Source organism: Bufo bufo, chromosome 7 (assembly GCF_905171765.1).
Source record: "Bufo bufo chromosome 7, aBufBuf1.1, whole genome shotgun sequence".
NCBI classification, from domain to species: domain Eukaryota; kingdom Metazoa; phylum Chordata; class Amphibia; order Anura; family Bufonidae; genus Bufo; species Bufo bufo.
In genome coordinates, this window is record NC_053395.1 from 27,121,176 (window position 1) to 27,188,958 (window position 67,783).

Below are 67,783 nucleotides of genomic sequence, written 5' to 3' on the forward strand. Positions count from 1 at the left end.
TTAAGCCCCCAGATATGCCCGAAATCCTTAGGGGCTGCCTACTCATGGGCAGGGTTTACATAAGCCCCACCCATTTTGGGATCGGCACAAGGATTTGACATAAAACAAACAGGTACAATCCCGACTTTTGGCCACTATGATATTGGGGGTGTCCCAACTCTCCCACATCGGCATATGTCAGTAGGCCAACAGCTATCTAAAGAGCATGGCCAGCATTAGGCCTCATGCACACAGCTATATTATGGCTCCATGCCTAAGAGTTGAAACGATCTGTACTTCAGCACTCATAGACTGCCACAGGCCCGAGTCAGTGCTGTCCCTAAATGGGGATATCCTCCAATGTTTAACACTTCATGTAAAGGGGTTGGCCCATCTCACACATTGGTGGCATGTCTCTAGGATATGCCACTAATGTTAGATAGGTGCGGGTCCCACCTCTGGAACCTGACCCTATCTCTAGAACGGGGCCCACAAAGCGTAGGAGAGTGTACCATGCATGCGCCGCATGCTCTCCATTCTCTTCTATGGGAGTTCCAAAAAGAGCTGAGCAAGTGCATTCGGCTATTTCCGGAACTCTCATAGAAGTCAATTGAGAGTGCACAGCGCAAGCGCAGCCACCTTTCCGTTCACCTCTATGGGAGTTCCAGAAATAGCTGAGTCAGCGCTCCAATAAGAAGAGAATGGAGGGTGGCTGCGCTTGCGCGATGCACCCTTGTTCACTTTGGGGGTCCCATTCTAGATATACATAGACCCGCACCTATCTTACATTTGTGGCATATCCTGTGGATATGCCACCAATGTGTGAGATGGACCAACCCCTTTAAGTAAAGACAAGTTTACTAATACTGTTTTTGTTTTGTTTTGTTTTACAAAAAAAGTAGATTCACTTAGGCTACTTTCACACTTGCGGCAGGACGGATCCGACAGGCTGTTCACCATGTCGGATCCGTCCTTCCACTATTTCGCCGTGCCGCCGGACCGCCGCTCCATCCCCATTGACTATAATGGGGACCGGGACGGAGCTCTGGCGCAGCACGGCGGAGCACGGGCGAAATGCCACCGGACTAAAAGTCCTGCATGTCCGACTTTCTAGTCCGGCGGCTCTCGCCGTGCTGCGCCGGAGCTCCGCCCCTGTCCCCATTATAGTCAATGGGGACGGAGCGGCGGCACGGCGAAATAGCGGAAGGACGAATCCGACATGGTGAACAGCCTGTCGGATCCGTCCTGCCGCAAGTGTGAAAGTACCCTAAGCAAATTACAAAATGTACGCGATTTGCACCATCTGTCTGCGCAAAAATATTATTTTGCCAAATTGAACGTCTCCAGCAAATTGTGCTAATCGCATTATGCCACGTGCACCATTTTCACGGATTCCTGCCGGCCTCCATCTCTCCTCCATTGACTTTCTGCTCCTAGTTTGCTCCCCTGTAGGTGAATATAGGGTCTTTGTATTCTATGGTCGCGGGTATAGAGCGTCCAGTATTTTAATTGAAGTGTGGCCTCCCTGAATAATCTCTGCACCTTGTAGTTCACCTTAAGCCCTCAGCTTCCGTATATAAATCACGTAGCGCCCAGGTTTCTATAACTCTGCTAGCTGTGTGAGAGGGGTCGTGTGTGCATAGGTGCCTAGTGGCAAAATGGTTAATATTAAAAGCAGCGTTAAAAGGAAAACGAGGGGGGGGGGGGATAGGTGCTGAATGAATTAGAACACATTTCAGCATTGTCTAGGACTAGCGAACCTCTAGGACTTTGCAAGATGCAGTTTGGCCTCAGAGGGAAGTGTTTAGGACAGAGAAATGAAGCACCTTATCGGTCCTGGCAGTTCCCCCCAGCGCCTGGAGCCAGCCTGCAGCCACCACAACACGGCCCTTTTAATTGCTTTCACATCCAATCCGCAGCCCCGCGCCTCATACTGGCTGTGCTTCGCCCCACAGCACTGCACCCCTACCTGAGCAAAGCAAGAGGGAGGGGTGGTGGTGGGGGGTCGGGTGCATCACGCAACACAGTGACCCCAACATACCTAACTCAAACCGGCGAGAGACGCTCGCCTCCCAAAGAGGAAGAACAGGCCGGAGTAATGAGCGCAGCAGGCAGAAATAGGCTGAGGTGTAAGGGCTCATGTACACGAACGTATTTTCTTTCCTTGTCCGTTCCAGGTTTTTTTGAGGGCCGCATACGGAACCATTAATTTCAATGGGTCCGCAAAAAAAAACCACGGAAGGTACTCCGTGTGAATTCCATTTCCGTATGTCCGTATTTCCGTTCCGCAATAAAAAAAGGGAACATGTCCTATTAGGGTCCATTCACATGTCTGTAGAATGTGTCCGCACCCGTTCCGCAATTATGCGGACCGGGTGCGGACCCATTCATTCTCTATGGGGCAGGAATGGATGTGGACAGCACACAGTGTGCTGTCCGCATCCGCATTTCCAGAGCGCAGCCCCGAACTTCCAGTCCGCAGGTCAGGAAAAAAAATAGAACATGTCCTATTCTTGTCCGCAATTGCAAACAAGAATAGGTAGTTCTATGGGGGTGACGGCCGGGTGTATTGCGGATCCGCAATACACTACGGACGTGTGAATAGACCCTTATTGTCCACATTACGGACAAGGATAGGACTGTTCTATTAGGGGCCAGCCGTTCCATTCCGCAAAATACAGAACATCATCCATATTTCTTGCGGATCCGTTTTTTGCGGACCGCAAAATACATACGGTCATGTGAACAAACCCTAAGGCCTCCTGAACACGAACGTGTGCTGCCCGTTGACACTTCAATGGGTCCGCAAATCCGGTGATGCGGAATGGTGCGGAACGAAAGCACGGAACGGAACTCTACGGAAGCACTACAGAATGCTTCCGTGGGGTTTCGTCCCGTACTTCCGTTCCGCAAAAAGATAGAACACTTCCTATCTTTTTGCGGAACGGGCGGATCGCGGACCCATTAAAGTGAATGGGTCCGCGATCCGCTGCCCCTCGGTCGGTGTTCGTGCATTGCGGTCTGCAGCACGGCCACGGGGCGCACATGTTCGCGTGCAGGAGGCCTAACAGTGAGATGTGGGTTGTAGGCTGATGTACGCTGGATTGAGAGGTGAACCCAATATCTGAATATTATAATGAGGACGACAAGACAATCCGTAGTTATAGGTTTACGTTACAGGCCAAGAAATGTGGGAAATCAATCAAGAAGAGGATGTAGCAGAGCTGAATTTGTCATTTAGCATGTTTGGTGAGCTAATATAGTACGGTACAGTTTCCTGCAGTCCTATGTAAACTTAAAGGTGCATTCCATTCTCAGACACTAGGGGCATATCGCTAGGATATGCCCCCATTGTCTGATAGGTGCGGGTCCCACCTATCTCGTAAATGCAGCTGGCAGGGTGGACCGAACATGTGCGGCTCCCCTCCATTAATTTCTGTGGGGCTGCCGAAAATAGCCGAGCTCGGCTATTTCCGTCGGCCCCATAGGAATGAATGGGAGCGGTGGCCGCGCAAGCGCGGTGCGCTCCCATTCACTTCTATGGGAAGAGCGCTTGGTGGTGGCCAGAACTGGGGAAACCCGAGGTCCTCCAGCCACAACTTTCCCCGCTCCGTTCTCGATCCCAGCGATGGGACCCGCACCTATCAGACAATGGGGGTATATCCTAGCAATATGCCCCCTTTGTCTCAGATGGGAATACCCCTTTAAGGATTGAACTGTGCCAGATGACAAACTCAGCGATTCTACAGCTGTTTACCTCCTTAAGGCCTCATGCACACACCGTATGTATTTTGCATTCTACAAATTATCTGCAAAATACGCATACTGTCCGTGATGCATCCGAATTTTTTGCAGACCCATAGACTTTAGTGGGTCCATGGTCCACATTGTGCGGCCAACTACAGGACAAGCTCTATATTTTTGCAGAACGGACAAACAGATGCAAGAAGCATACGGATGATCTGGGAGCTTTCCGCATCCGTGTGTTCGTTCCGCAAAAAGATAGAATATGTCTGCGAAATGTGGATCCATGATTTCTCGTCCGCAAAACAGACACGGTCGTGTGTGTGAGGCCACTGCCAGACACTTTTGACAGCGGCCTGTCTCCTCTGAGAACAAAACGATCAGACATGTTGAAATCATCTGCCTCATCTTTATCTACCTTGACATATGCTGTCAGGGGAGAGTTAGGAGGCTCCATACACATCAGATGGGTGGCTGCTCCTGACTAGTCGTATAGTTGCACTCTTTTCTGGGGGTACTGTGGCTTTCCATGAAATCATACGTTTGTGAATATAACACCTAAGGCTCGGTGTAGGAAGCTCTCACTTCACCATACCCTTCTGGTTCACTATCCTAGATGTTCCACACTTTATAGAACTATTGGCGTATTGAATTGAATTTATTAAGAGGTAGTGAGGCAGTACCTATGTCTATAGGATTTAAGTAGAAAAAAGGGATGCAGTATCTGAGCCTGTATTATTTACCATTAAAGACAGGGAGGCAGTACTACCTGTACCTACTTAATTTACATGGAGAGACAAGGAGGCAGTACTATCTGAACCTACATCATTTATAGGGAGAGACGGGGAGGCAGTACTATCTGTACCTACATCATTTAAAGGAAGAGACGGGGAGGCAGTACTATCTGAACCTACATCATTTACAGGGGGAGACAGGGAGGCAGTACTATCTGTACCTACATCATTTACAGGAAGAGACGGGGAGGCAGTACTATCTGTACCTACATCATTTACAGGGAGAGACAAGAAGGCAGTACTATCTGTACCTACATCATTCATAGGGAGAGACAGGAAGACAGTACTATCTGTACCTACAGTCGTGGCCAAAAGTTTTGAGAATTAGATAAATATTGGAAATAGGAAAAGTTGCTGCTTAAGTTTTTATAATAGTCATTTGCATATACTCCAGAATGTTATGAAGAGTGATCAGATGAATTGCATAGTCATTCTTTGCCATGAAAATTAACTTAATCCCCAAAAAAACTTTCCACCTCATTTCATTGCTGTCATTAAAGGACCTGCTGAGATCATTTCAGTAATCGTCTTGTTAACTCAGGTGAGAATGTTGACGAGCACAAGGCTGGAGATCATTATGTCAGGCTGATTGGGTTAAAATGGCAGACTTGACATGTTAAAAGGAGGGTGATGCTTGAAATCATTGTTAACCATGGTGACCTGCAAACAAACGCGTGTAGCCATCATTGCGTTGCATAAAAATGGCTTCACAAGCAAGGATATTGTGGCTACTAAGATTGCACCTCAATCAACAATTTATACACTGCTCAAAAAAATAAAGGGAACACTTAAACAACACAATGTAACTCCAAGTCAATCACACTTCTGTGAAATCAAACTGTCCACTTAGGAAGCAACACTGAGTGACAATCAATTTCACATGCTGTTATGAAAATGGGATAGACAACAGGTGGAAATTATAGGCAATTAGAAAGACACCCCCAATAAAGGAGTGGTTCTGCAGGTGGTGACCACAGATAACTTCTCAGTTCCTATGCTTCCTGGCTGATGTTTTGGTCACTTTTGAATGCTGGCGGTGCTTTCACTCTAGTGGTAGCATGAGACGGAGTCTACAACCCACACAAGTGGCTCAGGTAGTGCAGCTTATCCAAGATGACACATCAATGTGAGCTGTGGCAAGAAGGTTTGCTGTGTCTGTCAGCGTAGTGTCCAGAGCATGGAGGCGCTACCAGGAGACAGGCCAGTACATCAGGAGACGTGGAGGAGGCCGTATGAGGGCAACAACCCAGCAGCAGGACCGCTACCTCCGCCTTTGTGCAAGGAGGAACAGGAGGAGCACTGCCAGAGCCCTGCAAAATGACCTCCAGCAGGCCACAAATGTGCATGTGTCTGCTCAAACGGTCAGAAACAGACTCCATGAGGGTGATATGAGGGCCCGACGTCCACAGGTGGGGGTTGTGCTTACAGCCCAACACCGTGCAGGACGTTTGGCATTTGCCAGAGAACACCAAGATTGGCAAATTCGCCACTGGCGCCCTGTGCTCTTCACAGATGAAAGCAGGTTCACACTGAGCACATGTGACAGACGTGACAGAGTCTGGAGACGCCGTGAAGAACGTTCTGCTGCCTGCAACATCCTCCAGCATGACCGGTTTGGCATTGGGTCAGTAATGGTGTCGGGTGGCATTTCTTTGGAGGGCCACACAGCCCTCCATGTGCTCGCCAGAGGTAGCCTGACTGCCATTAGGTACCGAGATGAGATCCTCAGACCCCCTGTGAGACCATATGCTGGTGCGGTTGGCCCTGGGTTCCTCCTAATGCAAGACAATGCTAGACCTCATGTGGCTGGAGTGTGTCAGCAGTTCCTGCAAGATGAAGGCATTGATGCTATGGACTGGCCCGCCCGTTCCCCAGACCTAAATCCAATTGAGCACATCTGGGACATCATGTCTTTCTCTATCCACCATCACGTTGCACCACAGACTGTCCAGGAGTTGGCAGATGCTTTAGTCCAGGTCTGGGAGGAGATCCCTCAGGAGACCGTCCGCCACCTCATCAGGAGCATGCACAGGCGTTGTAGGGAGGTCACACACACTACTGAGCCTCATTTTGACTTGTTTTAAGGACATTACATCAAAGTTGGATCAGCCTGTAGTGTGTTTTTCCACTTTAATTTTGAGTGTGACTCCAAATCCAGACCTCCATGGGTTGAAAAATTTGATTTCCATTTTTAATTTTTGTGTGATTTTGTTGTCAGCACATTCAACTATGTAAAGAACAAAGTATTTCTGAAGAATATTTAATTAACTCAGATCTAGGATGTGTTATTTTTGTGTTCCCTTTATTTTTTTGAGCAGTGTAGGATCATCAAGAACTTCAAGGAAAGAGGTTCAATTCTTGTTAAGAAGGCTTCAGGGCGTCCAAGAAAGTCCAGCAAGCGCCAGGATCGTCTCCTAAAGAGGATTCAGCTGCGGGATCGGAGTGCCACCAGTGCAGAGCTTGCTCAGGAATGGCAGCAGGCAGGTGTGAGCGCATCTGCACGCACAGTGAGGCCAAGACTTTTGGAAGATGGCCTGGTGTCATGAAGGGCAGCAAAGAAGCCACTTCTCTCCAAAAAAAACATCAGGGACAGATTGATCTTCTGCAGAAAGTATGGTGAATGGACTGCTGAGGACTGGGGCAAAGTCATATTCTCCGATGAAGCCTCTTTCCGATTGTTTGGGGCATCTGGAAAAAGGCTTGTCCGGAGAAGAAAAGGTGAGCGCTCCCATCAGTCCTGTGTCATGCCAACAGTAAAGCATCCTGAGACCATTCATGTGTGGGGTTGCTTCTCATCCAAGGGAGTGGGCTCACTCACAATTTTGCCCAAAAACACAGCCATGAATAAAGAATGGTACCAAAACACCCTCCAACAGCAACTTCTTCCAACAATCCAACAACAGTTTGGTGAAGAACAATGCATGTTCCAGCACGATGGAGCACCGTGCCATAAGGCAAAAGTGATAACTAAGTGGCTCGGGGACCAAAACGTTGACATTTTGGGTCCATGGCCTGGAAACTCCCCAGATCTTAATCCCATTGAGAACTTGAGGTCAATCCTCAAGAGACGGGTGGACAAACAAAAACCCACTAATTCTGACAAACTCCAAGAAGTGATTATGAAAGAATGGGTTGCTATCGGTCAGGAATTGGCCCAGAAGTTGATTGAGAGCATGCGCAGTCGGATTGCAGAGGTCCTGAAAAAGAAGGGCCAACACTGCAAATACTGACTCTTTGCATAAATGTCATGTAATTGTCGATAAAAGCCTTTGAAACGTATGAAGTGCGTGTAATTATATTTCACTACATCACAGAAACAACTGAAACAAAGATCTAAAAGCAGTTTAGCAGCAAACTTTGTGAAAACTAATATTTGTGTCATTCTCAAAACTTTTGGCCACGACTGTACATCATTCATAGGGGGAGACGGGGAGGCAGTGCTATCTTCAAAGAGGTTCTTTACTAAAAGTTTATTGAAATACAAAGCAAATGTTTATGGAGAACATATACTGTACATTCTGCAAACATTTTTGCAACAAAATCTGCAGTGTGTGAAGGCATCCTAATATAGGGAGGATCAGGGGGTAAATCTCCCCAAAGGAACTGGAGTGGTAAAAAGTAAGCCATGTTATGCAATAACAGCAAATTATTATCACGGTAAGGAGCAATTACAGATATTATGTACCAGTTATTACATTTTGACTGGAATATGCCTTTAAGAAACTCTCCACGTGCTAAGCGCCAAAAATCAGATTGCTAGCTCTTGGGACAGGCAGTCGTATGTGTGACAGCACATCTACATCTCCATGAAATGCAATAATAAATCCCATGTACAAATGAAGATTATGCATGACCCCGCAGGAACCCAGTTGTATACACGGGGGCCTCATTTGTAGGAGCGCCAGACATGATTTACCCCATGCAAAGACCATAATAATGATATTAATATACCGCTATACTGTGCGCATACACTTCCCATGTCCTAGCCTGGCCCACTCCAGCTGGACGTCTTTCGCACTAATCCTAATTGAAGATGACAGAGGCTTCTGACGGGAAATCTGTTTTCTCAGGAAGACAACATGGGAAGAAGTTGCTTTAAGACAGACAGGACATAGCTCCGTCTGCTGAACCCCGCAAGCATTCCCAGGACGGACCCCATCTTCATCCCAGCATCCTCTCTCTGACGTTCTCCTCTCCTTCTCTTCTTAATTTCTTTTTCTTTCGCCCTGACCACATCTATCTATCTATCTATCTATCTATCTATCTATCTATCTATCTATCTATCTATCTATCTATCTATCTATCTATTATCTATCTATCTATCTATCTATCTATCTATCTATCTATCTATCTAATATCTATCTATCTATTATCTATCTATCTATCTATCTATCTATCTATCTATCTATCTATCTATCTATCTATCTATCTATCTATCAGCAATAAGATGATTTCAGGGTGTCCTATGATCTTCAATGTGTGGAGGAAACAGTCAGCAAGTGTTTAATCTCTCTGCACCAATCACCTCCACAGTGCAAATGAAGCGTTACATGTTACCTATTGAAGGCAATGGCTGCCAAGTAATGAACAGACATACTACTGGGTCCTGCAGAGAAGACTTTGCAGCCCCAATATTGTAAACCCGACAACCGCTTTAGGGCTCATGCACACAAGCGTAGTTTTTGCCCGTTCCGTTTTTTTGCAGTCCGTATGTGGAACTATTCATTTCAATGGGGCTGCAAAAAACTGGAAATGACTCCATGTACATTATATGTCCGCATGTCCGTTCCACAAAAAAAAAATAGAACATGTCCTCTTCTTGTCCATTTTGCGGACAAGGATAGGACATTTCTGCAGGAGTCAAAAATAAATGGTGGCATGCTCTCGGGTGGAATCTCGGGTGTTTTGCGGATCCGAGTTTTGCATGAACCCTTAGTCTGCGTTCACACACTGCATATTTGTCATGGAATTTTGGCTGCATAATCCTGATCACAATTCTGCAAAAAAAACTCCATTCAATCACATCAGAAAAAAAAAGTCTGCACCGTGTAATGTGTTACAGAAAGGCCACCGTTATTTTTTTACCGTGAAAATCCATGTGCAGATTTCATTTGTTCTGAGTGTCAGTGGCTTTCAGGTTATGCTGGGAGTAGTAGTTATGCACCAGCTGAAGACCTCTGATGTAGGGAACGCCAATGACCAGTTTCCTCGGTCACATCTTTTTGCTAAACACCACGTTATTAAACGCAATCAAAACAATCAGATGATGAGATCAGACATGTCTCAGCTCTTAGGCAGGCCAAACACCTTAGATACATTTTGGGGGACCCGCCAACTATCTAATAATGTGTATGGGGACCTCCCAATTCTTGACATCAAGCTGCCTGATCCTTGGGGAGATAAGCCACCAGAGGTGCCTGGCAGTGGCTTTTTTCCCCTCTCTCCATTAAGAACACATGCATGCTTGGCCAAGCTTAGAGTGCATGTGTGTTGGAGAGGTGAGGGGGCTGCGGAAGAGGTGATACCTGTTGGCCAAGCATGGGTATGTTCAGCCTTAGGGCGGCCATACACATTCACATTGACGTCATCTGTCGGGAGCTCCCCACACACATCACACTGTCGGCCGCTTCAGCCGACAGTGCGCTAAAGTCTATGGGGGCCTATAGACCTCAAGGTCAGCTGTAATCTCTGCATGTACAGTAGCTATATGGGAAGAGTGTGCAGTTAAAGGGGTTGTCCTTTAGAAACAGCGCCACTTTTGTACACAGGATGAGTTGGGTATTGCAGCTCATCTCAATTCTTTTTATTCCAGATGCAGGTAAACGACGACGACATCTGTAGAATTCACCCATTTCTCTTCCAGGTGAACTTTTCCTTGACGCGTCTTTTGTTCTCTCCTGAACTTTGCGGTCAGTCTGGGTGATTCTTTTTCATGGATTTCACCTTCTGATTGATCTTATTTATACCGCGTCTTAAGTCCTGTACGATCGTATTGTGCCGTATAAATAATTCCTAAGGCCTGACTAAAGTATCGATTTGATTCTGTCAGCCAAGTGCCTTACGCGGGGGGGTTACCTGCTTGTTCTCTAAAACAGCGTTCCCCACCTGTGGCACTCGCCCAGCATGCACTGCATGATGGAGCTTGGCGTTTTGCACCAGCTAGAGCAGGGGTAGGCAACCTCCGGCATGTTGGTTTCTTGAAGAAACAGCACCACTTTCATCCACAGGCCATGTGTGGTATTGCAGCTTAGCCCTGTTCAATTTAATGTGGCTGAACTGCAATACCACACATGACCAGGACACAAGAAAGGCGCTGTTTTTGAATGAAATCCGCCATTTTTGCTAAATTGCTCTAAACGTGTTCCTGTAAAGCGATGTTGCCCATAGCGGAATTTGGGATTTTACTGGGCGCCGTGGGCTAAAGATCATATTTCCAGGACACGGACTCATAGGAAGCGAATTGTCGTAAACAACGCTACCCATGTGAATTGAGCCCATTGATTCTGTCCATGGCTCAGCGCACTTTTTGCAATTATAATTGCTGCATGGACCTGCTGGCATGCCAGCCCGGCGGTCAGTCCCATGGGCGGCTGACTCCTCAAAATCAATACTTTTGTCCTCCAACCAAACTGGAACACTGCTGATGGCAAAGATGGACACAAATCCATACATGACACCGTGTCCACCTATAGGACATTAACCCCGGCGACTACATTATATCCGTAATGTATCGGCCGAGTCGTATCCTCTAGTGATTCCAGTACTGTGCTGTGACTACTCTAGGGATCTCATGGCTGTGGATTGAGATTATATTCTGTGAGGCAAGTTCTCCCCCTGCTGGAAGGATGGGGAATAGCATGGCATTGGAAAGCCTAAACAACAGGCCTATTCAATAAAATACATTGGAGCAGACTTCCTTCCGTGAGAAGTATTCAGTCCGTATAGGTTGTCAGCAGCGAACTATGTTTTCTGTTCACTGACGGCAAGCAGACATCTTGAAAATGATGATAAATTGGAATACAAAGTATGTTAAAAAAAAAAAAAAAATCCAATATTTTGTCTAGTTTAATCTTTTTTTTTGTGACAATTTAACCTCTAAAGTGTCTGATCGGTGGGGATCCTGCTGATTATGAGAACGGGGGCCCATGCTCCCTGTCTGAATGGTATGGCAGACACGCACGAGCATCCGACTCGGCAATGTGAACTCTTCCTTTGGGCTCAGGCACATGTCCGTTCAATTTTTTTTGCTGACTTTATGCGGAACCATTCATTTAAATGGGTCCGCAAAAAAAAAATTATTGGAAGTTAGGGCTCATGTACACAGCCGTATGTATTTTGCGGTCTGCAAAACACGGATCCGCAAAAAAAAAACCATTGTAACAGTATCTTTTCTTGTCCACAACGGACAAGAATAGGACATGTTCTATCTTTTTTACGGAACGGACTTGCGGACGTATGAAAACGGAATGCACACAGAGTCATTTTCATTTTTTGCCGACCCATTGAAGTGAATGGTTCCACATACGGGCTGTAATAAAACCAGAACGGACACTGAAAGAAAAAACGGACGTGTGCATGAGCTCTTACTCTGTATGCATTCCGTTTCCGTATGTCCGTTCTGAAAAAAAAATACAACATGTCCTATTATTCTCCGTATTATGGACAAGGATAGCACTGTTCTATTCCATAAAATACGGAATGCACACGGACGTCATCTGTATTTTTTTTGGGGCGTCGGGAGGTGAAACTGTCGGCCAGCAGCTATTGGAGGCGTATAGGAACGTTTAGTGCATGCAGATTATACGGGGTAGCGGTGTGTACCGATCTAGGATTATATTCTTAAGGCCTCTTGCACACGAACGTTGTGCATCCGTTCCGTGCATTGGGGACCACAATTTGCGGTCCCCAATGCACGGGCAACGTCTCTGTGGTGGCCGGGACGGATCGAGACCCATTCAACTTGAATGGGTCGTGATTAGAGATGAGCGAACTTCTGTTTTAAGTTCGGCGTCTAAAGTTCGGCTTCCGGTTAGCGGAGGATCCCGATATGGATTCCGAATTCCGTTGTGGTCCGTGGTAGCGGAATCAATAATGGTCATTATTGATTCCGCTACCACGGACCACAACGGAATTCGTAATCCATATCGGGATCCTCCGCTAACCGGAAGCCGAACTTAAAACAGAAGTTCGCTCATCTCTAGTCGTGATCCGTCCGCACCACAAAAAAGTTCTATTTTTTTTTTACGGTGCGGAGGCACAGACAGAAACGCCACAGAAGCACTCCGTAGTGCTTCCGTTCCGCATCTCAGCGATTGCGGACCCATTGAAGTGAATGGGCCACGGGCACACAACGTTCGTGTGCAAGAGGCCTAATAGTTACAAGCCCATTATCCGATGTACGATGGCCTTAACGATCCCAGAGACCTGGGTGAACCAGCTCTGCAAGAACAAATTGAACGGCATTACAATTATGGGTTTAGAAAACGAACGTACAAATACCCTATTAACGACATAAAATAAAGTTAAGGGGGGTGCAGGACCCACGCTGGAAATGAGAACTTCTATGAAGAGCGTCTCATGGTCTGCGGGATCCAACATGTCCATTCATTACATGGACAACCCATTGATTTTAGTGTGATGCTACATTTCCCTTGTGTAGATCCGCCACAGAATACAGCTGATCACTGATGGTCCCCATAGTCGACACTGTGAACCCCATATATCTATTCTAAGGGACCCGATTGTCTAAGGCAGAGATCAGCTGCTGTGAAACTACAACTCCCAGCATTGCAAACATGCTCGGCTGTTCTCACAACTCCCATAGAAGTGAATGGAGCATTCTGGGGGTTGTAGTTTCAGAATATCTGGCATGCCAGAGGTTGCTGATCTATGGCCTCGTTCACGTCTCCGTACGGAGATCCAGCAGGCTGTTCCGGCACAAAGCAGCCTGCCGAATCCTCTACTTCACCACTGGATCCCCACTGACTGCACGGAGGTCCTGCGGTGATCCACCCAATTTCCGGCTTAAATGGCAGGTTTCGGCCGGGCAAAAAGCATCGCCTGCAATTTTAATTTGTCTGGCTAAGGCACATGACAGTATTTTTTCACGGTCCGCAAAACGGGGTTCCGTTGGTCCGTGATCTGTGACCGTTTTTTCGTCCGTGGGTCTTCCTTGATTTTTGGAGGATCCACGGACATGAAAAGTGAAAAAAAAAACTAAGTCAAGTTTGCATTGAAAATGATAGGGAAAACGGACACGGATCACGGATGCGGATGACAATCTTGTGTGCATCCGTGATTTTTCACGGCCCCATTGACTTGAATGGGTCCGCGAACCGTTGACCGTGAAAAGAATAGGACAGGTCATATTTTTTTCACGGCCAGGAAACACGGATCACGGATGCGGCTGCCAAACGGTGCATTTTCCGATTTTTCCACGGACCCATTGAAAGTCAATGGAGCCGCGAAAAAAAACGGAAAACGGAACCGCGGACGCACACAACGGTCGTGTGCATGAGGCCTAAAAGACGACATTTGTACCGGCAGTGCGCTTTGTGCCGCCGCTGCTGTACAGTAATACACTCGTATAGATCATACGAGTGTATTGCTGTACAGCAGCGGCGGCACAAAGCGCACGGCGTCATAGCAACCAATGACGCCGTGCGCTCCTGCACTCAGCAGGATGCCAGTCTGGTATCTCACGGACCGCGTTCCACGGACGTGTGAAAAAGGCATAAAAGCATGCAGCGAATCTGCAAATGGTGTTTTCAGTTGAAAATTACGTCTCTGAACTTGAAAGCGTCCAGTGAGATCCAAAAACCGCAGCGCAATACAGTGCCACCTACGTGTACGAGATTAGACAAATCTCATCTACACTTTGCTTTTTTTCTTCGATGCGGATTTTGAAATCCACCGCATGTCAGTTGTTGTTGTTGTGGATTTCACTTTTTGCAATATGGAGGGTGAGATCTGCTGCAAATCCGCAGCCAAAACTGTAACACGCGGTTTATGGTGCGGATTTGGTGTGGAAATGCACAGAAATCTGCATGGAAATCTGTGACACCCACACTTCTGAGCCAGAATAATGTTCAGAGAGTTGTCACTTTCCTTCCTAAAGTCCGTGCGTTACTGCTCAGTATTAGACATTCAGTACAGAAGATACTTGCGCAGTAAAGAAAATATGAAATCCAGGGTTTTTGCATCTCAACATTTGGGTCAGATAGGTACAGTCCCACCTGCTGGACCCGCTCCTATTTCCAGAACAGGCCCCCCAAAATTCAAGGAGAGCACACAACACATGTGTAATGTCCTCTAGGTTCACCCAAAAAAAAGCAGAGCGAGCGTGGGCACCTTCTCTATTCATTGCTGTAGGGCCGCCAGAAATAGCCGAGCCAGTGTTTGGCGACTCTCCCATCAATTCAGGGGCTCAGTTATGGAGACAGGAGCAGATCCCAGAGGTAATGGGAGGTTTTACATTGGTGGCATATCCTAGCAGTATGACACAAATGTTGAGATGGGAAAAACTCTTAAAGGAAACCCGTCACCATGAGAATACAGTGTAATCTGTGAGGTATAGGAGCAGGAGGAGCTGTGCCAGAATGATATATAAATTCCTGCTCATTCTGAACGTTGAAGTCCAGGAGGCGGTCCTATCAGTGATTGACAGCTCTCTCTGTATACAGTCATAGAGGGAAGGCTGTCAATCACTGATAGGACCGCCTCCTTAGAGGGAAGGCTGTCAATCACTGATAGGACCGCCTCCTCATAGAGGGAAGGCTGTCAATCACTGATAGGACCTCCTCATAGAGGGAAGGCTGTCAATCACTGATTGACAGCCTTCCCTCTATGAGGAGGCGGTCCTATCAGTGATTGACAGCCTTCCCTCTATGAGGAGGCGGTCCTATCACTGATAGGACCGCCTCCTCATAGAGGGAAGGCTGTCAATCACTGATAGGACCGCCTCCTCATAGAGGGAAGGCTGTCAATCACTGATAGGACCGCCTCCTTAGAGGGAAGGCTGTCAATCACTGATAGGACCGCCTCCTCATAGAGGGAAGGCTGTCAATCACTGATAGGACCGCCTCCACATAGAGGGAAGGCTGTCAATCACTGATAGGACCGCCTCCTTAGAGGGAAGGCTGTCAATCACTGATAGGACCGCCTCCACATAGAGGGAAGGCTGTCAATCACTGATAGGACCGCCTCCTCATAGAGGGAAGGCTGTCAATCACTGATAGGACCGCCTCCTTAGAGGGAAGGCTGTCAATCACTGATAGGACCGCCTCCTCATAGAGGGAAGGCTGTCAATCACTGATAGGACCGCCTCCACATAGAGGGAAGGCTGTCAATCACTGATAGGACCGCCTCCTCATAGAGGGAAGGCTGTCAATCACTGATAGGACCGCCTCCTCATAGAGGGAAGGCTGTCAATCACTGATAGGACCGCCTCCTCATAGAGGGAAGGCTGTCAATCACTGATAGGACCGCCTCCTCATAGAGGGAAGGCTGTCAATCACTGATAGGACCGCCTCCTGGACTTCAACATTCAGAATGAGCAGGAATTTAGATGAATGAAATAAAATCTATATTGAATATTTCCCCCTAAATCTACAGAGAGACCTAAAGACAAGTGGGGGCGGTGGCAGGGCCATGAGAAATGACCACTTCTATTGTGGAAGTGCTCATCTCTCTATATTCAGCTGTATCACAGTAAACCTTTAACAGTAGGGCTGGAGGGGCGCGCCATTTAAATTTTCGCCTCAAGCAGCAGAAAGGCTAGGTGCACCCCTGGAGGTATGGCTATTGTATTAAAAATAATGCGCCCACTCAATATTTGTCCCTGTGCACCTATCCAATCAGAACGACGACCATCCCCTTGATCAGTGTGGTCCCAGTGATCAGGCCTCACCAATCATACTTTGATGGCAGGTCCGTCAGATGATGGGAACATCCCTTTAAGGCTATATGCACACGATCGTTGCAAAACACAGATGGCGTCCGTGTGCGTTCCGCAGTTTGCGGAACTGCATGGACAGCCATTAATATAACTGCCTATTCTTGTCCGCAAAACGGACAAGAATAGGACAGGTTATATTTTTTTGGCGGACCACGGAACGAAGCAACGGATGCGGACAGCACACGGAGTGCTGTCCGCATCTTTCGCGGACCCATTGAAGTGAATGGGTCCGCATCCAAGCCGCAAAAACTGCGGCTCGGATGCGGACCAAAACAACGGCCGTGTGCATGAGGCCTAAGGGCTATCATTTATTCTTCAGTTACTTCATTGACACCAACACAAAACTCATGAGACACATATTTTTTTTAAAAAACAAAATCTTTATTTGGTCCGAAAGAACCTGAGATGGGAGCGTAGGCCACCCAATGTGTTTCTATCTATACAATCTGAGTGTATAAGTTGATAAAATAGCATTCTGTTTTATTACAGCTGAACAATATATACAAGATTCAAATATTTCCCATTTGTGGCAGACGGAGACCAGGGACCCTAAAATACAGCTGATGGGGTGGACGGAGGGGAAGTCTACGGGGGAGAAGAAAGGCCTGGTGGGAAAATGGTGACGAGGCATCGACTACTGGGTCCACTGACCTTTATGTTGTGCTACAGGACGACGCTCTGGGCCCTATGTACTGTGCCAGCCCAGTAGGCCATAGCAACCAATCAGATTGAAGCTTTCATTTTCTAAACTTCTCTAGGAAGATGGAAGCCAGATTCTGATTGGTTGCTAGGGGCAACAAGACCATTTTCCCTAGACAGTTTTGACATTAGGCCGCTTTAAGTAGAAGTTTTCTGACCCCTAAAAAAAAATCTGAGCAGCTAAAAATGTTAAAAAGATTAAAAAAATAATATTATAGTATAAGTATATTTTAATAATTTAGTCACTTGAATGTGATTTTTATTTTTTTTAGGGATTAGAAATTTCCCTTCAACAAAAGGAAAAAAAAAATATGGCGCCCGACTCCTTACAGTTGCGAGCCGGAGCCATTTTGGTATCACATTTTTTCAGTCACTTTTACTGTAACATTATTGTTGGTTGAAATAATGAATGAAAACAAGTGTTTTCTTTGTAAAATAAAAGCTCACACAGTCAAAAATTATTTAGCAGCTTTGGTAGAAATGACAAACATTTAGTTCAGTTGAATGACACTGATAGAGCAGACATTTCCTGCATTAAGCTGTCAGGAAACACTAGGCCTCATTTGCCTCAGAGAAGAACTGACCTTGTGACCAATCAGAGCCAAGCTCTCATTTTCTACACTGCACAGAACTGAAAGCTGCACTCCGATTGGTTGCTATGGACGACAAGAGCTTTACACATGAATCATCACAGGGGAGGCGGCCATTATGTGAACCAATCTGTGACTGAAACAGTGAAGAAGTCCTGTGCACAAAATGGCTGTGTTTATAATATATATACACACACACACAATTGGAATAGCTGTTTTTTGGCAATGCGGCCATATTTGCTTGAAAGTCTAATCCCAATTGCCCTCTAGTGAATGAATTATATAAATCTGCACGAGTACATGAGATATTTTACCATACACTTGCAAGGACATGTTCATACACTGAAGTGCCTTCATGGAAAATGAAGGAAAGGGAACAATATTAAACAAATTTAGCTTTGCTGGTGTAAAAATGTCATTGACCCTTATGGTGCATTAGCACGACGGTGTAATGGGACAATCTCCCCTCAAAAATCAGAACTATTAAAATATTAATTAAAAACCAAATTCATCCATTTCAAAAACATATCTGTTTCTGGGATGCTTGCCACCCACATTTTCCAAAAAGAGATATAACTACAAGACTTCGGGTCCTCTTACCACAGGTCAATAATGTGTGCCGATCGACAATATATGTCAAAATGGGCGCTCATTTAAAGATACCTTTGACATGGCCCGATCGTTTTTCCTCCATAAGGGTCCATTGACACGTCTGCAAAATGGGTCCGCATCCGTTTTTCCAATTTTGCAGACCCATTCATTTTCAATGGGGCCGGAATGTGCTGTCCGCATCCGCATTTGCGGATCCACACTTCCGCATCCGTGCTTCCGTTTCCGCAAAAAATAGAACATGTCCTATTCTTGTCCGCAATTGCGGACAAGATTAGGCATTTTCTTTTATAGTGCCGGCGATGTGCGGTCTGCAAATTGCGGAATGCACATTTCCAGTGTCCGTGTTTTGCAGATCCGCAGAACACTTACGGACGTGTGAATGGACCCTTACTTTGCATATTGTCGGCACAGGGTGACGTGCTGCCAACAAAGGCCAATTTTTAGGTGCGGAGTGAAAGATGCTACCGCAGACAAATGACAAAAGCTCGGCAGCTTTGTTGGGCGATTGGTCCATGTAAAGGTGCAGTCAATTACTGGGCATGAGCTGTCATATGAACGGTCATTTCCGATAATTGACCCTATAGGGATCTAACTAAGATGCAATACATTTAAAAGGCTATGTACAACTTTGGGGGCATTTTTTTATTATTACATTGTATTCATGTTGAGCTAAAATTATTATTTTTTTCAATTTGTCTTTATTAAAAATGTTGAACCCCGGTCTATGTGCAGCCTTGAGATTCTCTAGCAGCAGAATCTGAATTTTCATTCTGTTCCGTCAGGCAGCTCAGCTGATGGCTCCTTATCTCGGATCCTTGACCTCCTAAACACTCATTATAGCTCAATTCTTACCTTACTGATAACAGTGTGGCTTAAATAAGTGCATTTACTAATTTTGGGCTAAAAATAATTATTTTGATTAGTATTTATTAAAAATATTGAGCCGTTCTGTCACAAAGGGTCAACTGTTTGTCTAGCTGTGTGAACCATACTTTTTACTTTCACTTTATGCCTGTCATATAATAACCCTTATCTCTAAATTACTTATTGAAGTCACATTCTTATCATTAAAATAAGAAGTGAGCTATAAAGAGTATTTATAAGGTCAGAGATGAGGAGCCATCAGTTGAGCTGCCTGACGAAACAGAGTGAAAATTCAGATCCTGCTACGAGAGAAACTCATTGCTGCACAAAGACAAGGGTTCAATTTTTTTTTTATAAAGACCAACTGAAAAATGATTTTTATGCAATAATAATAAATAAAAAAACGTATATAACCTAATGGCGATATTTTCCCTATTATTATATTTTTTTTTTTGGGGGGGGGGGGGGAACAGCTAGCCTAAGGCTACTAAAAGCTCTTTATTCCTATGTAAGAAATGTCCCCCCCACCACCCTGCCAACGCCAAGAAAGCACTGAGGTGGTCCAGACATTTTGCATAGTCCTGGATGACTAATTAATAAGAATAAAAGTAAAATTGTGGTCCCTCGCCAGTTTCCGGAATCACAGCGGTGAGTGCACTCATCTAGTGCCCACAGTTGGCAGTCTCACACCAGGCGTAATATCACATTATATACAGCACATCAATGGCAATTCTTCCCGCCAGATACGTGAACATAACGTAGTATAAAAACACAAACCAGTGTAATGAATTCAGCATGTTTCGGGGAGCAGAAGGTGGAGCAGGGTAATCCTATATGGGATGGGAATGAGTGAGCAGCCCTTCTTTCCCTGAGACATAAAAGTGTGAAGCAGCAAACCTCCCCATTCCCTGTAACGTATAGAAAAATTGGCTCCGTACATCATGTGCCGCCAGGGATCGATGGACGCCATTTGAAGAACCTTTCATTTCTCGGAAGGTGATCCACAGCTCTCGATGCTGGCACCTACGGGCAATACTTTGGGGTAAAATCTATACATCTAAAGATTAAAGGGGTATTCCTTTCGTATAAAGTAATGGCATTACTCAGACCTCTAGGACCTCCTCAGATCAAAAAAATGATTAGCGCTGCGGCTCATGCACAGTTTTTCCTTGCTAAGCAGGACCTGAAGCTGGCCCCCTTCTTAAATTCGAACTGTGACCTCCTTCATTCTCAAGACTGTTGGGGTCCTAGAGATGAGGTCCTCAAGTAACATGCCATCACCATACTAAATTCAGGACTTTTAAGCCCAAACCCTACAGAATGCCCACTTCTGGGAGGAGTTTGCATAATTCCCAAGCTCAATTTGCCGGGGTGGTCTCTAAAAATTTAGGGCAAACCCAGCAATTTCAAGACTTTCAGAATAACCTATCATTTAAGGTGAATCTGTGGTAGCTACAAAGTTTTACATTGTAATCATGCATTACTACTTTTTTTTTTTTTTTTTTAAAAGGAAATTTCCATTGAAATTAGAAATTACTGAGAAAAGTGAAGTTTGAATATATGCAAATGAGCCTCTAGTAGCAACGGGGGCGTTATCATTACACCTAGAGGCTCTGCTCTCTCTGCAACTGCTGCGCCGTCTGCACTTTGACAGGACCGGGTGTGATGATGATGTTGTTTTTGCTGCCTGGTCCTGTCAATCCAAGTGCAGAGGGCGCGGCGAATGTAGAGAGATCAGAGCCTCTAGGTGTAACGGCAACGCCCCCGTTGCTCCTAAAGGCTCATTTGCATATATAAAAGCATCATTTTTCTCAGCAATGCGGGCACATATGAACCCAGGACCAACACAGAGGCCTTCAGCTGCCAACACGTCAGCCATTTTTATGGGTACAAATCTGCTAATAAATGCCCTTTAATTTTTTTCATTTTCTGTTGGTTGCAGGAGGGCGTGTTATCGTGATATGCAACCAGTAACTTTGCATTAAGATGAAGAGGATTACTGGTAGCTATAGTGAAGAATACAAGATATGCTGTGTAGTAGTCTGTATAGGTGGGGGAAGGGGCTACAGGGGATATTTCCTCAGCTGCCATCATGACTTTAAGAACTGGTGAGAAGGTCTATGGTCATAATTTCTATATAGAAAATGCATTTAAAGACTCTAAAATGTGACGAGATAAAAACACCTGTCCCCATACTTACCCTGTTTTGCAAACGTGCAAGATTTCTGTATTCTCTGGCAAAAATGGCTGCATTTTCCTCACTGGACTATAGAAAAATATGAGGTTTGTGATTTATTGCATGACGGTGGGTAATATCGCCCTCCTCCTGGCGTATGATATTAAGCTCCATGTGATCGTTAAGACTCGGTAAGGCTGTAGGATGCAAATAAAAAGGTATGCGGCAGATTGTTATACTACGCGTTTCGAGTACAGAAACGGATGCAGCAGTCCTTTTTTTTTTTTTTTTTTTTTTTTTGCTGCTCCGCTGGATTTCGTTAAAGCTTGAGCCCATGCATATTGCAAGAATGAATGGGATGTCCTTTAAGGTTACGAAAAGGGAACTAGCAGCCATAGCATCCTGGTTGTAGAGATCCGAGAATGGTTAAAACACACATCTTAAAAGAAGAAGCAATCGTGTAGGGAAACGGGACGAATGAAGGGTAGAGCGTTCTAATTCTCAGGAGTAAGAACATGGGTCAGTCCGATCCCAATTTCATGTTAACAGTGTGGTACGTTAAAACGAAGAAAGAAAAAAAAAAAGACACAAAAATGAGGGAGGGGTATCGGGGCAGGAGTCAAAGATGGGATAGGGTCCCTGTTTACACAGGATAAGAGTCCTGAGTAAGATTCAAGTGTAGTTTTCCGGGAATTAGTCTTTAAAGTGCTCCCACTGAACTTAGGCAATCAGGCCTCCCCCCCAGGGGATCTCTTCTTTTGGATATGTCAAAGGGGTCGGGGACCATGCAAGCCGGACACCTCTGGAGACAACGGAGGGCTGTGGGCGCCTTTGCTGGACATCCAGTCATTCCGAGAAGCTTGGTGGGCTTTCCGGTGTGCCAGGCGATGAGTAACAGAAAATCCAGCGTTTCCCTCCAACTGAGACAAAATGACCAGCACCTGCCTGGTGGGGAAAAGTGGGGAAGGGGACACAGAGAACATCAATGGTAGATAGATAGAATGAAATAGGTTATATGCTGGCAACCAATGCGAATGCCAATCCTATTGTACGCGGGTCTTGATTCCCCCTTTGCTGCTGGAGGATGGGTCAAATTTATGTAGAGGTGCGCAACACAAATCTACGGCAGCCCCCTCGCTGTTGTAGATTTAATGGGGTAATCCCATGTGAGACAATGGGGGATAGGATATGCCCCCATTGTCCGATAGGTGTGGGTCCCACCTCTTTTTTGCGGATCTGTGTTTTGCGGAACGCAAAATACATACGGTTGTGTGCATGAGCCCTAAGACAGTTAGGAAGGAGATTCTCCTCTACTTTCTGTGTGCGCAGTGGATGGCAGCTTCTCTCTACCCACCATCACTGGGAGAATAGCAAACTAGACATTTAGCATGCACAGGGGAAAACTACTAAAAATGACAGACACAAGCCATATAATGGCCAGAAATAGTCAGAAACACTGTACTATTGGTTAATGCAAATTTGGTTGAAAGCTCAGTGACGCTTTAACAATGGCTTCTGTGTTCCTGTACGGTATAGATACTATAAAGTGGTAATCTGCCTATACTGATGAGGAGGCATTTGGCACAGTGGAAGAACACTCACCTGTGAAGAGGGGGGACGCTGTCGCTGGTTTTGAGGCTGCCTCGAGTGGACACGACATTGAAGCTGTCTGTGCAGTCGCACTGGATGTGCAGAAAAGTCTTGGGATGGCGATTTTCTACGACCACGATAAGCCCGGCCCATCCGTGTGTTAGATAATAGCAGGTCATCCCCTCCCGACCCTATGGAAAGAGGACAGGGACAGCTTAACATAGGATACTGGAAGATCCTTCTAGCACATGGGGATGATTAGACAGAGTGGCTGAGAGGTACAAGCCCAAAAAAGTGAAAGCAATAAAGATACTGAGGGCAGAAATAATGAATTATTGATTTCTGCGGTGAAGCAGTCATTTATCACAGCGAGCCTGTACCTCGTGCCGCTCCCCCTTGTCTTCTGTCAGCAGGATAATGGCATCTGCAAGCGTTGTTGGTTGTGCTTCCACTTGCTCGACCATGACAAGTCGGGAACTATAAATGGCTAAGGTGTACCCCATGGGGTCCGCAGCAGAGCGGCTATTATTACCGCTACCTGTGGGACTGGACGCTAAAATACAAGACAAAAAGTTATCGATATAAGAGATCTAATAGAAGCCCTTAAAGTCTATCAGAGCACGCCTCCATCAGAGCAGACCTGTCCTTACCTTGAACTGTAGATGATCCACCCAGATTTAAGGTTTGCCAGTGGTTAAAGGCACAACACACCACAGCGTATTCTCCAGGTTCCAGCATGACATCGCATCCGACAAATTTCTTCACCGCCCTCTTGCTGTGCGCCATTAGCCGACCCAACATCACTTTCCCCGTACCGCCATGAGATGCCCGGAAAACCATGATGCAGAGGTCCAGGAGGTGACTGTCCACAGTGTCTGACCGCCTGCAGACAGACAGGGCAGTTAGCTTACCGCAAGAAAATGATCCAAGACCATGTGCATTTTGGGGAACATATCACTTTTATTTTTATTTTTTTACGAGGTCACAAAAGAAAAAGGGATTTGGTATTGTGCAATACTCATCACTAGGGATAAATCTGACATTTTCACCCTTAGGGTCCATTCACACGTCCGTATGTGTTTTGCGGTTCCGCAAAACACGGACACGGGCAATGTGTGTTTCGCATTTTGCAGACCGCACATGGCCGGCACTCTCATAGAAAATGCCTTTCCTTGTCCGCAATTGCAGACAAGAATAGGATGTGTTCTATTTTTATGCAGAACGGATGCGGACCCATTTTGCAGATGTGTGAATGGACCCTTAGAGGACCCTGGATTTTCCATTTTTGCCTTTTCGTTTTTCACTCCCCGCCTTCCCATAGTCCTAACTTTTTTATTTTTCAGTTCACATAGCCTTATGAGGGCTTATTTTTTCCGGTACAAGTTGTACCTTCTAATGGCACCAATTACGGTTGCATACCATGTAGAAGGAAGTGGGGAAAAAATTCCAAATGGAATTGCAATTAAGGTTTTTATATATTTTTTTTTTACACTGTACACTACGCGATAAAATTGACCTGTTTTCTTCTTTCTCCAGGTCCGTACGGTTACAACAATAACACACTTGTATAATTGTATGCGTTTTAACCACTTCCCGCAACTCCCCCAGGCTACGCTAACGCCGATTGGCGTCATCTCGCGTGAGCCGAGATTTCCTGTGAATGCGCGCACACAGGATCGGAAGGTAAGCGAGTGGATCTCCAGCCTGCCAGCGGCGATCGTTCGCTGGCAGGCTGGAGATGTGATTTTTTTAACCCCTAACAGGTATATTAGACGCTGTTTTGATAACAGCGTCTAATATACCTGCTACCTGGTCCTCTGGTGGTCCCCTTTGTTTGGATCGACCACCAGAGGACACAGGTAGCTCAGTAGCTCAGTAAAGTAGCACCAAACACCACTACACTACGCTACACCCCCCCTGTCACTTATTAACCCCTTATGAACCCCTGATCACCCCATATAGACTCCCTGATCCTCCCCCTGTCATTGATCACCCCCCTGTAAGGCTGCATTCAGATGTCCGTATGATTTTTACGGACCCACTGATAGATGGATCGGATCCGCAAAACGCATACGGACGTCTGAATGGAGCCTTACAGGTGGGTGATCACCCCCCTGTCATTGATCACCCCCCTGTAAGGCTGCATTCAGATGTCCGTATGATTTTTACGGATCCACTGATACATGGATCGGATCCGCAAAACACATACGGACATCTGAATGGAGCCTTATAGGGGGGTGATCAATGACAGGGGGGTGATCACCCCATATAGACTCCCTGATCACCCCCCTGTCATTGATCACCCCCCTGTAAGGCTCCAGACATTATTTTTGGCCCAAGTTAGCGGAAATTATTTTTTTTTTTCTTACAAAGTCTCATATTCCACTAACTTGTGTCAAAAAATAAAATCTCACATGAACTCACCATACCCCTCACGGAATCCAAATGCGTAAAATTTTTTAGACATTTATATTCCAGCATTCTTCTCACGCTTTAGGGCCCCTAGAATGCCAGGGCAGTATAAATACCCCACATGTGACCCCATTTCGGAAAGAAGACACCCCAAGGTATTCCGTGAGGGGCATATTGAGTCCATGAAAGATTGAAATTTTTGTCCCAAGTTAGCGGAAAGGGAGACTTTGTGAGAAAAAAATATATATATCAATTTCCGCTAACTTGTGCCAAAAAAAAAAAAATTCTATGAACTCGCCATGCTCCTCATTGAATACCTTGGGGTGTCTTCTTTCCAAAATGGGGTCACATGTGGGGTATTTATACTGCCCTGGCATTCTAGGGGCCCTAAAGCGTGAGAAGAAGTCTGGGATCCAAATGTCAAAAAATGCCCTCATAAAATGAATGTGGGCCTCTTTGCGCATCTAGGCTGCAAAAAAGTGTCACACATGTGGTATCGCCGTACTCAGGAGAAGTTGGGCAATTTGTTTTGGGGTGTCATTTTACATATACCCATGCTGGGTGAGATAAATATCTTGGTCAAATGCCAACTTTGTATAAAAAAATGGGAAAAGTTGTCTTTTGCCGAGATATTTCTCTCACCCAGCATGAGTATATGTAAAAAGACACCCCAAAACACATTGCCCAACTTCTCCTGAATACGGCGATACCACATGTGTGACACTTTTTTGCAGCCTAGATGGGCAAAGGGGCCCACATTCCAAAGAGCACCTTTAGGATTTCACAGGTCATTTACCTACTTGCCACACATTAGGGCCCCTGGAAAATGCCAGGGCAGTATAACTACCCCACAAGTGACCCCATTTTGGAAAGAAGACACCCCAAGGTATTCCGTGAGGGGCATGGCGAGTTCCTAGAATTTTATATTTTTTGTCACAAGTTAGCGAAAAATGATGATTTTTTTTTTTTTTCTTGACAAAGTCTCATATTCCACTAACTTGTGACAAAAAATAAAAACTTCCATGAACTCACTATGCCCATCACGAAATACCTTGGGGTGTCTTCTTTCCAAAATGGGGTCACTTGTGGGCTAGTTATACTGCCCTGGCATTTTAGGGGCCGAATGCGTGAGAAGTGGTTTGAAATCAAAATCTGTAAAAAATGGCCGGTGAAATCCGAAAGGTGCTCTTTGGAATGTGGGCCCCTTTGCCCACCAAGGCTGCAAAAAAGTGTCACACATGTGGTATCTCCGTACTCAGGAGAAGTTGGGCAATGTGTTTTGGGGTGTCATTTTACATATACCCATGCTGGGTGAGAGAAATATCTTGGCAAAAGACAACTTTTGCCATTTTTTTATACAAAGTTGGCATTTGACCAAGATATTTATCTCACCCAGCATGGGTATATGTAAAATGACACCCCAAAACACATTGCCCAACTTCTCCTGAGTACGGAGATACCACATGTGTGACACTTTTTTGCAGCCTAGGTAGGCAAAGGGGCCCACATTCCAAAAAGCACCTTCAGGATTTCACAGGGCATTTTTTTACACATTTTGATTTCAAACTACTTACCACACATTTGGGCCCCTAGAATGCCAGGGCAGTATGACTACCCCACAAGTGACCCCATTTTGGAAAGAAGACACCCCAAGGTATTCGCTGATGTGCATAGTGAGTTCATAGAAGTTTTTATTTTTTGTCACAAGTTAGTGGAATATGAGACTTTGTAAGAAAAAAATAAAATAAAATAAAAATCATCATTTTCCGCTGACTTGTGACAAAAAATAAAAAGTTCTATGAACTCACTATGCCCATCAGCGAATACCTTAGGGTGTCTACTTTCCGAAATGGGGTCATTTGTGGGGTGTTTGTACTGTCTGGCCATTGTAGAACCTCAGGAAACATGACAGGTGCTCAGAAAGTCAGAGCTGCTTCAAAAAGCGGAAATTCACATTTTTGTACCATAGTTTGTAAACGCTATAACTTTTACCCAAACCATTTTTTTTTACCCAAACATTTTTTTTTTATCAAAGACATGTAGAACAATAAATTTAGAGCAAAATTTATATATGGATCTCGTTTTTTTTGCAAAATTTTACAACTGAAAGTGAAAAATGTCATTTTTTGGCAAAAAAATCGTTAAATTTCGATTAATAACAAAAAAAGTAAAAATGTCAGCAGCAATGAAATACCACCAAATGAAAGCTCTATTAGTGAGAAGAAAAGGAGGTAAAATTCATTTGGGTGGTAAGTTGCATGACCGAGCAATAAACCGCTAAAGTTGTGAAGTGCCGATTTGTAAAAAAGGGCCTGGTCACTAGGGGGTATAAACCTGTGGTCCTTAAGTGGTTAATACTGAAAAAAAAATTAAAACCTTTGAGAAAAAAAATAATATTATGTTATCACCATATTCTGACCCCTATAACTTTCTTGTAGTTATGTGTACGAGGCTGTGTGAGGGCTCATTTTTTGCAGGGCGATCTGTACTTTTCAGTGATACCAATTTGAAGTGTGTGACTTTTTGAACACTTTTTATTAAAAAAATTATTGGGGAGTTGAAGTGCCAAAAAATGGCAAATGGGCTGTTTTTATAAAAAAAATAATTTCTAGTTACGCCATTTGCTGTATGCCATTATTATATTTTAATTGTATGGGCATTTTCGCACACCGTGATGCCCATGGTGTTTTTTTTATTTTTTTATTATTGGTTAAGTATTTTTATTTTAAGGAAAGGGGGGTGATTTGAACTTTTATATATTTTTTTATATTTATATACACTTTTTTTTAACCTTTTTTTTAAGTCACCCTGGGTGACTATAACTGGCAATCATTAGATTGCCCATTGTGTTTATTGATGGCTAGATAGCCATCATTGAACACTTCATTTTCAATATAACAATACAGTGCTGCCACTTAGTGGCCTGTATTGGTATATTCATCCAATAGGCACCGAAGCCTGCTTGAGGCTTCCGTCGATTAGATCAATGTTACAGGTTCCCTGATCTCAGCCGGGCAACGCTGTTACCTGAGCGGAAGCGCGCGGCTTCCCCTTCCGGACTGCCCAGATGCCGTGGTCACATTTGACCACGGCATCTGAAAGGAAAAATGTATGCGATCAGCCTTATGGCTGATCGCATACATGTGCCAGGGGACTCTGCTATTTAAAATAGCAGAAACCCGGCGGCTATGGCGTCCGCAGCATGTGTGAGCGGGTGCCATGTTTAGAGACCGGACTTGTGCTGTACATGTACGGCAGAGGTCCACAAGGGGTTAAAGGGGTGTTCCTGAAGCAGAATGATGATAAATAGGCCATCAATACCCGATAGGTGGGGGTCCGACTCAGCACTACCGCCGATCAACTGTTAGGAGAGTTTGGTGAGCACTGCGGCCTCCTTACAGCTTACCAAGCACAGCGCCGTACAATGTATAGAGGCTGTGCTTGGTATTGCAGCTCAGGCCCATTCACTTGAAGGAGACTGAGCAGTACATAGGCCAATGTGACTGATAAACATGATGTCACTGGCCAAGGAAAAAGCAGATCCCCCTCCATCTAGCCTCACTGTTCATACAATTCAATGGAGACCGCCGAAGTCCAAAAGGAATAAGGTAAAGAGCCGAGTCCTGCTCCTTCCATAACTTGCACAGACCACAATGGAAAGGGTCGCCTCTCCACTGAACTGAAGGGTGTGCGCGATGGCCCATAACTAGCAAATAGGGGTCAGTGGACCACTGATCCCCCAATATGTGTGGGTCTCTGAGGTGGAAACCCCACCTAGCAGACATTAATGCCGTATACCATGGAAATATCCCCTTAAACGGCTCAAAAGCGGCCAAGAATGGTGTCCTGTGTGAACCATGCATTTACCGATTAGCTTTGGGGATGTCTACACTTGGATATTAAGAAGCTGTATTATCACATTTTTCTCATAAGCTCCGTATGCACGGACACGTACGAAGCGGGTTTATTACACTTCCCACTTATTTTAATGGGAGATTCAGAGCAGATTGTGCCCCACGATGGGGCATGCGCCTTCTTTTTTCCGCGTGAAAAAAAAGCAAGTGCTGTTTTCCATTGAAATGAATGGGAGGCGGTTTAAAGGCGTTTTCTTGGAGCTCATTTTGGGCGGAAATGTGCCTAAAATCAGCACCAATAAACTCTGTGTGAACTGGTCCTAACTCAAATCTTCAGTAATACAATCGTCTTTTTACCTGCTGCCCTCCTGGAAAAGAGAGAATTCCAGGGCCGTGCGCTCCACCACTGTGAGGGACGTTACGGTCACGGGGTTTGAAGCCTTGTTCGGGAACGTGCCCTGGACTCTAACTTCATGCCAGTCAGTGTGGATCTTGCAGATATCAACAGAGTCAAAGTACCTGTGAAGTCAGAACAGAAACAGAAGCCTTATAGGCTGAGGGCGGCGGTGGTGAAATTTTTACACCCTTTTAAAGGGGTTATCCGACAAATCGTAAATCACATGGGAAGAGGTCCGAGTCCCAGCTCCTCCGCTGATCAGCTGCTTCAGGGAACCGCCGCGCTCCCCTGAGCTCTGGGGTGCACAGCCGGCTCCCGGCAGCTTTCCAAGCACATTGCTGTACATAGTATAGCGGTTGTGCTTGGTTGCAACTAGGCCACGTGACCGATGTGCAGCGAGATTACATGGCCTAGGAGGAGGCCGTGGTGCTCATGGACCCAACAGCTGATCAACACCAGGGACCCCCGCCGATCCAATATTGATTACCTATCCTCAGGGTAGGTCATCAATATCATTTACTGGATTACCCCTTTAAAGGGAATGTGTCATCAGAAAAGGACCTACTGTTTAAATCACGTTTTTATGTTTCACATTTTTAAAGGGCATCTGTCAGCAGTTTTGTACCTATGACACTGGCTGACCTGTTACATGTGCGCTTGGCAGCTGAAGACATCTGTGTTGGTCCCATGTTCATGTGCCCGCATTGTTGAGAAAAATGAGGTTTTAATATATGCAAATGAGCCTCTAGAAACAACGGGGGCGTTGCCGTTACACCTAGAGGCTCTGCTCTCTCTGCCACTGCTGTGCCCTCTGCCGGCCCTGTCAATCAAAGTTGAGAGGGGACAGATGGAGTAGAGCGTGACAGCATCCATCCGGGTGTTTCAATTTCCAAAGAAAGGGATATGGATGGTTGGAGCACGCTGTGGACAGTAAGACCCAGATGGACTGACCACCTCATCTCCAAGATCATCCCTAGTCACAGGATGGGCTGAAACGATAACCCGTCTACGAAATCATTATTCTATGTGGTTTCCCAGGATTCTTGTAAGTGTTGAGAAATGACGAGCGGCGCTCACTTACCGGATAAAGTCACTGTATTCCATCCAGAAGACGCCTTCGCTGCTGCCATGGGGCATGAGTTCATGTTTGAGTGTAGCCGGCCAAAAGGGCCAATCGTCTGACCAGCTTCCATTCCAAGAGAAGCGACCCCAGGGGTTACGGAGATGGAGGAGGCTGCCAAGTAAGGAGGCCAGATTAAGGTGCGAAAAACATAGATCTATGCCAAGGAACAGGACACTTAAAATGATGGGAAGGGGGGGGGGGGGGGGGGGGATTTATTGAGACTGAGGTTTCATACGCCAATGTAAGCCCCATGTGCATTTGGTTATCCTCAGGATAGGTCATCAATATCTGATCAGTGGGGGGTCCGTCTTCTGACACCCTCCGCCTATCAGATGTTGGGAGGATTGAGACTTTGCTGCTTCCTGGCCTTGTGATGTCACATCCATTGGCCATATGACCTTTCACGTGAATGCAATACCAAGCACAGCCACTATACAACGGACGGCGCTGTGCTTGGTATACAGTAAAGAGGCCGCAGTGTTTGTCCACGTGCTGCAGACCCTTCCAACAGCTGATCGGTGGGCACGCTGGGAGTCGGACCCCCACGTTCTGATATCGATGACCTATCCGGAAAACGGGTCATCAATATATCAGTCCCGGACAAGCCAAACTAACCGCAGTATCATATCCTTACCGGTGAGTATTGACGTCTCGAACATCCAGTATGGAGTAGGCATGTCGGGGTCTCAGTCCAACACTTTCATAAGCCGCATCATCCACCTTCATGTTCCCACCTCCACAGGACGCTCCCATAAGAAACCTGGAGTAACAAGAGACGAGCACAACTCAGCTCCACATACCAGAGGCTTTAAAGGGGTTCTCTGTACTCATCAACATCGGATAGGTGGGGTCCGATCCCTATCACCTGTTTTGGGCTTCTGTGGCACCGGAAACTATACCGCAGGGATGGCCAAGCTGCGGCTCTCCAGCTGTTGCAAAACTACAACTCCCAGCATGCCCGTACAGCCTACAGCTATCAGCCTACAGCAGCGCATGGTGGGAATTGTAGTTTTACAACAGCTGGAGGGCCGCAGCTTGGCCATCTCTGCTATACAGCATATGGAGCTGGAGGCAGACAGCTCCATACACTGGCCAAGTCGGGGTACTGCAGCTCGGCTCCCAATCAAGTGAACGAGAGCTACGTTTCAGTACGCTGGCGCTGAAGATTACAAAGTGTGCGGAGCCTTCTGCTTCCACTGCGATTCCACCACCGTGGGGGTGCTGAATGTCGGACCCCCACCCCGGAAGGACCCTTTAATGCAACCCCTATGGCAAATAGATGGCTCTACGCCACAGCTTAATGAGTAAAGGCTGGCTACAGTTTAGGGCAATCATTTCTCCCATAAGTGACAGCGAGGGAAAAGTTCTGGGTGACAAAAACAAAGAAAAGATCACGCTCCCCATGAAAGCCAAAATGGTGGACAACGGTAGTGGTCAGATAGCTAGACAAAGACTGCACATCTTTGGGCGCACAAAGCTTGCGCAGTGCAGTTCATGCGAGAATTGACACCCGCCAAAACAGTCTGGAATGGAGTAGGAGATTGGATAAAAAAAACAAAAAAAAAAACGCTACCTTTTGTGTCATCCCTATTTCCTCATAGATTGTAAGCTCTTGCGAGCAGGGTCCTCACTCCTAGTTATTCAGTAATATATTAGCCAGTGACGCTGTGATGTCTTTTGTTTTGTACATGAATGTGGTGGCGCTATATAAAGAAATATTATTATTAAGAAAAAACAATGGGGGTCCTTTACTAAGAACGCCATGTCAGTTTTTGACATAAAAAAATTGCAAGACCCCATTTTGCGACTTTTTACAAGGTCCGTGCGGCAAAATGTTGTGTTTTTACGCCATTCTCGCCACTGGGGAGTCAATCATCCCCAGCAAATTTACTGACATTGACGTCTGGAAACAGATGTAAATGTCATTTGAAAACTACTGCAGTCATTTTCACTCCAGGCGCATGGATTGGGGGGGGGTGCACTTCACTTATGAGGAGGCGCGCAGCGCGTCATAAATTAAGCACATTCTCCAGCAGCGCAGGGGCGATCAAAGACCGCTGTAAGACCCCCATCTTTGATAAATGACCCCCCAGTGACATCATTCTGCTACAGATCTGCTGCTCTCACCCGGCTTCCTTAGAGCTCAGCATTTTGGCCCAGATGAGATCTGTGTCTACCGTCTCCTCTCGGGGGTTAGTGGAGCTGACATGAAGCATGAGGCTTTCGCAGGGTGCTCCGGTCAGAGTGGCCAGGCCCTCGATAGCACGACCTGCCTGGAGAGCAAAGTAGGAGCCATGAAGCTTTGCCAGAGCCTTTTCGATCAGCGCCACCCAGAGCTGCTTCCTTTGGGCCTGTAGGGAAGACAAATGACACGCTGCTTCACCGCGCGCCGGTGCTGCATCTATTGTGGGATAGGGTGCTGGTTTCCACGCACCTGAGAAAAAAGGAGATAGCCAGCTTCATCGCACGGCAACATGTCGTCCACCAGGACGGTGGTCCAGGTTCCATCCTTGCATAGTCGCACCTGATAAGCTCCTTCTGTGCATATGGTCCTTGTGATCATTACCCTCTCCACCAGTTCGGGTCTTTCTGCCAGCACTGCCAGCGCACTGAGAAACCTACACAAATCACCAGGGCTCAATCAGTAACCAGCGGTATAAGGCTCTATTTATACAGTGCAGTCAGATGGCGGTTTTATTACTGTACCAACCCCCCAACATGTAGCACCAACCAGTCATGAGGCCCAAAGAGGACTCCAAGGGTTGTGCCTTGAGCTAGGTACTGCAAATCTAATGTGGATTGGCATCAGCATGCTATCTTTTTGGAAAGCTGCCCATTATCTGCCCTGTAACCCCGATTATCTGGCACTCTCAAGACCGGCAAGGTTCCATTTATCAGATTTTTCAAAGGGGGTTAATAATATTAGAAAATATATCTGTTTATTTTTCCCTCATACACAGCGCCACCATGGGCTGTGTCTGGTATTGCAGCCTTTGAAAATACAGTCCTGATCAAAAGTTTAAGACCACTTGAAAAATGGCAAAAAAAAAACATATTTTACATTGTAGGATCTTAACAAGGTTCCAAGTAGAGCTTCAACATGCAACAAGAAGACATAAAAGTGAGACAAAACATTTTTTGAGCATTCAATTTAATGAAACCAACGATTAAACTGAAGCAGGCTGTTTTTCAGCTGATCCATATTTTAGGACCACCTGCCTTTAAAAGGCCAAATCTGTGCAAAGATGTGGATTCATTGTCCTTTTCTGTCGGGTAGTCACACGTTGTGATGGCAAAGGCAAAAAAACTCTCCCTTTTTGACCGTGGTCGGGTTGTTGAGCTGCATAAGCAGGGTCTCTCACAGCGCGCCATCGCTGCTGAGGGGGGACGCAGTAAGACAGTCATTTGGAATTTCTTAAATGATCCTGAGGGTTATGGAACCAAAAAGTCAAGTGGAAGACCCCAAAAAAATGTCCTCAGCACTGAGCCAGAGGATCCAATTGGCTGTCCGTCAAGACACTGGACGATCCTCAACCCAAATGAAGGCCCTTACTGGTGCTGACTGCAGCCCCATAACCATCAGACGGCATCTGAGACTGAAGGGCTTCAAAAACAAAGAACGTCTTCAAAGACCTCGTCTCCTTGAACGCCACAGAACTGCTCGTTTGGACTTTGCAAGAGAGCACCAAACATGGGACATTCAAAGGTGGAAGAAAGTTTTATTCTCTGATGAGAAAAAATGTAACCTTGATGGTCCTGATGGTTTCCAACGTTACTGGCCTGACAAGCAGATCCCACCTGAGATGTTTTCTACGCGCCACAGTGGAGGGGGCGCCATAATGGTCTGGGGGGCTTTTTCCTTCAGTGGAACAATGGAGCTTCAGGAAGTGCAGGGGCGTCAAACGGCCGCCGGCTATGTCCAGATGTGGCAGAGAGCATTCCTCATGACTGAGGGCCTCGTCTGTGTGGTAACGACTGGGGTTTCAACAGGACAACGCTACAGTACACAATGCCCGCAGGACAAGGGACTTCTTCCAGGAGAATAACATCACTCTTTTGGCCCATCCTGCGCGTTCCCCTGATCTAAATCCAATTGAGAACCTTTGGGGATGGACGGCAAGGGAAGTTTACAAAAATGGACAACAGTTCCAGACAGTAGATGGCCTTCGTGCGGCCGTCTTCACCACTTGGAGAAATGTCCCCACTCACCTCATGGAAACGCTTCCATCAAGCATGCCGAAACAATAACGGCGGAGCTACTCATTACTGAGTTCATGTTTGGAAGTTGGATTTCTGTTTTGGGGGGGTTTAGTTTTTTTTTTGGAGGTGTGGTCCTAAACTTTTGATCAGCTGAAAAACAGCCTGTTTCAGTTTATTCGTTGTTTTCATTAAATTGAATGCTCAAAAAATGTTTAGTCTCACTCCCATCTCTTCTTGTTGCATGTTGAAGCTCTTCTTGGAACCTTGTTAAGATCCAGCCATGCTACATAGGATTCTTTGCCATTTTTCAAGTGGTCTTAAACTTTTGATCAGGACTGTAGTCATCTCCGGTAGGTTCATACCTATACATTTTTCACCTATCCGCATGATGGGTTATACATATCTGATGCTGAGGGCTCCGCTGAGGAGACCCCCATTGATCGCTAGAATGGGGGTCCCAAATCTCCTGTTCTTCCTCACTACAAGACCACAAATGAGAAAGGGCTTGAAAAGTTCACACCTGCATGTCACTTCATTCCGGGTCTATGGAGCGGACGGGAAGAGCGGCGCCATCAGTCCCACAGGCTCAGGACGGAGTGGGCCCCCTCTATATATCACTCCCCCAGTAGCCCTGATAAATGATAATGATGACATGTATGATGTATGTACTCACCAGCAATTTCCCAGCAGCCCTTGCAGTATGTCGGAAGGTCGCGGCGTGCGAAAGACGGACCATTTCACCCCGCGCTCTTTGAAGATACTGCAGTTTATCTCTTGCGGTCGCAGCCATTGTTTCACCCTCTGTTGGATGCTGTTGGACTCTGGAAAGCCGACAGAATGAGGCCCCGGAGGAAAGCTGTCATCCACAAAATTCACTCTGTTCTGGGATGGGGACAGGACGAGTATTAGTACATTGTGTCAGGAGGGGGCAAAGAATGAGAGATGGTTAGTAGAGGGAGATCCGCCGAGAGTGCAATGAGCGCGGAAAATGTGGGTTAGGAGCACCTGGGTCCACGATTGCAGTGATCGATGGAAGGAGACAGAAAGTGGAAAGCTGCAAGATTGATGGAAGCCAAGGTAAGGACTCATGCACACGAATGTGCACCAGTCGGGCCCGCTGTATGATGCCCCATTGAATGGGGTCCGCCACCCACATCCGATGGTCTGCACTACTTTTTGGCGGTGCGGAGGCACGGAGAGAAACCCCACAGAAGCACTCCGTAGTGCTTCCATGGGGTCCGTGCCTCTGTTCCGTATCGCACCTTCCGGATTGCAAACCCATTCAAGTCTGCGGTGGACAAACGGCCGGGACCCGTATACTGTGGAACTGTTGTTTGCGGGCCGCAATATGGGTCCGGCCGGTATACGCTCGTGTGCATGAGCCCAAGGCTGAGAAACCAGGTATAAAACCAAGTAAACATAGACAAAGTATACACAATCTAACATCGCTTAAAGGGGAACTCCACTTTCCTACAACAGTGTTACCGCTCTTCAACTGGAACCTATTAGAGTTGTTTTATACTAATTATAACTATTAACAAGTTTTCTTCTCCATTCAGCAACACTGCCAGGGATGTCTGCCGCTCCATTCAATTGGGAGATCATGGGACCCTATTCACATGGTCGGACCCCGCCAATCAGACACTAAGCCCCTATCCCTAATGGGACAACCCCTTTAAACCCGTAGTCAGGACGTGACTCTGATTCTAGTTGTTTAACCCCTTATTTGCTGCAGTCAATAGCAACGAGGCATCTAAATGATTGGAGAGAGGCAGGGGGTTCCCTCTGTCATCCCATCGCCTTCCCACAACAAGACGCAGGGTGCCCATGGGTTGCATTCTTGGCCAAAAAATGCCTTGCCCCGTACAGAAGCCTGTGTTCCACTGACAGTCGTAATTACACTGCTTTAGGCCTCATGCACACGGCCGTTGCTTTGGTCCGCCTCCGAGCCGCAGTTTTGGCGTCTCGGATGCGGACCCATTCACTTCAATGGGGCCGCAAAAGATGCGGACAGCACACGTTGCTCCGTTCCGTGGTCCGCAAAAAAAATAAAAAATATAACCTGTGCTATTCTTGTCCGTTTTGCGGACAAGAATAGGCAGTTATATTAATGGCTGTCCGCGCCGTTCCGCAAATTAGGGACGCCATCCGCAATTTGCGGACCGCGAAACACACAGCGGTCATGTGCATGAGGCCATACTGAAGTGTTGCAGTGTATTATATGGGCGATCAGGAGATTAGACGTTCTCAGAGTATGACGGATCACTTAAGATTTCACGTGTCAGCACTCACAGGGTTAAACCCCTACGCCTCCTTCACTTGTCACACGGAAGGTGCACTTTAAATAGAAACCATTGTGTCACTGTGTGCACGCTGCTGTCATGTAGTGTATGGCAGTTTAGAATACCGTCGGTGTCAGGTTCGCGTCTGGTGTCGAGTTCGCGGTCTCCGTGTTGACAGTCCCTTCCAGTGCAGGTGATGAGGCTTCACTGGAACGTGGCCACATTCACAACTGTTACCAGGATCGCTGCCCGCAACAATGAACAAGGGCAGGCCGTGCCAGGGATTGGCTTCCACCGAGCTGAAGATCTCACACAGCAGACACTGTGAGGTCATTCAGGGCGAGATGAGGGCAGAACAGATGTGGGCGACCCACAACTAACACAATCAGGAGGCAAAGGGGCAACGTCTGACATCATCTCACAGGCTACCGATTCTACTTGAGGAGATCAAACTAGTTGGTCTTTGGAGCAATGATCCCTGGGTAAAAAATGGATCTCCTCCAGAAGGAAGAGTACCAACTCTAGTGCCCCCTATAGGCGGCTCTTCCATCAGCAACACTTATCTCCTATCCCCAGATTAGGGCATAGACTCCTAGAACCACCAGCAATCACGGCATGACAGTCAGCCAAAGAAGAGTGTTGGACCCACAGCAAGTTTAGGCACGTGGGCGGCTTAGGTGCTTTAAAACTAGAGGAGAGGTGGCACCATACCACAAGGGCTACCTTGGGGGTCTAAGACTGTTGGCCATGCTGAGAGTTGTAGTATCTCAATGGCTGGAGAGCCACATATGTAGAATACATATCCACAGCAGGCAGAAGAGCACTCCCAACATCTCCAGTCAAAAAAATAGCATGAAGCTGACAGCATCCTCAGTGCACGGACCCATGTACGGTTATGTTTTGGACCTGAACAAAATACTCTCGTAGAAAATAATGGACACTGTATTATGATGCAAGTCACCAGTCATATTTGCACAGGGAAGAGGGGATCCTTTTCCCCTGGATCTCTACAGATCCCATCAGAAGCAGCAGCATGGATGACATTATACAGCAGTACATAGCAGTGTAGCTGTGAATCCAGCACTCGGGGAAGATAGAAAACTAACTAGTGCAAGCAGCCGTGTCTGTGCATCTGTCTCCCTCAAGCAGCTCCCCCTCCTGTCCCCATCTCTTTAATGAGCATCAAATAACCTGATCCCTGAGTGAGCTGATAATCTGTCTTGAGGCGGATTTTAGCAGGAATTTACATATTGATGACCTATCCTCAGGGTACTGTAGGTCATCAATATGGGATCGCTGGGGCTCCGACTCCCAGGACCCCTGCCAGTCAGCTATTTGAGGAGGCTGTGAGCACCATGGCCTCCTTGCAGCTTACAAAGCACAGCTCCGTCTATTGTATAGTGACTGTGCTTGGTATTGCAGCTCAGCTGTGCAGCGCCTAGGCCAAGGGAATGACGGCCGCAGCACTCAGACAGCTGATCGGCGAGGACCCCTGGAATCAGACTCCTGCCAATCTCATATTGATGACATGAATACCTAAATCCGGGAGAACCCCTTTAAGAGTGAATGATCAGTTCATGAGACAGAGGGAAGGAGAGGTAGCTTATAAGTGGAGAAAGAGGCGTTTTTCTGTAATAAGATATAGTACAGCAGCCTGACCAATACCTCAAGTCTGATTTTGCACCAATTTTTTTTAAAAATGTACCCCAGTAGACATGGCTGCTTTCTTCCTGAAATGGCGCCGCTCTCTGCGCGAATCTCAAGTTCAATTACTTGAATGCGGCTGAGCTGCAATTCTAGAACTAGCCTGTGGACAAGGGTGGTGCTGTTTCTGGAAGAAGGCCAACAGGTATCAAATAGGAAGTACACCCAAGCCACAGCGTCCAGAAACGGCTGCCTCCCGGCTTCATTTGCACACGTACACAAAAGATAAAGTTCACGGAAGGTAAAGTCACATTTTTGCCCCGTGTTGTAGACGATAATAAAGCTCACCTCTCGGCAAAAGCTGACAATGTTCTCCCAAAGCTCTTTGGCCTCGCCTTCATCTGTCTGCCTTCTGGTTTCAGCCCTCATGCTCTCCCGGCGACGCAGCATCCGCGCCCCCACATTACGCCGCTGGGCCATGTAGCCCTGCGGTGTGTGACATGCAATGCAGTGTGGGCAGCGAGTGTCATTTATGAGGGTGCATGCCGGGCAGGCCCACTCTATCCTCCGGGGAACCGGCGTGGGGAGGACTACTGCGCCGGATGGGGATGGCAAGCTCTCCGTTCCGGGTGTAGAACTCTCGCTTTCGCCTGCCCGCACTGCTCCGCAGACGGAACACCTACTGGCACTACCGAGGTTACGCAAAGTGCATTTTCCGCATGACCAACTGGTGTCCGGAGTCTGTGGCTCAACAGAGGATGGAGTCGTTTCAGCTGCCGTTACCTCTTCTTCCAAGACACTCAAGCGTTTAGGAAGACGACTTGGGGCGGAAGGAGGAGGAGAGAGCGGGTTGTCTGGCACCACCTCTCTTCGGCTTCTTGGAACGGGTATATTGTGTGGTCCCGGTGAGAGTGGCAGCGGGGGTAAGGGTCTGGGAGAGTCTGGCTCACGGAGAGTAGCTGTTGCTTGTTCGTCGGCTCCTTGAAAAGCAGCAGGGGGTGGGAGAATTTCTGGAACTACCAATGCCTCCGGTGGTATTTTGGGCAAGGACAATTTACGCGGTCCACCACAAGCCGAGCAGGAGGTGGCCACAGGAGTGTTATGAAGAGTACATCGAAGACAACTCCAACCTGGATTTACTGTAGACTGGAGAGTAGGACTAGTTATATCCTCCAGATCGGATTCTTGGACGGGGGATCTCGCCTCTTCGTGCGGTCCGCGAAAGATACCATTGGGAACGTCTGGAGGCGGCAGGAACCCACAAAGCTGGCATCCCGTTGGCGGAGGTGAAGGGTTGGTTGGAGTAAGATTGGAAAAGGTGCATCGGCTGCAGGACCAATGCTGTTCGGTCGAGCTCAGTCTTAGGATGTGGTTGAGGTCGGGTAGATTGCGAGGAGCTTCACACATCGAGCAATGTCGCAGCTCAACGGAATTTAGGTATGTGCAACGGCAGCACGGCCACTCCTTACAGGGGGATGGGGCCGCCATGGGGTCTGGAAGCCTGGGGGGAAGGAAGAGAAGAAAAATGACTTAACATTTCACTCAATATCTTGGTAAAGGTTGCAGATTTTCTTCACCTTGCTCAAAGGGCAGTCACAAAGATAAGCGGCACAATAAATGGCGGACCGTATCAGAGGCAGCAGATAAGGAATCAATATAAAAGCACATAAACACGCTCACGGGGCTGCTGACAGCACTACCTACCTATTCGATATTGCCGGGCTCCGAGCTCCCTTCTTCTCTGCTCCCTGATGCACACGTCACTGCTGAGGCCATCGACTTCTGGTCCGGAGGTGTCCGGAAGTGGAGAAGAAAGGAGCTTGGAGCACCCAGCAATATTAAAAAGAGGGTTCCTGGTCTCAGAGGAGCCCTTTAATGGGGTTATACAAGATGATTTTGAAAGAAGGTCTGTATTTGTCCCAGGCTGCGTATGGGATTGCAGCTCAGTATCATTTAAAGGGGTTGTCTAAGATTACACAAAAAGCTCTCTTTTTCATCAGGAAAGGCAGCCTCCTCCTGTTCAGGGCTGCGTCTTGTATGGCAGCCATAAATGGGCTGAAACGCAGTAGCCAACACTGCCTAGGGACAGAGGAGGCTCCTCGGCCTTGTAGACAGTGACAATCCCGCTGACTGTACACAATGGTAAGTGATGACACAATGATACCGAATTTCCAAGGTTACATGGCGATAAATACACGTTAACCACTGGGTCATACACTGGGCGACTTAAGGGTCCATTCACATGTCCGTAAATTCTGTTCCGCATTTTGCGGAACGGAATTGCGGACCCTTTCATTTCTATAAGGGCCGCACTATGTGCTGCCCGGATCTGGAATTGCGGACAAGATTAGGCATTTTCTATCAAGTGCCGGCGATATGCGGAACGCACATTGTCGGTATCCGTGTTTTGCGGATCCGCAAAACACACACGGACGTGTGAATGGACCCTAAAGGGGTGATGTGATATCACTAGGGTATGCAATCACTATGATCGCTGAGGGTATGACCAACAATCTTGAAAGAAAGTTCATGCACGTGACTGCTGAGGCCGGCGACTGGCAGCAGCAGTTACATGAGCAATGGATGTGCCGCCAGTGGGAACTCAGCGGGACATAAAAAAGGTGAGTAAGGGTATACAGCACCTGCAATGGGACGAGTTTTCTTAGAACAGCCCTTTTTTTTTATTATAAAAAAAAAACAAAAAAAACCTACTGTTTTGTGTATTCCGCAGTCTCCATGGTAACAGACTAAAACAAAAAAACAATGTAGTCTGATACTCATACTCCCTTCAAACTTACTGCTACTTATTGCTCGAATTAACCAGGAGTAAGTGGCAGGCAAGGAGTGTAACCGCAGGAGGGGACTACACAGGGTTTGTTTGTAGTCTGTAACCATGGAGACACAAAGGTCTGCATAGGAGCAGGCGACGCCAAACGATAGGAGATTTGTTTTTAATCAGACATTCTTTGCAGGTTTACTCCAGGTAATGGAGGCGATCCCTATCTTCTCAGCTTTGAGAGTCCTCAGACCCAGCAGTTCTCAGGTGGCACGTCTCACCAGTCGCCCTGGCACCGCGGGACAGGCTCTAAATCTACGGAAACGCATTTATTAATCTAATCGGGCTTAATCAACAAGTTAACAGTCGTCCTGCAAGATAAACCTGGGTGTGGACAGTGCAGGATTTAGCAAACATTACTTGAGCAAACAGGATGAGAAATTAAATTTTCCCAGGAGGAAGCGGATATTCACAAGATATCTGCAACATGATTAAAGGGATTGTCTCATCCCCTTAATCCCGTGTCCTATTAGATAGATGGGTTCTCAAGCAGAACACCGCTAACCAAACAGCAGCAGATCTGGCCTGTCTGCCATTCATTTGAACGGCCACATGTAATACCCCCTTTCCCCTGTAGTGGCCTCTGCAGAGAAAATAAGTGGCTGACAGCAGTTTCCTTGGGAGCCAGAATTATATCTACCAAGCAAGTCACAGGCCGAAGGCTGGATCCGCCACTCAAGGACGAGGTGGAGACGTCAGGTAGGGTGGTGTCGGCAACTTCTGCCACTCCAGGTGTTGTGAAACTACAGCAGATTTGTAGCTGAAGGCATCTGTGTTGGTCCCATGTTCATATGTGTCCGCATTGCTGAGAAAAATTATGTTGTAATATATGCAAATGAGCCTCTAGGAGCAACGGGGGCGTTGCCATTACACCTAGAGGCTCTGCTCTCTCTGCAACTGCCGCTCCCTCTGCACTTTGATTGACAGCACCAGGCAGTGAAAACAGATTCATCACACCCGGTCCTGTCCATCTAAGTGCAGAGGACGCAGCAGTTGCAGAGAGAGCAGAGCCTTTAGGTGTAACGACAACGCCCCCGTTGCTCCTAGAGGCTCATTTGAATTATATTAAAGACCTTAGTAATAGTCCATATACAACGAAACCCCTACTGTGGCCCTGTAGGCCTTGCATCTCCTGCCATCCACATGAGGTACTGTATTCTTCCATGCTTCTAGGGAGAATGCCCCCTTTACCATAGTGATGGAGGTTTCCTTAAAATGGCATCGGTCAGCAGTTTTGTACCTATGACACTGGCTGACCTGTTACATGTGCGCTTGGCAGCTGAAGGCATCTGTGTTGGTCCCATGTACATATCTGCCTGCATTCCTGAGAAAAGTGATATTTTAATATATGCAAATGAGCCTCTAGGAGCAACGGGGGCGTTGATGTTACTCTTAAAGGCTCTGCTCTCTTTGCAACTGCCTCGTCCTCTGCACTTAGATTGACAGGGCCAGGCGGTGAACACTTCATCACACCTGGCACTGTCAAAGTGCAGAGGGCACGGCAGTTGCAGAGAGAGCAGAGCCTCTAGGTGTAATGGCAACGCCCCCGTTGCTCCTAAAGCCTTATTTGCATATATTAAAACATATTTTTTCTCAGCAATGCGGGCACGTATGAACATGGGACCAACACAGATGCCTTCAGCTGCCAAGCGCACATGTAACAGGTCAGCCAGTGTCATAGGTACAAAACTGCTGACAGATGCCCTTTAAGGGGCAGGGATGAGAATTTTAAAGGTATGAGATTTTCTTTCTAACTTTAATGCCCCTTTAAGATTTATCAGCAGGAATCATTGTCAGGGGACATAATACAAGTGATATTCTATCTACAAACTAATGTCACTGGGGGGGGGGGGGGGGGTTTGGGAATGCGGACCTGCTCTTCCTGGCAGAACCTTCTTAATGTGTAATGGAAATCTATCAGCCAGCGAGACGCCATGTAACAGCAGATTACTACTACTTCCGGAGAAATCGGCACGTGTGGACTGCAGTGCCTGCAATTAGGGGAATTAACCAATTTCAGGACGACTTGGGAGACCCCGGCCGCCATGATGATTTTACGCACCGCTATTACCACCCGTTTTTCAGCTGAATTATTGCGGCTAATGAAGGGGAGTTTGAGATTAGGATGCAGGTTGGATTTTGCAACTTCAAAAATAGTTCGCTCATGAAACAGCGTGTACACGTGATTTCGGGAGCCCCCTATAGGCCTGTGCGGCACTATTTTTTGCGGGTCGTAGACCAGCTGACACCCCCTCCTGACATGTCCGTTTTAGTAACTACTTGCATTCCCCATGTAATAACAATTCTAGAGCGTCTATTCTTATGACTATGTTGTGCCATCCCTCTATTACTACTACTAGAAGTTTAGGGTTATATATATTGGTAATCTGGGCCTTTGTACAAATTTTAATCGATAACACTGGTAATATCAGTCACTATGTAGTGATTACGGTGTAGCGGTATTATTTGGGCCTTGTATAGTGGGATTACAATAATTTTGGTCCTTGCATAGCGGTTTTTTATTCAGTAACAGTATGGTAATATTAATTTAGTTGTCCCGCTGTGGCGTTATTGTTTGAGTTTTGTATAGAGGTATCACTGGTATTCTTAGTCTTTGTACAGTGGATTTTATTCAGTAATACTATGTAGTGATCGTGGTGTGGCGGTATTATTTGAGCTTTGTATAGCGGGATTGTTGTAATATGGGTCTTCATATAGTGCATTTTATTGAGTAACAGTATGGCAGAAATATTTAATCACTGTATGGTGGTAATTGGTTATGTTATAGCGGTATTATTTGATAAATATATATATATTTTCCTGGTGGGATACATATGCATTGGGGTTTGTGCCCCTGATCCTTTAAAAAGGGCCTATCTAGGATTTTGCTATCTTTAGGATAGGCCATCAATATCAGATATGTGGGGGTCCAACAGCCCGCCAACCCCAACGATCAGCTGTTAACGTGTAGCTGCGGTTCAGGAAGTAGACACCAGAACTCCACAGCTCCGTCCATTGGTAACTGCAGCATTGTTCCCATTAAAGTGAATGGGGACAATACTGCAGTTACCAGCTCAGTCTACGACACAATGGACGGAGCTGTTGAGTTCTGGTGCTACATCGTAACAGCTAATTGGCGGGGTGTCAGATCCTAAGATTACACCACCATTCTCAAAATTCTGGACAACCCCTTGAAGACCCTGAACCGTGGCATCCGAGCCTAACAAGTCCACAGCGACCATCTGGTGTAAGTTTATAATTGTCCGTATGTCCAAATGTGAGGGGAGGGTAAGAGAACTAATTGAATTGGCGGCGCTCTACAGGGGCACGTCTCCGCCATGACAGCTGTGAGCCCTCGGGGTTAATTTAAAGGCACACAAACCCTAATAGAAGGAGAGCACATTTTATGATTTTATGATTTCTTAAGAATCAGCAGAGATGAGGAACCTCCAAAAGGTCAAACCTGAATTACCGGGAGTCATGTTTCAACCACAAGTCCTGTGTATCCGAGGAAGACGACCCGTGTGTGCGATACCTCAGGACGAATCATCTCTGCTGGATCGGGAGAACTGTGAGAGTCAGCGGTTCTCGGGGTGAAGGGCATTGCATCAGTATACAGGAGGAAGCTCAATAACAGTGACATCATCACCGAGGCATAAGGTACTCCGTGCCTCCATCATGAAACCTAATGAACCGATGACCAGTCCTTGAGTCGTCATTGCTAAAAAGTGTCAGCTATTCCGTCAAAAATACTTTCTGAAGCCTATTTCCTAACGGAATGTGCCTATTTATTCCTCCTGGAAATGTAGAATGGATATTACCATTCTGTTTTTCCCTTACGCACTGAATGGTGAGGAAAGGGTAATCCATTCATACATTTTCAGGAGGAATAACAGAGGAATGGTGCATCCTTCAAAGAAAAACACAACAAAGCATTGTAATTTCATGGGGAATGCAAGAAACGACTAAATCAGGCACGTCAGGGGAGCTGAACGGCCATTTGTAAGCAGTTCCTTACGATGATGAGGACTCGTTATTACTATTTAAGCAATATTGCAGCGAGAGAAGACGGCACAATCACAACCACGAAGGTACCGGCGCCCAAATCCACGAGGAAGCGACGTGAAGTCCCTGCCGAGTGTGAACCTGCTCATCCCATGTGTCACGGCTTAGTGCAACTTTCTCCTAACGTAAGCAGTTGCGCGGCTCAGAATAATCAGATTAGGCCAAGTTCACACTTCAGTTATTTGCCCAGTTATTGCGGGTGAAAAAAAAACCACAGAACAGGTGCAGATCGCTCCATTATACCCGATCTCTGAGAAGGCGTCACTATACAATAACGGATGGAAATAACTGAAGTGTGAACTTGGCCTTACAGGGAGGACCGGAGTGGGAAGGGTTAACACTGGGCAGTGACTCTCTGATTACCATTGCCTCTCTGCAAAACTACAACTCCCCATGGTGAGCCGTGTCGCCCCTGAGACATGCATGCTCGGCTCACAATAGGGAATAAAACCCTATCAGACATCGGGCATGCAGTAATCCAACATGCCCATCCTTCCCCCCCCCCCGGACATTGGGGGGCAGTATATACTTTAAAATCTGTAGGTAATGTGTACGGCCACCTTTACACTGGACGTGCCCATGAAATCACTGGTGGCCAAAGGCTCATTCTCCTGCTGCCACCATCCACATGCACACTTGGCTTGGCCGAGGATGCAGGTTTATTTCAATAGCTACAGGGGAATAAGGATGCTGACATCCACCATTGCCAGCTCTCTCTGTTATTTTTCCCCAGCATCAGCCATCCAGGGACCCCCCAACTAATAAGATCACTGCCCCCTCACAGGTTCGCCTGGCATCATCTCTTCAGTATGGTCAGATTGAAAAGGATGGCACCCCCATAGATGTTAGCGCCAAGATAAACGGGTTCAAATGCCAACAGGGTCAGGTCTATGGGCAGATTGAAGCTAGCCATACCCATATATCACAACCATTATTGGCATTTGCAATACCTACTGGGGGCACCTAAAGAGCCAGTCACCCCTGATCGGGGGGGGGAGTTAATGCTCCTAATGCCCATAATACCCCATGTGGATGGGCAATTAAAACATTAAAACATTTGCAGCTCTAGAGAGCAGATATTTAATAGCAAACTGCACCCACGGACGGGCAGATGTGCCAGTCTCTCCCATTACAATTAGTCATTAACACCCATGCCAAGCTCCCATGGCACATACAACCAACAATTTACACATTGCTTATGATAAACTACCAAACGAAGAGAAGACGTGCCCGCTTACCCGTGTGTCCTGTACGTTGGAACGACTGTGCCCTGCTGTACAGACCCCAGGAGTCCGCTTCTATGCCAGCCCAGCTGGCTGATTCCAGGGTACGCCGTGCCCATGGTGCCTGGGTGCGACTCGCCCTCCGCTGCCAGGGAAGATGCCGAGCTCCCCATGTCTCAATGTGACACAACTTATCCCGGGCTAGATCCGAGACAGCTGAGTAGCGAGTGCCAGGGGGTGTTAGAGGGCATCAGAGCGAGAGTGTGTGCGAGCTAAGACGGGGAGGGCACAGCTGTCAGGGAGGGAGGAGGGCACGAGGCGGGAGGAATCACCTTTAAGGAGGAAGGGGGAAGTGAGAAAGGACTCCAGGGACTGTGGCGAGGAAGGCGTCGGCAGGTGAGAGCGTGACACTGATTGAAGGCATGCCTTCCACGTTATTACCGGGTGACGGGACGGAAAGACTCGGAACTCGTCCGTCAGCATTCACATGTAATTACTGCAACGTCATACGTGTAATCTAATAATAAAAGATAAAAAAAACGCACATGGAAGATCATCGGCCGCGGAGCAGTCTATAAAAAGTGCCATTAAGCAACTGTAAAATGTGCCCGTACATGCCAGCGACGGGCGAGAGGACTGCAGGGAGCGGCGCTCATTTCCGGAACGTACATACTTGGCACCCATGTGTATCCTAACATTAAAGCTACCTCTATTTACCCCCCCCCCCCCGGTCTTTTTGTGTGACCTCTTTTGATATCCTGCCATAGCATGACACCTATGCAGTTACATGCCTCTAAGCCCTCTTTTGCCTGTCAGCGTTCACTGAAATCCTCACATTCTGTTCATGAACCAGGCGGCTCAGGATGAGCAGGTACACCTACTATATGTTCAAAGCTCCGCTGGGCAAAATGCGCAACAGTCAGGGTGGAAAAACAAGCGCCCGCTTTGAACTCATGCAGAAAGGTGGGACAGTTTGAAGTGACCAGTCGGCCGTCTTACCCCTGGATTGGGTGTGAAATCTGTCAACAGGTCATTTACAGTGTATACTCAATGGCAAAGCCACCGGGGGGCATCACTGCACCATTGTGGTCACTCAGTAGCCCCTAAGTGATCATTGCATCATTCCATTATATATTCTGTCACCACTAGGGGGAGCTCTATACATTGAACTCAATAAAGTAGGCAGTATGCGTCACAGCTCCCTCTAGTGGTGGCTGATGGCAGTTAGAATGTTACCACTATGCAGAGAGGGAAAGTTCCCATCATTGAGACCCCCATTATGCAGAACGGGAATGCAGGGCAGGTCTTGCATGTGCACAGCATGCTCCATTTCAGACTATGGGGTGTGCTGGAAAACCCTTTCATGTGTACACAGTAGGTAAAAAACATTCCCGTTAATAAATGCCAATAATCAGGGATCTACGAGCGGATACACAGTAGGGGGAACACTCCCTAGAAAGCCTGTAGCTGTATCCACACATCATCATGAATCGCGTTCACCCATCATGACAAGAGGACCATAAGGGGTTAAACTAGATGCCCAGCAGCGGTCTTAAAGGAGTTGTTCAGGAACATGCCCACAACGCTCCACGGGCTGATTCATTCACTGCAATGGAGCGAGGCTGCAGTACCAGACACAACCTGTGGACAGGTGTGGAGCCGTTTGTGGAAGAGCACAACCCTTTAAAGGGAACCTGTCACCTGGATTTGGGGTATAGAGCTGAGGACATGGGTTGCTAGATGGCGGTAGCACATCCGCAATACCCAGTCCCCATAGCTCTGTGTGCTTTTATTGTGTAAAAAAAACGATTTGATACATATGCAAATTAACCTGAGATGAGTCCTGTACGTAAGATGAGTCAGGGACAGGACCCTCCAGCTGTTGTTTCAAAACTACAACTCCCAGCATGCCTGTACAGCCTACAGCTATCAACCTACAGCAGGGCATGGTGGGAGTTGTGGTTTTGCAACAGCTGGAGGGCCGCAGGTTGAGCATCCCTGCTTTAAGCTAGGATCCCGGCTAGGGCATCAGCTTATTGCACTGTCCACAGTCTTTAAAAAAAAAACACACACATGGGCTCTTCAGGAGCGTCGGCTCACTCTCTCCGCCATGCTTTACACTTCAGCATCAATCCTGGCACCAGCCCCTAAGGAAGTCAATTTCCATCCCAGGCAATGGCAGAATGATTACAAACTACAACTACCTGCAGCACTGGCTCCTCCAAATGTTCAGAGGTGCCAAGGCACCCGCATACAGATTACAGCACCTATCATACGAAGTGAGAATGCCCAGGGCAGACCTAGGATATAGAAACTGAAGCAGTGACACGCTTTAATGCCATGTAAGAGGGAAATGCCAGCACAGGCAGGATGAGCGCGGAGAGCATTACCCTGGCAGAAGGCAGGAGCTGGCACGGCTGGAGGAGAGGTTACGGCTCCCTGGGTAATGACGCTGTGCGTTCTGGGTCTGCAGCCGATGCACCTCGTACATACAGATTAATGCAGAGGAATAAAAAAACACGTAGCACTAGAAAAATAATATGGAAGCACGTACAAAATGCCAACGTGGGCATCTGAATTTGTGCGAGATGTGCCACCCTTCTCTACTGGCTGTGTCTGGTACTGCAGCTCAATCTCATTGAAGTGGATAGTGCAATACCAGAAGCAGCCTATGGACCAGAGTGGCGCTGTTTTCTGAAGAAAAAAAAAAGGTTACACTTTTGTCACACCCTTCTGCACGCCCCTTTAAATTATTATCCCTTTTGTTTGGGATACTTCCAAATTTGGAGTCATCGACATGGGGTGTACAGTACAGACCAAAAGTTTGGACGCACCTTCTTATTCAAAGAGTTTTCTTTATTTTCATGACTATGAAGGCATCAAAACACATGTGGAATTATATACATAACAAACAAGTGTGAAACAACTGAAAATATGTCATATTCTAGGTTCTTCAAAGTAGCCACCTTTTGCTTTGATTACTGCTTTGCACACTCTTGGCATTCTCTTTCTCAGCAAAAGGTGGCTACTTTGAAGAACCTAGAATATGACATATTTTCAGTTGTTTCACACATTGTTTGTTATGTATATAATTCCACATGTGTTAATTCATAGTTTTGATGCCTTCAGTGTGAATCTACAATTTTCATAGTCATGAAAATAAAAACTCTTTGAATGAGAAGGTGTGTCCAAACTTTTGGTCTGTACTGTATGTCAGATGGTCTGATGATGAGGGTCTTGGTTGGACTTTTATTTCCCGTGAGATAAGCGGTGCCAGACGAGTAAATAAAGGATCAGTAAAGCCAGCTGTGGGTGCAATCCAGGTGCTTAAAACTGGAAGGACGTCTTTAGAGGTTGGAGGACAACTTTTAAATAACACGTACCGCCGTTCAGCGCCCCAAAGGGGTACATCTAGGATATAAAATTCAGCCTGCCTGCAGTCACCACTAGAGGGAGCTCTCTGCATATTTCTGTACATGGAATTCAAGAATAACATAGCGTGCTCCCTCTAGTGGTGACTGCAGGCAGGCTGAATGTTATATTTTGTATCTACGCTGAGCACCAGAAAAAGGGAGCTCACTGTCACTCCTGACCCTCCCATACACACCCCCCCCTCCCCCCCAACATCTGGAGTCAGGAGGCCTTCATACACATGAGACCGGGGGGGGGGGGGGGAGAAGAGGTGCAGAAAAACCTTCTTTGAGGCAAAGAAAGAAACAAGGTTAGAAATAGACCAAAAAACAGGGGACGTAATAAGAATTATTTTGCCATACTGTGCACAATATAAAAAAAATGAAAATATTGTTAAAAAACATTGGCATCATGTTACAAGAGATAGAATAATAGGTTTATATCTAGCTAATGGCCCACAAATAGTGTACACAAAAGGCACCTAATTTAGCCCATAAAAGGTAGCGCCTACAGTAAAAAAGAAAAAAAGTACTAGCCACAATATATTAAACTTAAAGGGATTCTACAGGTGTAATACATGTAACAACTGTAAAAATACAAAATTTCCGAAAAAAACAAGTAAAGTGTCCTCCACCACGAATACATTTTCTTATGAGATTGATACATTTCTGTCCTGCAATACATCAAATGTCTTCTATCGGATTGAGTGCCCTTGTAGGAAACAATATATAGGACGAACAAAAAGATTATTGAAAACGAGGATCGCAGAACATATGACAAAAATCTGAAATGGATACGAGAAGCATTCACTGTCAAAATCAAGACCCCTCCCAACTAACATTCTTGGCATTTGAAAAATTTGATATCCATTGGAGGGGAGGAGATGATATTTCTAACATGTCACGACAGGAAGCAAGGCGCATATATGATTTTAATACTTTATTACCTGAAGGTCTCAACGCAGACTTTGAGATATTTGGTTTCCTGTAATCCACGAGGGATGGGTGCCCTTCGCTGACAGGACATCGGGGTCTGGCTGTGTTATCAGCACTCCGATCTCCTCTCGGTGGAGGGCCCCCACCCCCACACACCATGAGAAAATATGAATCAAATATGAATTATATAAAAGGGAAAATAAACAAATCCCAGTTTTATCATGATATAGTGAGAAAAGAGAAGAAAGAGGGTGGAAACTAAAAACCGCATGAATACTATATACATCTCTATATAAAGAATATTGAGGAATAAGAAAGTCTCCAGGTACAGTACAGACCAAAAGTTTGGACACACCTTCTCATTCAAAGAGTTTTCTTTATTTTCATGACTATGAAAATTGTAGATTCAAACTGAAGGCATCAAAACTATGAATTAACACATGTGGAATTATATACATAACAAACAAGTGTGAAACAACTGAAAATATGTCATATTCTAGGTTCTTCAAAGTAGCCACCTTTTTCTTTGATTACTGCTTTGCACACTCTTGGCATTCTCTTGATAAGCTTCAAGAGGTAGTCCCCTGAAATGGTCTTCACTTCACAGGTGTGCCCTGTCAGGTTTAATAAGTGGGATTTCTTGCCTTATAAGGCTAGGTCTACACGATGACATTCGTCGCGCGACATTTTGTTGCACCAATGTCGCGCGACAATTTTTATAATGGCAGTCTATGGTGTCGCGCTGCGACTGCGACGCGACAGTCGCAGAAAATCCATCGAGATGGATTTTTCTGCGACTGTTGCGTCGCAGTCGCAGCATGTCGCATGTTGCAGTGCGACACCATAGACTGCCATTATAAAAATTGTCGCGCGACAAATGTCGTCGTGTAGACCTAGCCTAAATGGGGTTGGGACCATCAGTGGCGTTGAGGAGAAGTCAGGTGTATACACAGCTGATAGTCCTACTGAATAGACTGTTAGAATTTGTATTATGGCAAGAAAAAAGCAGCTAAGTAAAGAAAAACGAGTGGCCATCATTACTTTAAGAAATGAAGGTCAGTCAGTCAGCCGAAAAATTGGGAAAACTTTGAAAGTAAGGGCTATTTGACCATGAAGGAGAGTGATGGGGTGCTGCGCCAGATGACCTGGCCTCCACAGTCACCGGATCTGAACCCAATCGAGATGGTTTGGGGTGAGCTGGACCGCAGAGTGAAGGCAAAAGGGCCAACAAGTGCTAAGCATCTCTGGGAACTCCTTCAGGACTGTTGGAAGACCATTTCAGGTGACTACCTCTTGAAGCTCATCAAGAGAATGCCAAGAGTGTGCAAAGCAGTAATCAAAGCAAAAGGTGGCTACTTTGAAGAACCTAGAATATGACATATTTTCAGTTGTTTCACACTTGTTTGTTATGTATATAATTCCACATGTGTTAATTCATAGTTTTGATGCCTTCATAGTCATGAAAATAAAGAAAACTCTTTGAATGAGAAGGTGTGTCCAAACTTTTGGTCTGTACTGTATATCATATTATATTGCGTTATAGAGGAGGGTTCGTATTCTACAAATGTGTAGTTAATGCATTCTGTATAGACAATGTATAACATGGTGCAAGTGAAGGATTTATCATTGGATCCACACCAGATTTTGTAAGGAACTTTAATTAGCTAAATGACACAACCCACACGGGTATATAAAGGAGGCAATATAGGATCTCAATAAACAAGCTACTGAGGAAGAGGTGGGCAACCTCGAAACGCGTAGAGCGGGGGTGGATGAGATCCCTATATTAGAAGAAGTCTAAGGCCTCTTTCACACTTGCGTTGTTGGGATCCGGCATGCACTTCCGTTGCCGGAGGTGCCCGCCGAATCCGGAAAAACGCAAGTGTACTGAAAGCATTTGAAGACGGAACCGTCTTCCAAATGCGTTCAGTGTTACTATGGCACCCAGGACGCTATTAAAGTCCTGGTTGCCATAGTAGGAGCAGGGAGCGGTATACTTACAGTCCGTGCGGCTCCCGAGGCGCTCCAGAATGACGTCAGAGCGCCCCATGCGCATGGATGACGTGATCCATGCGATCACATGATCCATGCGCTTGGGGCGCCCCGACGTCACTCTGGAGCGCCCGGGGAGCCGCACGGACGGTAAGTACACTGCTCCCCCGCTCCCCGCTACACTTACCATGGCTGCCAGGACTTTAGCGTCCCGGCAGCCATGGTAACCATTCAGAAAAAGCTAAATGTCGGCTCTGGCAATGCGCCGAAACGACGTTTAGCTTAAGGCCGGATCCGGATCAATGCCTTCCAATGGGCATTAATTCCGGATCCGGCCTTGCGGCAAGTGTTCCGGATTTTTGGCCGGAGCAAAAAGCGCAGAATGCTGCGGTATTTTCTCCGGCCAAAAAACGTTCCGTTCCGGAACTAAAGACATCCTGATGCATCCTGAACGGATTTCTCTCCATTCAGAATGCATTAGGATAATCCTGATCAGGATTCTTCCGGCATAGAGCCCCGACGACGGAACTCTATGCCGGAAGACAAGAACGCAGGTGTGAAAGGGCCCTTATAGTAATATTACGGAAACATACAGCTGGCTACTGCAGAAAAACTAACAACAAGACTCCTAAAAGCATACGCACGGAGGTTGGTACCGCCTCTGGAACACGTAAGGAGCCTAAATCACGAAAAATTGAATAGCTTCCAGGTCACGTGGGACACCCCGATCACGTGAGACGCTCCAAACACGTGGGACGCCGAATCGAAACCGGAAGAAGGTCCCGAACAATCGCAGCCACGGCACCGAAGGATACTACAGGCAGGCACACGCCACTGGGTAAAAGAAGAGGGGCGAGTGCACGGACCTGTGGTGGGACGCCGCCACGGCCAGATTACAGAACTGAGCAGTCAGCAGTGAGTATTAATAACCCCCAATAAGGACTAACACCCAGATTGACTGGAATTGGTATCCTATAGTGATGATTGTGATGTCAAACAACATATGCTATATAACCAAGACTAACAAATGACTTTTTACTACACATACTGGAATATAATAATAGGGTCCTACCAAGCGCACCTTATTAAGCAATATCAGAACTTTTTTATTGAATGAACCTCTTATTATTAACGAATAACCTTTTATTAATTTTAGTGGTTTACCTCTTATCACCTATATAATAATATTTTAATTGTCTCTTTATATATTGTTTTTATATTGATTTTTATGTAAATAAACATGTTGTACCCACTACGCGTGTCCAGATATTGAGTGCCCACTATGTCTATAACTTTCTCAATCTATTAATCCGTGATTAGGGTGAATCACATATTAGTGAGAGCAGGAAGGGTGAGCCGCTCTCCATTTACGCATTTTGTAGTTTACCAGCAGTTATGGACCGTCCAATATAATACAGAATATATTCCTTTAATTCGGCATCCCAATAATCCGGAAAGTCTTCTAATTCCACGTTTGTTTCTAGCAATATAACGTGGAATACCATAAGAGCCGGGAACGGGGAAGATATGGGCGCTGGGGAGCAGGAGATAAAAACCGCATGACGAGGAAAGCACTGTGAGAATTTGGAAGGTTCAAAGCGCGCAGATTTCCCCTCCTGTGGTCAGGAACTGGATATACTGGAAGAAAACTATATCTGCTTCTAGGAAAGCTGGGTGACCGCTGCCGATGTGCTGGAGGGTCAACCCCATTCAACGAGTCTCTTCCGTGCGGATTTTGCCACGCTGCTTTTTGATAACGTTATCATGTCTGCTGTACTGGTTGTCACCCAGCTTTCCCGGAAACAGATATTTCTACAAATGCTGAAAATAGTGTTCCCCAATCGGTGGCTACAACTCCCAACATGCCCTGATGAGGCTGACAACTCATTTGCTTGCATTTCCAAGGATCAGGTTCTTTAAAAGGGGATCTCCGAGACTAGGAACCCCTTTTTATAGGGGTTACGCCTTGTATAGAACAAGGAGGCGGAGCATGACAACACTAAGGGGCCATTCACATGGCGGATTTTGATGTGGTTGTTAACAGCCACCACGCTGAGAAGGGACGCTCCCTTCTTGGTGTGGTCGTGGCTTTAAACCGCCATCCAGCGATCTTCTTCGCTGCCTCCCATTGAAAACAGTGAGAAGCAGACACAGTGTCCATGTCAAGGTCGAGCAGCCTCTGAGGAGTGGATCCCAGTGTCATGCTCCGCCCCCTCACTCCTGCACGTTTTGCCTCGTGCATTCCTTTTAGTCATCTATAATCCAAACTGTCTGGGGCTCGAGATGAGACGGGGGACTCCCTGCACCCGGTGACCCTACAAGTCTACGCCGGCGGCTACAATTACCAGCAACTGCGATCCAGAAATAGCTGCGGAAGACTCTTCTGTGCCTCGAAATAGCAGTTTTACTGTAAGGAGCGAGGTGGAGTCGAGCCCCCATCGCCTAGACGGGCTCCATTCGGACTATGCTATCTGTACAATGCGAACAAGATGGGTTTGCTGAAACACTCTGTGCTGCAAGAAAACCCTGTCCATTCTATGATCTGTGGCGTTTAACTTCCCGTGCTTACATCAGGTCACTGCCTGCAGCAACATCAATGCATTCATCTCCCGCTGCCATCACCATCTCCATCAACTAAGGGTCGGGCGTGAAAATCACCCGTCTGTGTATCCAGCAGGGCGTGACAATCAATGTGATATTTACTGGCAGGATAACCCTCTGTTGGGCATCTCCCTTTAAAGGCTCTTCAAACTTTTTTTTATGATTGCATTTTACTCATTTTGAGCTAAACAATTTTTGTTAATTGTTTTTTATTAAAATGTTCAGCCCTTTCTGAGCTACAGGGGTTAAAAATCTGTCTGTTTGCAAACCATCACTTGCCGTTTAATCCCGTCATCTGATGGCTCATGTGTAGGTAGCTCTTATCTCCTGACCTCATAAACACTTATTATAGCTCAATTCTTAATAAACTGCTAAGACTGTGGCTTAAATAAGTGTTTATAAGGTCAGGAGATCAGACAAAAGAGCTACACATGAGCTGTCAGATGAGTGGAATTAAAGAAGACAAACTGACGGCTTGCAAACAGACTGATTTTTAACAGTTGAACATTTTAATAAAGACCAATTGGAAAAAAGATTTTTTTTAAAAAATAATTATATATATATATATATATATATATATATATATATATATATATAAATAATATTATTATTTTTTTCTGATAGAATTTTACTCATTTTGGGCTAAAAATCATTTTTCCAATTGGTCTTTATTAAAATGTTCAACTGTTAAAAATCAATATATATATCCCCCTCGAAGATGTACATAGTCTTTAACCTCTTAAAGGGGTTGTCCAGGATTTTACTGAATATTTGATTGGTGGTGGTCCGAGATCCCACACCCCTACCCGATCTGTTATTGTGCAGAAGCTCCAGAACGACAGCTCCGTCCACTGCGTAGCGGCTGGAGCTGGTCACCACTGAAGTGAATGGCAGCAGCGCTGCACTACCAGCTCTGTCCACTACACAATGGATGGAGCTGTAGCTCTGAAGTTACTATAACAGATCAATAACAGATCAGTGGGGGTGTGGGATATCGGACCATCACCAATCAGATATTGATAGCCTATCCTCAATAAAATCCTGGACAACCCCTTTAAGGAAATCTTCATCCTTAAAAGGATTTTCCCTCCAATAACAATGGTCACCTGTCCACACCTCCCTCCTTCAGGCTCATTCATCGGAACGTATCTCAGCTCCATAATTTATTTTATATCCTTTTACATGACAGTCCAGTCATCCAGAATGTCTGATAATGCGGCAGCCATTACTACCGCACTGCTCGCTCCGTCACTTCTCACACAGACAAGACACGGCCTGAGGGCTGACAGATCATGTGTCAGGAGCGACTCCGGGAGAACTCACTGTGCCTAGGGGCGGACTGGGAACATAAAGTGGCCCTGGGAAAAAAATAATCTAAAAGTGGCCCCATGTTGTTGGTGGGTCCTAACTGACAGAAAGCGGGGCCAGCAATACCACAGTGCAGCACAAAATACCGCCCCAGCAGAACCAGATACCACAGTGCAGCACAAAATACCGCCCCAGCAGAACCAGATACCACAGTGCAGCACAAAATACCGCCCCAGCAGAACCAAATACCACAGTGCAGCACAAAATACCGCCCCAGCAGAACCAAATACCACAGTGCAGCACAAAATAACGTCCCAGCAGAACCAGATACCACAGTGCAGCACAAAATACCGCCCCAGCAGAACCAAATACCACAGTACGGCACAAAATACCGCCCCAGCAGAACCAGATACCACAGTGCAGCACAAAATACTGCCCCAGCAGAACCAGATACCACAGTGCAGCACAAAATACCGCCCCAGTAGAACCAGATACCACAGTGCAGCACAAAATACTGCCCCAGCAGAACCAGATACCACAGTGCAGCACAAAATACCGCCCCAGCAGAACCGGATACCACAGTGCCGCACAATATACCGCCCCAGCAGAACCAGATACCACAGTGCAGCACAAAATACCGCCCCAGCAGAACCAGATACCACAGTGCAGCACAAAATGCTGCCCCAGCAGAACCAGATACCACAGTGCAGCACAAAATACCGCCCCAGCAGAACCAGATACCACAGTGCAGCACAAAATACCGCCCCAGTAGAACCAGATACCACAGTGCGGCACAAAATACTGCCCCAGCAGAACCAGATACCACAGTGCAGCACAAAATACCGCCCCAGCAGAACCGGATACCACAGTGCCGCACAATATACCGCCCCAGCAGAACCAGATACCACAGTGCAGCACAAAATACCGCCCCAGCAGAACCAGATACCACAGTGCAGCACAAAATGCTGCCCCAGCAGAACCAGATACCACAGTGCAGCACAAAATACTGTCACCCAAACCACAGTATGAAACTGTATCATCGTCCTGAGGACCGCAATACAACTGAATTCAGGTGGACCATTTCTTCTGCCCACCGGGTGCATAAGTGACTGATAATCCTACATTAATTAATGCTCAGATCTTTATGTACCCGGATGGTGGCCATGAGGACGGCTCAGGCGGCCCCCACCAGGAAGTTTCCCTGTAGGGTCTATGGACAGTCTTCTCCTGACGTTGCCTGTTTAAAGCTGGACACACCGCGTTCCAATATCCTACCGCCCGCACTGTCCCACTCACAGGGTCCTGGAAGCTGAGGGCCCTCTGGAGAACCGAGGGTCACTACCAGTAACTGTTGGATCTCCAGTGGGAGGACACGGCCAAGAAACTCCCCATATCTCAGCTTCCTGGACCGTGGAGTGGCGGTGTGCAGTCATACTGGAACTTTCCAATGGTTTATTGGATCATATAGACGTCATAGAGGTGGTTCCCAACACTCTATTAGTACCCACTTGGTAAGACCTTTGCATGAGTGGACAGCATGTAATACTACATTTGCCCTGCAGTGGCCACCGCCGGGCACATAAGCGGCCAGCAGCAACTACCTCAGCAAAACGGTGGGAACATCAGCAGCCGGACGCCCTTTGACCAGGTCTTATATTAAATATACATATAATATAAATACATAAAACTCACGTACAGATGAGTCGTGACGACCAGAAATGGAGCAGGGCGCTGGTAAAAACAAGATAACGTGCAGGGCACGCCCACTGACGCCCTGTGACCCACTGATAACCACTGCACATCCTCCAATAACAAAGTAAAACTGATGTGCAGGATGACGGCGAGACAGCGCGTGGGGGTCAGGAGAACAGGGTCAGGGGGTCTAACACCCCGGGTCAGCACTTCTGTGTCCACTGCTTTCCTTCTGGATCGGAGCCCAGCTTCAGCAAAGGGTTTAATGGATGAACATTACCCATAAAGGGTCCATAATACACCAGCGGGTGTCACCCAACAGAGCGGTATAGGCACACAGGACTGCATTAAAAGGGTGAGGGGTGATGCGGTGTCCTGCATTCAAGGGGTGGGAGATGACGGTGTGTCCTGCATTCAAGGGGTGGGAGATGACGGTGTGTCCTGCATTCAAGGGGTGGGAGATGACGGTGTGTCCTGCATTCGGGGGGTGGGAGATGACGGTGTGTCCTGCATTCGGGGGGTGGGAGATGACGGTGTGTCCTGCATTCGGGGGGTGGGAGATGGGGCTTCTTGAATTCAGGGGGTGGGAGATTACGGGGTATCCTGCATTCAATGGGAGGGTGTGAGATGATGGGGTGTCATGCATTTAGAGGGTGGGAGATGATGGGATGTCCTGCATTCAATGGGTGGGAGATGACAGGGTGTCTAGCATTTAGGTGTGAGACGATGGAGGAAGGGGGTCCTGCATTTGGAGGATTTGAGATGATGGGGGTCCTTAATTCCGAGGCTGTCAGATGATGGGGTGTTTTGCATTCAAGGGGTGTGAGATGATGGGGCTCCTCCATTCAGGGGGTGTCAGATGATGGGGCTCCTCCATTCAGGGGGTGTCAGATGATTGGGCTCCTCCATTCAGGGGGTGTCAGATGATGGGGCTCCTCCATTCAGGGGGTGTCAGATGATGGGGGTCCTCCATTCAGGGGGTGTGACATGATGGGGGTCCTCCATTCAGAGGGTGTGAGATGATGGGGGTCCTCCATTCAGAGGGTGTGACATGATGGGGGTCCTCCATTCAGAGGGTGTGAGATGATGGGGGTCCTCCATTCAGAGGGTGTGAGATGATGGGGGTCCTCCATTCAGAGGGTGTGACATGATGGGGGTCCTCCATTCAGAGGGTGTGACATGATGGGGGTCCTCCATTCAGAGGGTGTGACATGATGGGGGTCCTCCATTCAGAGGGTGTGAGATGATGGGGGTCCTCCATTCAGAGGGTGTGAGATGATGGGGGTCCTCCATTCAGAGGGTGTGAGATGATGGGGATCCTCCATTCAGGAAGTGTGAGATGATGAGGATCCTCCATTCAGGGGGCTATAAGGTGAAGTCACAGTCACCACTATAACCCGGGGTGAGCTCCGCTGACATCTGCACTGATAAATGACCCATCCAGCAGTAATGTGATCCTCATATGTCACATACCTTGAGGACTCCCAGGACCGGTCCGATCGCTGCCGGTTCCTTCTCACCCGGTTTCCTTCCTCTGCTCTATTTCCGGGTCTCCGCAGCTCAGCAGCTCCACCCGCTGGCCGAATGACGCAAGCGCCGCCCTGTGCGCACTGCGAACTACAAATCCCGACAGCCACCGCGCTGAGGTTCTCCCAACCTGGGACCCTCGGGCGGCTGCAGAGAGAGATGTCCGCTCCATCTGCCCGAGCAGCCTGACAGCTCGGCCTCTATGAGTTCATGTAACACATTTTATGGCTTTAAGAAACATTTCCAAGTCCTATGTAGTGAAAGACTCAATTCAGCTATTTCCTATCCGTTCCCTGGAAAGCTGGGTGAGATCCAATATGGCCTCCTTTACAGTAGTCACCAAGCTTCCCTACACTTCTGAATCCAATTGGCTGTTACTACATAGGATAAACCACAGCAACCAACACTGCAAAAGTGAAAGCTGCAATCTGGTTGCTAGGGGTAACTGCACCAGGTTTTATACAACTTGAAACTTAAAGGGGATGTCCAGGCATACTCTCCACCCCTTCTGTCATTGGGTGTGTGCTGCGCCAATGTTGGGTGGTATGGTTGCTAAGGCAACCGCCTTAAACCTCATTTACACGTCAGTGTTCCACAGACGTGTGCTGTACATGTTCTCCACGTACGGATGCGCGCTCTATTTTGTCCGTGTTCACAGATCCATCACGCCCATTCTAGTCCATGGGTCCGTGAAAGTCACGGATGCCATCTGTGTTTCACGGATCACTAGGAAGAGATGCTTTGAAAATTATTTTTCAGCTGTGCAGGGTCAGTGAAACACGGATGGCACACGGACAGCAAAAAACGGACACACGGATCCATCACGGACATCTTCACGGAGGCATCACTGACCATCTTCTCACAGATTTGAGCACGAACACGGATGTGCGAATGAGGCTTTAAGACGTAGCAATTAAATTAGGGCCTGTATGCACCCCGCCATGCCTGATGTCCGAACATCCCCTGTTACTGGCCATAGCAAGTCAGAAATAAGACCAGCAGCATTTACATCCTGACAGAACAACAGATGTGGAGGTTGGGGGACACCTGGGAAATAGTGACCATAAAGTAATAACCTTCCAATTATCATTCAAAAGAGCGTTTCTACAGGGAGGAACAAAAATACCAAACTTCAAAAAAACTAAATTTAGCCAACTAAGAGAGGCCATAGGCCTAACTAACTGGGACAAAGTCCTCACAAATAAAAAATACAGCCACAAAATGGGATATCTTTAAAAGCATCCTAAATTCTCATTGTGAGAGGTACATACCGTATGGGAATAAAAGGTTAAGGAACAAAAAGAAACCAATGTGGATAAATAGAACTGTAAAGAAAGCAATAAATGACAAAAAGAAAGCATATAAATCACTAAAACAGGAGGGTAGCACGGAAGCACTGAAAAACTATAAGGAAAAAAACAGAAGATGTAAAAAACAAATAAAAGCGGCCAAACTAGAGACCGAGAGATTAATTGCCAAAGAGAGTAAAACTAACCCTAAAATGTTCTTCAATTATATAAATGTTAAAAAGTATAAATCTGAAGGTGTCGGCCCTTTAAAGAGTAATGAGGGGGGAGTCGCAGAGAGCGACGAGGAGAAAGCAAAGCTGTTAATGAAATGCTGAATGTAAAAATACATTTCCCATTAAAAGTGTCCTGTCTGACCCAGGAAGAAGTGCAACAACAGCGACTTAAAAAGATTAAAATAGACAAATTGCCAGGACCAGATGGCATACACCCCCGTATCCTAAGGGAATTAAGTAATGTCGTAGCCAGACCCTTATTTCTGATATTTGCGGACTCTATACTGACAGGGAATGTCCCACAGGATTGGCGCATGGCAAATATGGTGCCGATATTCAAAAAGGGTCCAAAAACAGAGCCTGGAAACTATAGGCCGGTAAGTTTAACATCTGTTGTGGGTAAACTGTTTGAAGGTTTTCTGAGAGATGCTATCTTAGAGCATCTCAACGGAAATAAGCAAATAACGCCATATCAGCATGGCTTCGTGAGGGATCGGTCATGTCAGACTAATGTAATCAGTTTCTATGAGGAGGTAAGTTCTAGACTTGACAGCGGCGAATCAATGGATGTCGTGTATCTGGACTTCTCCAAAGCATTTGACACTGTACCGCATAAAAGGTTAGGATATAAAATGAGAATGCTCGGACTGGGAGAAAACGTCTGTAAGTGGGTAAGTAACTGGCTCAATGATAGAAAACAGAGGGTGGTTATTAACGGTACATACTCAGATTGGGTCACTGTCACTAGTGGGGTACCTCAGGGGTCAGTATTGGGCCCTATTCTCTTCAATATATTTATTAATGATCTTGTAGAAGGCTTGCACAGTAAAATATAAATTTTCGCAGATGACACTAAACTGTGTAAAGTAATTAACACTGAAGAGGACAGTATACTACTACAGAGGGATCTGGATAGATTGGAGGCTTGGGCAGATAAGTGGCAGATGAGGTTTAACACTGACAAATGTAAGGTTATGCACATGGGAAGGAATAATGCAAGTCACCCGTACATACTAAATGGTAAAACACCGGGTAAGGCCTCATGCACACGGCCGTGTTCCACGGCAGAGAGCGGTCCGTGGTAACCCGGCCGGGATTCCTGCTGACAGCAGGAGCGCACGGCGTCATTGGTTGCTATGACGCCGTGCGCTTCATGCCGCCGCTGCTGTACAGTGATACACTCGTATAGATCATACGAGTGTATCACTGTACAGCAGGAATCCCGGCCGGGTTACCACGGACCGCTCTCGGCCGTGGAACACGGCCGTGTGCATGAGGCCTAACACTGACATGGAAAAGGATCTAGGAATTTTAATAAACAGCAAACTAAGCTGCAAAAACCAGTGTCAGGCAGCTGCTGCCAAGGCCAATAAGATAATGGGTTGCATCAGAAGGGGCATAGATGCCGTGATAAGAACATAGTCCTACTACTTTACAAATCATTAGTCAGACCACACATGGAGTACTGTGTACAGTCGTGGCCAAAAGTTTTGAGAATGACACAAATATTAGTTTTCACAAAGTTTGCTGCTGAACTGCTTTTAGATCTTTGTTTCAGTTGTTTCTGTGATGTAGTGAAATATAATTACACGCACTTCATACGTTTCAAAGGCTTTTATCGACAATTACATGACATTTATGCAAAGGGTCAGTATTTGCAGTGTTGGCCCTTCTTTTTCAGGACCTCTGCAATCCGACTGGGCATGCTCTCAATCAACTTCTGGGCCAATTCCTGACTGATAGCAACCCATTCTTTCATAATCACTTCTTGGAGTTTGTCAGAATTAGTGGGTTTTTGTTTGTCCACCCGCATCTTGAGGATTGACCACAAGTTCTCAATGGGATTAAGATCTGGGGAGTTTCCAGGCCATGGACCCAAAATGTCAACGTTTTGGTCCCCGAGCCACTTAGTTATCACTTTTGCCTTATGGCACGGTGCTCCATCGTGCTGGAAAATGCATTGTTCTTCACCAAACTGTTGTTGGATTGTTGGAAGAAGTTGCTGTTGGAGGGTGTTTTGGTGCCATTCTTTATTCATGGCTGTGTTTTTGGGCAGAATTGTGAGTGAGCCCACTCCCTTGGATGAGAAGCAACCCCACACATGAACGGTCTCAGGATGCTTTACTGTTGGCATGACACAGGACTGATGGTAGCGCTCACCTTTTCTTCTCCGGACAAGCCTTTTTCCAGATGCCCCAAACAATCGGAAAGAGGCTTCATCGGAGAATATGACTTTGCTCCAGTCCTCAGCAGTCCATTCACCATACTTTCTGCAGAAGATCAATCTGTCCCTGATGTTTTTTTTGGAGAGAAGTGGCTTCTTTGCTGCCCTTTTTGACACCAGGCCATCTTCCAAAAGTCTTGGCCTCACTGTGCGTGCAGATGCGCTCACACCTGCCTGCTGCCATTCCTGAGCAAGCTCTGCACTGGTGGCACTCCGATCCCGCAGCTGAATCCTCTTTAGGAGACGATCCTGGCGCTTGCTGGACTTTCTTGGACGCCCTGAAGCCTTCTTAACAAGAATTGAACCTCTTTCCTTGAAGTTCTTGATGATCTTGAAGTTGTTGATTGAGGTGCAATCTTAGTAGCCACAATATCTTTGCCTGTGAAGCCATTTTTATGCAACGCAATGATGGCTGCACGCGTTTCTTTGCAGGTCACCATGGTTAACAATGGAAGAACAATGATTTCAAGCATCACCCTCCTTTTCACATGTCAAGTCTGCCATTTTAACCCAATCAGCCTGACATAATGATCTCCAGCCTTGTGCTCGTCAACATTCTCACCTGAGTTAACAAGACGATTACTGAAATGATCTCAGCAGGTCCTTTAATGACAGCAATGAAATGCAGTGGAAAGTTTTTTTTGGGATTAAGTTAATTTTCATGGCAAAGAAGGACTATGCAATTCATCTGATCACTCTTCATAACATTCTGGAGTATATGCAAATTGCTATTATAAAAACTTAAGCAGCAACTTTTCCAATTTCCAATATTTATCTAATTCTCAAAACTTTTGGCCACGACTGTACAGTTCTGGGCTCCTGTAAACAAGGCAGACATAGCAGAGCTGGAGAAGGTCCAGAGGAGGGCAACTAAAATAATAACTGGAATGGGGCAACTACAGTACCCTGAAAGATTATCAAAATTAGGGTTACTAACTTTAGAAAAAAAGACGACTGAGGGGAGATCTAATTACTATGTATAAATATATCAGGGGTCAGTACAGAGATCTCTCCCATCATCTATTTATCCCCAGGACTGTGACTGTGACGAGGGGACATCCTCTGCGTCTGGAGGAAAGAAGGTTTCTACACAAACATAGAAAAGGATTCTTTACGGTAAGAGCAGTGAGACTATGGAGCTCTCTGCCTGAGGAGGTGGTGATGGTGAGTACAATAAAGGAATTCAAGAGGGGCCTGGATGTATTTCTGGAGTGTAATAATATTACAGGATATAGCTACTAGAGAGGGGTCGTTGATCCAGGGAGTTATTCTGATGCCTGATTGGAGTCGGGAAGGAATTTTTTATTCCCCCAAAGTGAGGAAAATTGGCTTCTACCTCACAGGTTTTTTTTGCCTTCCTCTGGATCAACTTGCAGGATAACAGGCCGAACTGGATGGACAAATGTCTTTTTTCGGCCTTATGTACTATGTTACTATCTGCCGCCATATTGGTTTTGCATGTCTGGGATTAAAGGAATACTCCAGAAAATCAGATATCATGGCGGAGACGTATACAAATGCAAAGAAAAAGTGATGGAGTTGCTCCCGGCAACCAATCAGGTCACAGCTTACATTTTCCCATAGATCTCTGAAAATGAGAGGTGATACCTGATTGGTTGCCATGGGCAACACCTCCATTTTCCCTTCTGATGCATCTCCCCCCCACTGTTAGGGCCATATTACGGCTGCCTGCACCCATTCTGGGTGGTGTGGGGCAGCTATATGGCGGTGAGATCTAAAGGTAGGTCCAAGGGGGTCAAAATTTGAGGATATGTCACAGACTTTACCTTTGTGCGTTGCCAAAAGGGATATCCATGGTGGAAATCTGCTGCGTATTTCAGTGCCCTAGGTGGACGTCCCCAGCATTTTTGTAAGATGTTCCATATATGGTCCCATCTATGAGGTCAGAGTGGGCGGAGCATGACACAAGGACCATCAAAGATACAAATGTTGTCATGCTCCGCCCCCTCGGTTATAACATCCACCAAGGATTTTCGTGACTATATGAGGCCCTGTTACTTTCGTCCTACTCGCAGGATCAGTCCCCCGTGTGGCCTAACCCTAAGGGCTCATGCACACAAGCGTATTTTGTTTCCGTGTCTGGTCGTTTTTTTGGGGGGTTTTTTCGGCCCGTATGCGGAACCATTCACTTCAATGGGGCCGCAAAAAAAAAACGGAAGTTACTCCACATTCCGTTTCGCCCAAAAATAGAACATATCCTATTATTGTCCGCATTATGGACAAGGATGGGACTGTTCTATTAGGGACCAGCTGTTCCGTTCTGCAAAATACGGATTGCACACGGACGTCATCCGTACTTTTTGCGGATCCGTGTTTTGCGGACTGCAACATACATATGGTCGTGTGCATGAGCCTTAAAAGCGTGCGATGCTGTAGGCAGAGGACCTTTATACAGGTCACAGGGCGCTGTGGCGACTCTCCATCTTCTCGTAAATTATAGTAGAGGCGCATTACTCCGTATAATACACACCACAGATGCTGCAGAACCTCTTTTTTTAAGTTTTTTTTAAATTAATTTATTAATAAACTGCTGATTTCATTCATATAAAATATTTCTGAAGATAAAAGTGGGATCACCAGGGCTGGAATTTTCTTCTCTTCTTCTCGCCAGCCGGCCTGAAATGTCTGACACCAGAGAGCAATAGACTGCATTCAACAGCAAAGCAAGTGGACCTACCCTTAAAGTTATAGTAGCTGTATGGGATTAGGGTTGCTTTATTCCAAAAAATGGCGCCACACCTGCCCACAGGTTGTGTGCTGTATTGCAGGCCAGCCCCATTCACTTCAATAGAGCTGAGCTGCAATACCAGATACAACCATGGACAGGGGTGGCGCTGTTGAGAAAGCAGTCATGCATTTCTAATCTGAAGTCAGGGCTCGACAAATCCCGGGCGCCAGGTCGCCATGGCGACCAGGAATTTGGTCCTGGCGCTTGGGTATTTGTCAGCCCGTTTTCAAAGATGCGCTCTCGGCGCGCACCATGGTTTCCTGAGCCGGCACAGTGGAGAAGGAGAGGAGTCCCTCCCTCCCCACTGCGCGGCTGCCGCTGACCACTAAGAACAGAGTAGGAGGAGGAGGGGAGGGACTGTGGCCACTGCGCCACCAATGAATGTGCCGGCCATATCCCGGCCCCTATGACTGCACGCTGTGATCCGCGCGATTAACCCCTCAGTTGAGGGGTTATTCGCGCGGATCACAGCGTCCTGTCAGAGGTCGGGTGCCGGATTCTTCAGTCTCGACTCTCTGCATCGGTGGGCAGTGGGCAGTTCCGATCGGAGTCCCAGCAGTGTAATGCTGGGGCTCCGATCGGTTACCATGGCAGCCAGGAGTGACGCTACTGAAGTCCTGGCTGCGATGGTATGTTAGTAAGCAGCATTATACTCACGTGCGCCGTGGCCGCCAGTCACTCCTTCTTCTGTCTGTGCGGCTCATTGCTAATGCTTATAGCATTAGCAATGCGCCGCACAGACCTATGAGAAGAAGGAGATCACGGCGCACGTGAGTATAATG

At 46.6% G+C, this 67,783-nt stretch overlaps 1 protein-coding gene across 3 annotated transcripts; it reads right to left on the bottom strand.

Annotated features, from left to right (window-relative positions):
* Positions 1-16,869: 16,869 nt before the first annotated feature.
* CAPN15 (calpain 15) lies at positions 16,870-60,542 on the bottom strand. Of its 3 annotated transcripts, XR_005780477.1 has the most exons (13): positions 47,056-47,737; positions 39,265-40,417; positions 35,664-35,872; positions 33,225-33,408; positions 32,918-33,141; positions 31,425-31,550; positions 30,749-30,901; positions 29,628-29,789; positions 23,655-23,887; positions 23,385-23,557; positions 23,017-23,195; positions 21,439-22,359; positions 16,870-17,332 (listed from the first exon to the last, which is right to left on the bottom strand). XR_005780477.1 is itself a non-coding variant. In XM_040440091.1 (12 exons), exons 2-12 carry the CDS (start codon positions 40,402-40,404, stop codon positions 22,182-22,184), a joined length of 2,961 nt encoding a protein of 986 aa, XP_040296025.1. In that variant the 5' UTR covers positions 40,405-40,417; positions 60,453-60,542; the 3' UTR covers positions 21,069-22,181. The 3 variants fall into 3 exon arrangements, 2 of the variants coding, with proteins under 2 accessions (XP_040296025.1, XP_040296024.1); XM_040440091.1 differs by lacking the exons at positions 16,870-17,332; positions 47,056-47,737 and adding an exon at positions 60,453-60,542 and having other exon boundaries at positions 21,069-22,359; XM_040440090.1 differs by lacking the exon at positions 16,870-17,332 and having other exon boundaries at positions 21,069-22,359.
* Between the last annotated feature and the right edge of the window lie 7,241 nt (positions 60,543-67,783).

Bases quoted from the DNA above. Each gene is read 5' to 3' on its own strand.
- CAPN15 (XM_040440090.1), bottom strand. From the start codon at position 47,213: ATGGGGAGCTCGGCATCTTCCCTGGCAGCGGAGGGCGAGTCGCACCCA. The intron at 40,418-47,055 runs GTAAGCGGGCAC...CCTTCCCCCCAG, and splicing joins CCAACGTACAGGACACACGG to GCTTCCAGACCCCATGGCGG. The intron at 31,551-32,917 runs GTGAGAGCAGCA...TTGTTACTCCAG, and splicing joins CTGAGCTCTAAGGAAGCCGG to GTTTCTTATGGGAGCGTCCT.